This window comes from Gopherus flavomarginatus, chromosome 1, assembly GCF_025201925.1.
Source record: "Gopherus flavomarginatus isolate rGopFla2 chromosome 1, rGopFla2.mat.asm, whole genome shotgun sequence".
In the NCBI taxonomy this organism is placed as follows: Eukaryota; Metazoa; Chordata; order Testudines; family Testudinidae; genus Gopherus; species Gopherus flavomarginatus.
Genome location: NC_066617.1, coordinates 192,085,579 through 192,157,667, shown reverse-complemented (window position 1 = coordinate 192,157,667; position 72,089 = coordinate 192,085,579). Strand labels below are relative to the sequence as shown.

At 38.7% G+C, this 72,089-nt stretch overlaps 1 protein-coding gene across 1 annotated transcript; it reads right to left on the bottom strand.

Moving 5' to 3' along the window:
- Positions 1 to 34,568: 34,568 nt before the first annotated feature.
- Positions 34,569 to 69,843, bottom strand: LOC127043244 (uncharacterized). The gene is made up of 5 exons (XM_050937134.1): positions 69,689 to 69,843; positions 68,318 to 68,711; positions 36,542 to 36,576; positions 35,049 to 35,216; positions 34,569 to 34,708 (listed from the first exon to the last, which is right to left on the bottom strand). The coding sequence occupies exons 1-5, from the start codon at positions 69,702 to 69,704 to the stop codon at positions 34,569 to 34,571; spliced, it is 753 nt and encodes a 250-aa protein (XP_050793091.1). The 5' UTR covers positions 69,705 to 69,843.
- Between the last annotated feature and the right edge of the window lie 2,246 nt (positions 69,844 to 72,089).

Sequence of the window (72,089 nt, the reverse complement as noted above, 5' to 3'; positions counted from 1 at the left end):
AACAGGCTGGTTTCAGAGAAAGGCTAGGCACATATAATCAGATCATGAACATCTGTCACAACACTGAGAAATGCAAGGAGATCTCCTTGATCATGTGTTTCATTGGCTACGAAAAAGCATTCAATACCATCCAACATGACCATCTTTGCAGGATATTGTCAGACATGAGGATTCCAAACCATCTCATTGAACTCATCAAAAGTCTGTACAGTGAACAACAGACCACAGTGAGAACATCAGTAGGCAACAGCAAGTGGCTTGCCACTGGGTAGAGCGTGAGACGAGGGTGTATTTTAATCTGAAGTCTTTTTAGCATGTATAAAGAATTTATTATGAGAAAACCCCTGAGAGGATTTGACAAACCGAAAGGAGCTGGGATTTTCACTGCTGGATGCCTCTGAACTGACTGCAGATACTCTGATAGCATGATGCTCTTTGCTACAACCATTGATGTAATATCACTAATGCTGGAGTCTGTAAAAATAGTTAGTGAGGAATATGGACTATCCCTGAAGGGGGCAAAAATGAATACAAGCAGACCACATGATTAACGGTGAAGTTGTAGAGGCAGTGAATGAATGTGATTTTCTGGGATTATACATATCTAACCAAAGTGGCTGTTCCAAAGAAATTGAAAGAAGACTAGGAATGGCTTGTCAAGCCATGGCCTCCCTAGCAGAATTTTGGGAAAACTGTGGCATCTCAAAATGTAAAAAGGTTTGATAGGTGAAGAGCTTAATTGTTTTTCATAGTAATCTATGGATGCGAACTGTAGGAAATAAATGATGCTGACAAGAGGGAGATTGAAGTCTTTGACATGTGCCCTGGTGAAGACTCTTGCATATCTTCTGGATGGAAAAAGTGAATGCTTATATTAGAAATATTATTACAGAAAAGCAGACCCTATTGTCAGAAATCAGCAGGCACAAACTTATATACTTTGGCCACATCAGGCGTAAATATGGGTGGTCAGCTGCTGAGTACTTGAAGCTAAGAATAGATCAAGACAACTTCCAAAATTTCTGCCATTATGTCACCAATATTTAGACATGAATAAATTGATTGTGCTTACTATTGTAATAACTTTATAAATATTATATGTATCTTTATGATCTAGTGATTTTATTCCTGGCTCCGTGTGGAGTTATAGGGTTTCCCGCAGCAACTAAAATCACTGTGGGGTAATTAATCCAAATCCCTAAGTAGGTAACAACTCTGGAGTGGAGAAAGTCATATATACAGTACTAATTTGATCGAGTTCAAGACATCTGACAAACTAAAAACTGTGTAAAGTGACCATTTTGATGTAGGGAAAGCGAGCACACACTCACTTTCCAAGAATTGACACAAGACTGTGACCAGAGAGAACAGGAGTACTTGTGGCGCATTTGAGACTAACAAATTTATTTCAACATGAGCTTTCGTGAGCTACAGCTCAATTCTTCGGATGCATAGAATGGAACACACAGGCGGGAGATATTTATACTCTGAAACCTGACCAGAGAGAGAGGCCCTGTGAGAAGACATGAAATACTTTGAAACCTGTCAGGGTCTGCATGTGGAAGATGGGTGATCTGAGGGTAAACTAGGTATGTGTATAAGGTGTTCATTGTTTTAAGACATGTTTTCTCTGTAATGCTTTTCTTCTAAATTATAGTGCTTTGCATTATGAAGGTTTGTTGTTCTCTGGTTAATCCTGTAATTGCTCTGAGAGGATGGGACTTCAGGTGCTGAACTAAAGTCAGACATGCTGAGTTGACCCAAGTGAATTGGACGAGGAATTGCAGGCTAAATCACTAGTCTAGAGTGAGAGGGACCTGCCCCAAGACAGGTGAGAACTAAGTAGGATGATCTCAAGAAGGCCATGAAGGCGGCAGAGGGACAGTTACCTCTGGAACTGTGGCACAAGCATTCTTGGAAACTGAATAAAAGAGGTTGTTGATATTATCAGAGTGAGTTTGTGAATATTTTCTGCAATATTGCTAGTAGTGAAGCAGTAGCCAAGTGAAAAAAGAACCTTGATACTGCAGGAACTAACTCTATGTGGGAATCTCAGGTAGTTCCCTGACTATTTCAAGCAGTAGAACTGTTTTTGTCTGCTTTCACAGATGAAGGCCTGATTTGTCAATGCTTGCTGATATAGGAAGTACTTTCTGTTGTCCAATAGTTTTCTTATTACTACCCAGTGGAACTACTAATGGGAGTAATTTTCAAGGTGCTGATCACTCACCATCTCCATTGAACTCACTGTGGGTTGAGAACCCTCAGTTTCTTGCAGAATTGGTTTCTGTGGGAGGAATTTTTAATGGCAGAAATGGCAGTTAGGCAGGATCAGGAGACTATCACTTTAATTTAACAGTAATCTCTCTTTACTTGCACAAATGACCTCACCCGAACAACTGCCGTGCTCACTGGTTCTGTATGTGTTCAAAATACGCAACGTTCAGATGCATTAGAATAAATAATATTCCTAAACCTACCTCAACATTTAAAAAAATATTATAGTAAGTAAGCAGACAACGATTAATCATCCAGTCTGTTTGGTAAAGCATAATGTTGGAACTGGAGGGAGACGATTTAGTATCATGGCTATTTTAAACAATGGTTGTATGTAATAAAGAATATACAAATAGATAAATGGACCATTTATCAGGAGATATGGTTTCAGGCTCAGAAGTATTATGACATGCCCTTGAAGGATAACTAAGGTTGTGTGACAGGGTGTACTTGCCTTTGTGGCCCCCTGCTGGAGGCCCTGAGGTCCTACTACAACATGCCCCAGGAAAGGAGCAGTGAAGGTTGGTCCTACTGTCCAGTCTAAAGAGTCCTTGTGGAAGCAGTCAATCAGAGCCCAGCAGGCTCAGATAAAAGGAGCAGTAGGGTGGGAGCTGCTCAGTTCCTGACTGGAACCTGAGAAGTGAGGAAGTATTCTGTGCCCACAGGAGTTCAACTGGCTGCATTTACAGTACCTGGAAAATAAAAGACCTGAAAACTTTAACCCTAAGTAACGTGCAAGGGTAAAGGGTCATGGTGGGAAAAGTCCCAGAGGATGCTGCAGTAATTAATTGAAGGGAGCAGCATGTGGCTGCTATTTATATGATCCCTGGGTTGCAGCCTGGAATAATGAGTGGGTTCAGGTTCTCCCACCAGTCACTGGTAAAGTGGCCTCATCCCTGATTAGGGGAAAAGGCTCCTTTAGAAGCCTGAATGAAAGACTGGATTTAAAGGGCCCAGAAAAAGGGTGAAGATCCTAGTGAGCTCAGACAGTTTGCTATCCAGGGAGGTGACTTGACGGGAGGGTTGAGCCACTGAAGACCTGCCGAGTGAGATTGAAAACTTACATGGAGTCCTGGGGCAGGAAAAGATCTGCGGTACCCAAATGCAGCAGCAGCAGCAGGTATTCAAGTGGTGAATATCCTGTATTATAAGCTATTATCTGCTAATCTGAAAAAAAAAATCAAAATGCTATCTGAATTGACAATACTATTCAAAAAGAGATTACATATAGTAATTATTATTTGAAATTTAAAATCTTTTCCCTTTTGGTTTGAGAAGGAAGCCTATACATTCTTAGCAGAAAATAAAATAAATGCTAGGTTGTTTTATTTTTTACAGAAGTAATATAACTAGAAGACAAATATTGTATTTATATTCCTATTTTTAATATCTGCTAAAAATGTCAGTGTCTAATAAAAAAAGATAAAGCTAAATAAAATTAGCTCAGAAAGACAAGATAACAGGCTTCCAAGAAAACAAAAAAGTGCAATAAGCTTTTGAAAATAGTTATACTAATCAGACATTCCAATGCCTTACCCCTTTTGATCACCAACAGTCAGAAAGTAGGGATTTAACCAAATTTCTGTAATTCATTGAAGAATAATCTCTGTCTAAACCATATATTCTGATGGCATGAATTATTTTTTTAAAATAACCAATATCGGTATTTTTACAGTTCAACACCAATTCATTAACTATATAAATGGTATGCTTTGAAAGGTAACTATACTAAACGTTGAAGTTTCTATCAAAGCACCACCCCCAGGTATCCTGTATAACAGAAGCTCATGGCATTTGCACATGTGGGGAAATTGAAGTTTACAAGTTTGCCAATTAAAACAAAAAGAAAGACAACAGTATGTAAATCTGTACTAGCTTTAGGGAACAGGATTTTGACTGGAATTTTAACAAGTGCCACTCAAATCCTCAATGCAGGGCTAACATGGAACTTCTGGGTGCCTAAAAAAGGCTGAATTACAATTAGTGAGAATTAAAAATCAAACCAAATCTGACAACTCAATGTGCAGTGTTCTACTCTCTGAAAAATTGTATAACAAATTCTAGTTTAAATGTGACATTTTACAAGAGTATAACATTAAGATTAAGCAATTAAGAATAGAAAAATATAATAATTCCAAAATTAACATTCTTACAACATTAATTAGACCACAGTGAATATCATATATTCATCAGTAGTACTTTAATTTCCTGATTTTCTTGTAAAATGCATATTTATATATTAGCGTTTATGGCTTTAAATAATAGTTAATGTTGTGAAAAGCTTATTTTATACTTAATTCCTCAAGCATAATATTATATTAACAGTATTTTTTTCATTTCATATATATATTAGATTGTGAAATTTAGATTATATATATAAAAAATTAATTATGGAAGAAAGCAGAAATATATATATATATATATATTCCACAGTCTAGCTCACTGGTAGAAAAGATCTCCTTTGAACTATATCTGTTGTCCCTTTGGAGTGAAATCAGATTTTAAATTAAGTGCTTTCAGCATTCATTTTCCATGAATAAATCAGATCTGAGCTGTTGAATATTTTTTTAAGATAATAGCTTGGGTTATTAGAAAAATCAGCATTTACTGCTTTCTTCCATAATTAATTTTTTTCCTCACAACAGGTATGTACTGAAATCTTTAATTTACCTTGAAACAGCATATATTAGCACTGAGATACAGACTTCTGTATAAAAAAGAGCTTTATTTGCTATAAGCACAGAACAAATGAATTGTAAATGGAGAACTGCAAGTAGTTTAACAAGACTCTCAATATATGCACTTATTTCCTAAAAGGATAGATATATTTGCATTTTCCCCCCTTTGTGCCACCCTGCTGCTCATCTTGAACAAGTTTGCTGGCTTAGATATATCTCCAAGTATGTTCGTAGTGAACAAGTTCTCCTAAGGATCAACTAATGATAGACATCAGAAACCCATCATTCCTCTCAAAACCCGATTTTTCTGCCTACAGTCCTAAGTCTTATAATTCCACCTGTTCTGCAGGAAGTAGGAGGTCTCTGTTTTACATGAATTCAATGTCATTATCAGTATACTTGCTGTAAGGCAGGAAATCCCCACATGAACAGGAGATTTAAGGCTCTAGGGTTCTAGGTATGGAATAGACTTATGACTTGTACTAAATTACTTTACTTTTGTGGGAGATGTTTTTAAAAGACCTTAGTATTCTTGATCAGACATGAACTTTCTTACATGAGAAAAAGACTCCTATGGAGCCCCACTTACCTTCATATGAAACCAATCCTTTGGTGTCTGATTCTCCAAATGTTGTTTTCTGAGGACTGTTGGTTGACCATGGATTATAGTTAGAAAAACACTAGGTTAAGAGAAGCGGAAGTGACTTATAGGTCACTTATAGAAGTAACTTAAAGATCCTTTTGAATCACTGGCCCTTTGTCCTTCTGTGTGACAATTGGATCTGTAGTCTTAAGAACCTAAATTAGTCCTGCATAGGCTCATATTCCTAGCTTTTCTCCTGCCCAACGAAGAGACTCTGCAGTAACTATATAACTTGCACATGGTAGAGAGAGCAGAAGCATAGTAGGGAATGCATGCTTCTGCATACAGGACATGATCAAGACAACCCAGGACCCAATGCATGCAATGAAATAGGCAATAACATCCTCCCCCACCACCCCCGCTTCCCTTTGGAATGGTGGGGGAAGGGTGGAAGAGGACTTCCTCCCAGGGACATGATGCAACAGCAATAGAATCTCTTACTTCCTCTTAGAATAGTAGCAGGGACTTCCCTGCCCTAAGTTTGGTAGAAAACAGCTCCTGCCTGGTACTTACACATAGGTGTATGTATTTGGGTTATTGGGCTGCACCCATGCACTCTTCTGCCATACACAATTGGTGTGGTGGCTCTGGAACAGTGTTGTGACATTAACACCCCATTGAGATGAAAGACAAATCTATAGGTTCAGGCTATCAAGGTTTTTTTTCCCCACTTTGAACTTTAGAATACAAAAAGTGAGGACCTGCATGAAAACTTCTAAGCTTAATTACTAGCTTAGATCTGGCATGCTGCCACCAGCCAGAATTTAGTGTCTGGCACACTTTCCATTCCCCCAAAACGTTCCCTGGGGAACACAGATCCAAACTTCTTGGATCTTAAAACAAGGAGGAATTAACCATCCCCTTCCTTCCCCCCCCCCAGACTTTCCCCTCCCTGGGTTGCCTTGAGAGGCTTCACACAGATCCAAACTCCTTGGATCTTAAAATAAGGAGGAATTAACTATCCCCCATTGTTTTCCCCCCAGACTTTCCCCTCCCTGGGTTGCCTTGAGAGGCTTCACACAGATCCAAACTCCCCACTCCTTTTCCCCCTCAAATCCCTGGTGCGTTCAGACCCAATCCCTTGGATCTTAAAACAAGGAAAACTCAATCAGGTTCTTAAAAAGAAAGCTTTTAATTAAAGAAAGAAAAGGTAAAAAAATCTCTGTAAAATCAGGATGGAAAATGCTTTAGAGGGTACTCAGTTTCATATAGACCAGAGGGACTGCCCCCGCAGCGTTAGATTCAAAGTTACAGCAAACAGAGATAAAAATCCTTCCAGCAAAAAGAAACATTTACAAGTTGAGAAAACAAACATAATCCGCCTTGCCTGGCTATTACAATTTTGAAACATGAGAGACTGATTCAGAAAGATTTGGAGAGCATGGAACGATGTCCCATCCCTCTCAGTCCCGAGAGTGAACAACAAACAAAACAAAAAGCACAAAGACTTCCCTCCACCAAGATTTGAAAGTATCTTGTCCCCCTGTTGGTCCTCTGGTCAGGTGTCAGCCAGGTTTACTGAGCTTCTTAACCCTTTACAAGTAAAAGAGACATTAACCCTTAACCATTTGTTTATGACACAGGCTTTCTGCAGATTCAAGCAAATATCACTGCATGGTTATACTTATACTCAAATTCCTTAAACTTTTTTTCATAATCATGAAATGTAGTAACTTTTCTTTATTTTAAAAAAATAAAAGCTAACATTCTGATGTAATTACATCACTCCAAGAGATGGGATCTTGGCGTGGGTATATAGCGCCTATGATAATCCAACCCTTTCTGTGGGGCTAATTCAGTTTAGCCTCACAGAGAGAGCATGGGTGGCCTTCCTCTTTAAGGACCAGGAGACCTGGGGCTAGCCAGCCCTGTTCAATCAGTCCTGCCTGTGTCATAATTAGCTGCCTCCCAGACTAAGGGGGAAGGACTTACTGGGATCAAGTGACAGCCTGAAATACCTGGACCTCCATAATAGAACACAAAACACATTTTGGGGGTGGAGCCACATGGAGCAAATTTGTCTTCTGTGGAAGGCCCTGGAAGAAGCAGGGAACTCTAGGGAAGCAGTCTGAGAGTTAATGCCCTATTCTAGAGCAGAGAGACATAAAGGTAGCCCAGAAGGGGCTGGGAACTGAGCCCAGAAGGTGGGTTGAAGTAAGCCCTGGCAGGAAGAAAGAACCTTTTGTTTGTTTGATCTTCTATTACTGTGGATGAGGTGAAGTTCTTGTTAGTGACTTGGCAGGAGGACTAAGCCACATTGCCCCCTCCAGCCCAGCTCAGGCCCAGCTCAGAAAAGCAGGGAGCACCTGTAGCACCACTCTCAGCCAGCAGCAGGAGAGAGGTTCCTTGCCATGCTCTTAGCTGCCTGCCATCACTGTCCCTTTACATTGCTTCTGCCTCTTCAGACCTGGCAACTGGAAAGAGGAGTTTCTGAGACAGAATGAGTCAGGAGGTGAGGGGACATGTTTTGAGCTAAGGAGGTTGGGTGTCAGGTGGAAGGTTGTTCTGAGTGTGAGGGATCAGAGGGGAGGGTAGGATTTCAGAGCTGGATGGGAAGAGGGGGAGAGGTTCCGAAACTGGTGGCATCAAGTGAAGTGGGGTGGGTACAGTTAAGCCTTATGGATACATGTAGTTGGGAAGGGGGTTCTGAACAGGTTGGGATTAGGCTGGCGGGAGCACGTACTGGGGTTACTGAGCCTGGAAGGATAGCATGGGGGTTGGATTGACAGGGCTATGAGACTGACTGGAGGGAATGGGTGAATAAACAGGTGAATGCATGAATAAAGGTGATCTGTGATGGGGAAAGAGCAGAGTAAGAGCTAGACTGGAATAGCAGAAAGGAGAGGCCAAGACTGGGAGAGAACAGTGAAAAGGTTACAGACTTGTGAATAATTTTTTTCTACTACCTTAACCTTTGCTGTAAAGTGCCCAGGGAATGTAAAAAGCGGGAGGAGGAGGATTTTCCTTTTCTTTCTACTATCTGATTTCCCATCTTTCACCAAATCATTTTCTCCTTCATAATCTCAATTACACTTCTCCCAATTTCTCACTTTGACAGAAGGGCATTGGAGAGGGGACAGCATGAGTTAATTGTGGGTACTAGAGTCCCATGACTGCCTTTGAGCCCCAGTCAATAATACATCTAATTACAGCTGCTTGCCCACCAAACCTCAGACCCTTGTACAACTTGTAAATGCTCACAAACTGTAATTAAATACATTTTAGTATGACAGAGTAGTATAAAGTTGTGATCAACACATTCTTAATTAGACTAGCAAGAAAAATGCTTTATTTGCATGTATTTAAATTTCTCAGTTTTGAGGGACAATACTTGTGTTGCTTCCATCAGTGGCATCAGTGCAGTCTTTTCATGGTCATTTTGCTTTGTAAAGGAAGAAAATGAAAAGGTACACCAAAAATATTGGCTCAATAAATATTCTGTGTACATCAGCAGTTATTAAACATTACTATTATGATTTAAGAGTGAGAATTTTTACCTACTGGCTAAGAAAAATCATAACTTGCTTAAAAATCACTTGTAATTAATTGTTGAAATGTTTTTGAAAACCAACGTTCTATGAAATTTCAAGCAAGTTTATAAAAATTGTTCTTGGTCATATTTTTTAAAGGGTAGACTTCTAATATTTTGCAGCTCTCCCTTTCCTTCTTTCCTTATTTATATATAAACAGTGTTCTCAAAATAGGTGAAAAGGTTGAGGTCAAATGTCTGATGCTAAATCCACTAAAGTTAAAGGAAAGATTCTATTCAATGTGGTTTGGATCAGATCGCAAATTCTGTTGCCCTTAATCAAGGAGAATTCCCATAGACTTCAGTAGGAGTTTTGCACAATTAAAGAATTCATTGTCAATGTTCATGTTTTAATAAGAAAAATTAAATTCTAAGCCTTGGATCAAACTCTCCCATTGAAAAACTTAAAAAAGGGTTGTTGGGGAAGAAATCTCTAGAAATTGATTTTATACTGTCGATTGCGTAAGTCTACACTAAGCACATTAAGTAGATGGAGTGCGTCCTCACTACTGTGGATAGCATCAGCTTACGGAGCGGTGCATTGTGGGTAGCTATCCCATAGTTCCAGCAGTCTCCGCCACCCATTGGAATTCTGGGTTAAGCTTCCAATGCCTTATGGGGCAAAAACATTGTTGTGGATGGTTTGGAGTATGTCGTCAGTCGCCCCTCCCTCCGTGAAAGCAATGATAGACAATCGTTTTGCACCTCTTTTTCCTGGGTTACCTCAGTGCAACTAACATTCCCATTTATTGCTGTTTTCTGTGTGCTCCATAATATCTGTGAAAGTAAAGGGGAGATGTTTATGGCGGGGTGGGGCGTCAAGGCAAATCACCTGGTGAACAATTTTGAGCAGCCAGACCCCCAGGCGATTAGAAGAGCACAACAAGACATGCTGTGTATCAGAGAGGCTTTGAAAACTAGTTTCATGACTGGCTAGGCTTCGGTGTGACAGTTGTATGTGTTTCTCCTTGATGCAAACCCTTCCCCTTTGTTGATTTTAATTCTCTGTAAGCCAACCATCCTCCCCACTTCAAAATAAAGTAACTATTGTTTTGAAACCATGCATTCTTTCTTTATTAATTAAAAAAAAATGAGATAACGGACAAGGTAGCCTGGCTGGGGTGGGGCAGGAGGGAAGGACAAGGCCAGATTACTTATTGTAACCACACTAAAATTCAAACTGTTTGAATGACAACCTTCTGTTGCTTGATCCATCCTCTGGAGTGGAGTGGAGTGGCTGGGTGCCCAGAGCTTCCCCACCTCCCTCATTTTTGGGTGTCTGGGTGAGGAGGCTATGGAACATAGGGAGGGTAGGCAGTTATACAGTGGATGCAGCAGGGGTCTATGCTCTTGTTGGCTTTCCTGCAGCTCCAACAGATGCTTCATCATGTCCGTTTGCTCCCCCAGCAGACGCTTTATCATATCCATTTGCTCCCCCATTAGCCTCAGCATCACATTCTGTCTACGTTCTTTGGGCTCACTTAATTCTTTCCTGGCCTCTGCCACTGAATGCATCCATGCATTAAGCTGTGCCCTATCAGTGAAGGAAGACTGCATGAGCTAAGAAAACATGTAATCGTGAGTGCGGGGTTTTTTTTGCCTTCTAATCTGTGATAACCTCAGGGATAGAGATGACAGGGGAAGCATAAAAACAATTTATGCTCTACGATTCTGGGGGAACTGCATGGTCACCTGTGCTGCTGTTCCTGGCTAGTGCATCAGAGTTCGAAGTGCTGTCCAGAGCAGTCACAATAGAGCACTCTGGGATAGCTCTCGAAAACTAATACCATCGATTTGCATCCACACTACCCCAAATTCAACCCAGCAAGGTCGAATTTAGTACTGCTCCCCTAGACCACAAAGGTCGATTTTAAGAGCCCTTTAGGTCTACGGAACAGGGTTGGTTGTGTGGACACAGTCATTTTTAAATCGACCTAATGCAGCTAAATTCAACCTAATCCCATAGTGTAGCCTGGGCCTTTGAGGATACTCTGACCTCCTTCATATCTTCCTTTTGGGGGAGGAAGAGTGGCCACCTCAGAGTACACTGTGGAATCCCTACTCTATCCCCAACCTGTCAGAAGCCATGTCTGTCCTGACTAACTCAGTCTGTTAAGGGGTCCCTGTTCCCTGACAGAAGGGATTCGCCAGTGGAAAGTAAGAAGAAAAGTTAGTAAAATCTGAAGAAATCCCCATCTTGACAAAACAGAAATTGTCATCCCATGCAATTTCACCCACTCCTGCCTCCAGCTTGCTCAGTTCTGCACCCTTGCTCCACCTGAATAACATTTTATTGTAGTTTCTCTACATTTCTGTGGTCAGAATAATTATTTCATTTATCAAATCACTTATTTCTATCATTTAATATTACAAATAAAAGGAAGATTCTTCACCCATTTCTAAGAGTTTCTTGCGTTACACTTCATTTTATTTTTCCTTATAGATAAGTGGCAACATTTTTCCTTGTGTGGTTAGTGATGTTATTATGAAATCTACTTAACTCTGCCCTCAAGGACATCTCAAAACTGAGTAAGATAAAAACACATTCTTTACATTTCATGATATACAATATACATGGAGGTTGGAAAATTAACTTAATCACTGAAAAGATATTTTCCCCAAACTCTAACAAGGAAAAAACACATTAAAATTCATAACTTCTGCATTTTACACTTATCTTTGATGCTTTTCTGAACTGATGACAAGTTTTGTAAAAAGTTTACTTTATAATTTATTTGAAAGAGCATTCTTTCAGTATTTCTGGATTGAAAGCAGAGAATAAAGTATTGTATCAATAAAACATAATGTGTCAAAGTCTATTTTAAGGCAAGTACATTTTTAAAAAACCCACCTAGAATATGGCATTTCCTTTGAGTTTCAAAGTTAATATTTTATCTTCAGTAGTGATGAGCAAACAGAGATTTGGTGTTAAAGATGCATACTCAAGCAGACCACAATCTACCTTCTTGTCATCTTTGCTCTTCCCCTCTTTCATCCCCATGCCAGACTCCTCTGGTTTTCTTTCTTGCCCTTCTGTTCCGTGACCTACAGTTAGCCACTTGACATATATATCTGCATCCCCAATGGGTCCCTACCATCAGTGAAGCTACTCTAACTTCTTGCATCCTCTGGGAATCAGAGTAAAGGTTCCCCAAAATGCATTGCCCTCAAGACCTCATAAGTGTAAGATTTGAAATCATCAAGACAGCTCTTAAATAGCTTGCTTTCTTTTCATCACCACTGCACAGAACACTCCTTAAAGTAGAAGCTTATTTGTTCTAATATATGCTACAATTTTGTGAAAACAAAACTGTTCAACTAAATAAATAGTCTGAAAATAACAATTTCTCATCCTTCACATAGTGCTTCTGATCACAAACTGTTTGTACATAAGGACTGTAAAATCAGTACTTGAAGCCAGACGGCTAGTATTGAAAGAACAGTAATTGGACTAGAACAGGTACGAATAAAGAAAACTAATTTAAATTCTAATGCAGTATAGAGTGCATGATCAAAATATAATTCAAAAAAGAAAGATAGATATGGCAGGTTATATAGCAGGAAAATAATAGGGAAGTGTAAAAGCCTGAAATACTTTACCTCCTTTGAGCAAAAACCAAACCAAACAAAACAAAAACTTGTACAGTTAAAATAGCTTCATCTACTAGTGAATATATATGTCAAAGCTTTTCTGTGAGTGTTGCTATACTGTGTAGGTGAATGCGTACTTAGAGTACAACAGTAATCTTAAAAATCATTGTCACACTTATCTAAACCTTGTAATCAGATGTTCAAAAAAGCAGAAATACTGATTTGTCTCAGCTGCTGTCACATCATTTCTCAAGATTTCTTTATCCTCCAAATGTGTGTGTGTGTGTGGGGGGGGGGGAGAACGGGCATACAGGTTTCACAACATACATGTTAAAACAACAACCAACCAACCAACCAACAATATTGGTCTATAGAAGACAATGGACCAAATCTGACCAAGATTTAATGACAAGATGACAAAACTGTTATTATTCAGTTTGCTGGTGCTGATTTGGGGAGGCACTGAAAGGTGAACATTACCCGTCAATCACAAGAGATGTGTAGGCTAACTGTCAGATGCTTCCACTGTGCAAGTGAATTGCACTCACTGGGTTAGCACTGAGTGAGGAGCAGCTGCTCTCTAGCATTGTTCCCCTATCTTTCCCATGGATTGTTTCTGTGCAAGTTAATGTTAGCTAGCTCAGTTTTAAATTGAATAGGCCTCCACTCAACTCATGGGAAGTCTTGTGAGACATCTGGGAAGCACTGACAGTCAGAGGACTTGACCAGCCTTGCAAATTTCTACTTATTCACCATCCAGAGCAAATAACAATTCTTTGGTATTTTTGATAGGTAAGTAAAATGTTACCATTATGAAAGGTGCATAGGTAGATTTTTGTTCCTGAGCTGGCGAATTTTCATGGAAATCCTGCAAAGCAGCTCTTAGCAAATCCTTTGACATCTGCCTGCTTTGTGATCTGAGTTCCCTTTCCACTGAAGATGAGGAGCCACTGGAGTAAAACAATGATATTGTATGTACAAACACAGTGTTTGATTCCACTAAATGGCAATAACACATGCAAGTGGTGATATGGCCTAAAAATCTGACTCCTGTAAAGAAGCGTATATATACAAATCTTTTTAAAAGACTTGTTCAACTATTTAAGCATCACACTACAATTAAGCAGCCCTGCAAGATATTGTGTAGAAAGTGTACATGACGTGGTATCAGAAGTAAACTAGTGCCAGAGGGGAACAGAAACAAAAGGAGAACAGCCTCAAAAGTTTCAGACAGCAGAAACAAACAACAACAGCAAACATTTCTGGATCTCGTTAACATGCCATTCTTGAATGCCTGAGAGAACTTCAGTTTCAACACACCTTGAGAATGGACAGAATTGATGTAAGATTCCGCATTGTTATTAAACTCCAAGGAAACTGGGGATATTCAGGTATCATCTTTAATTTATGCTGTGGAGGAGCAGAGTATATCTTTGAATCCTTTGACTTTACTGAAGACAGTCACAAAAGGAGAATGATTTCATTGTCATCTATGTTTGATGCATATGTCATACCTCAGATAAAATTGGTTTATGAAAAGAGCATGTTTTCACCATAGAATTCAGGAATCAAGGGGAAATTATGAATCTTTTATAAGAACTTTGAATATATTGACAGAAAAATGATTTTTTGGAAGGGGGGAATGCAGAACATGAAAATATCAGAGATAAGCTAATCATAGATCTTGCAGACAAGAACCTTTCAAAGCAACTACAGTTGAAGGCAGATGTAACCCTAACCATAGCTATCCAAATAGCAAAGTAGTCTCAACTTGTGAAACTGTAAAACAAACTTTACAAACTTGCAAAATAAAAAACTAACTTTGTAGTTATAAACAGATTCATCTTGAATGCTAAAAGTTATTACTATAAAAACTCTGAGGTTATGAGGAAACTCCAGGCAAACTACAGAGTCTTTTAGCACAAATATACAAGATGTGAAAAATTTCATAGCTCAGGATATCCAGCTGAAGGTGAAATATGTAACATGCACAAAATGTGTAACAAATGCACACACCGACATTTTGCAGCAGGTTACCCCATAACAGGACCGGTGCTTCCATTTGGCGACCCCAGGTGGTCACCTAGAGTGCCAGGATTAGGGGGGCAGCATTTTGTACACTCCCCATGGGTGCTTCCAGTTCTGCTCCCCTGGCGCTGCCAAAGAAGGACTTTCTGCCTACGTGCCGCAGAAAATAGCGGCTGGCAATTGAGCAGCTCAATGACTGCAGCTGTCGCCTGCGGCATTTCTGTGGAGGGTCCTTCTTCGGCGGTGCGATGGGAGCGGAACTGGAAGCTCCTGCGCGCCCGGTGGGGAATACACAAAATGCCACCTCCCCAAATTCTGCCTAGAGTGCCAGAAACTCTGGCGCCGTTCCTGCCCACTAAGGCAGTGACAAAGCTAACTACAATGACAGAAAATCAAGAGCTATTGTTGCTGGGATCTATCATGTGTGACACAGACTGCTTGGAGCATGAAACTGAATTTTCGTGGAAAGAATACTCCCTTTATAATTGACTCAGGAGCAGATATGGCCGTCATCTCAGAAGGGAATTATAATCGCCTTCAACCCTTTCCAGCACCTAAATCACCAGACACAGGCTTGCTTAGTCCTGGAGATATTCTTAACCGCATGGGCTAGTTCACCACAGAAACCACTTACAACAATAAAAACAGTGAATTTAGAAGTGTATGTGATCAAAGACCAACAACCTTGTCACCTGGACTGCATGATGGGCCTACTGAGAAAAGTGGATGAACTCAACAGAGAATGTGGTGATATTGAACATTAAGAAGAGATCCAGTATAAATAACTTCAAGAGACAACATGAAACCATACAGTGTACAAATATCTCTACCAAACAGACCTTAGAAGAGCCTAGCTGCTGATATTATGTGAATTCAGAGGACACTATTGTCATAGTGGACTATTTTTTCCAGGTATATAAAAATGTACTTGAAAGACATAACATGTCAAAGTAGTATTGGGAAAGTGAAGTGAACTTTTGCTCACTTCAGTATTCCAGAACAACTAGTAATGGACAATGGACCACAATTCACTCTAACAGAATGTAAGAATTCCAAATTAAATATTTTGATCATATTACTAGTGGCCCACATTACCCAGAAATGAATGGAGAGGCTGAGAAAGTTGTACTGTCAGCCAAGAAAATACTATAGCAGGAAGATCCATCCAGTGCTCTTCTGAGTTACAGATTTAGACCAATAGTAGCTACTAGATATAATCTAGCACAGCTCCTGTTGGGAAAACAACTCAGAACTACTGTTCCAACTTTGGAAAAGAACCTATTTCCAACGTTGCCAGACATGAAGAGAGTAGTCAAATCAGATAAAAAAGACAAAGAACTTATAAAAGTGTTAGTAAGATGTCACTCAGATAACTGCCAGCTGTTGAAGCTAGTGACTATGTTTATATCAAACTGGATCGTGAAAAAGGATGAACAAGTCCAGCTGTCACAAAGTAAAGGAATTCAGTGTCCAGATCACAAGCAATTGAGACAAGTTTAAATCAGTATGTTCAGAGACACTTAACAGACAAAGAGATATGTACTGAACTTTAAAAACCAGTGTAATAGTGTAAATTTTGTAAATGGCAGGGCTGTAGAATTTAAACGGGGAGAGACAGTGGAATGATAAACTGTATTATACTTGTTCAGTGAGTAGTGGTGCTGTGAGTAACATGCTTTATTAAGCTGACCTCAGCCAGACCTGGAAGGGCATTAAAGGCTGTTATAATGAACACATCTGTGTTGTAGCTCTCTGAGAAAGAGGCTCTGTAGCCAGTCCTTATCTGGGGCAGGAGCTTGATCTGCAGGTAGAGGCCCTGCAACATGCCATGTACAAGGTGTACACAAATGGGATGAAAAGCAAAGTCTCAATTTCACTCAGGTCAATTGAAATGTTGTATTTTGACAATTTGAAATGTTTCATTTTGATTTTGATCTTTTATTTTTTTATCTTAATTTAATTTAAAAAATTGACATAAGTCATTTTGAACTCATAAAGGAACTTATCTTCATTTAGAAAATGTCAAAATGTGATGTTTTGGCAATTTCAAAACTTTTTTTCAATACTATTTTGAAATGGGAGATTTGTTTCCCACAAACTTTCAGTTTTTATGAATCTGCAAATTCCAATTAAACCTTTCATCAAAAAATTCCTAACCAGCTCTATTTGAGACTACCTACAAAAATAAAAAGGTCTGTTCTTTTTGCCATATGGAGGTACAAGAAGGAATCAAAATAATATCTTAATAAGAGTATCCTATTTTTTTTCTGTTTTACAAAGCATTCCAATTTCATAAACAATCCAAACCCCCTTATATTTTAAGGAAGTATCCCATAGCTTCTGTCAGGGATAGTTTAGAGATTAAATATATCTGCCTCACCATGGGAGAAGGGAGAGGAAATGAACTATATGATCTCTTGAGGTCCCGTCCAGCCCTACAGTTCTATGATCTCTTAAATTTAATTACATATTACCCCATTATTTTCCCTTACCACACACACAGAAAAGCAGGATTGCTAGCTAGTAGGTCCATTAAGGTCAGTGAAGTTAAACCTGGGATTTAAACATGTACTAAAGTGATTTGCTGAATGGGGAACCTTCCCACTGAATTTTTGGAATTTCTGCTTTATTCTAGTGAATAGATAACCTAGATTACTCTGTATATTTATTCTGCGGTATTGTTTTCTTTGAAATGAGTATCTGTGATGTGTAATTCCATCATGTCTTTGGAAGCCTTACATTTAAATATCAAAAATAAATTCAATAATGATAGAGTTGTGAAGAATTCAGTTAGATTTAATGCAGAATTTTTGAGCTTGTCAGGTTCTGAAAAGAGTTCAGAAATAAGACAGGTCTTATTTATTTCAGTGAGTGTAGCTATGATACATTGGTCTTCTCATCCTCTGTCAGCTTATTTAGAATTGATTTAAAAATTGACCATCTCTCCCTCCCTTCCCCCCAAAAAACCTTGGTTTGGGGAAGAAGAAGGCTCCCAACATACATGCCTCTTTTAAGCTCTGTTCTTGGAGAAACTCCTGTGATAAGAAATCATCATAGCAATAGAGATAATATATAAAAAAATCTATACCTTACTTTAGTATTATTACATCATCTGCAGCCATAACTGTAAAAAAATCCTACTGTATTTTTTTTTAATGAGTGAAGAACATGCTCATTTTTAAATGACAGAAAGAGATATGGTAAATTAGAAGCAATAACATAGAAAGGTTTTTTTCATGTTTTCTGCTGACATGTTTGTGAAATCACCCCACCTGTGACTTGGTACCACAATTATGGGAAGGTTAAAGAGGCTAATATCCTAAGAGTTGGTCTCTCTCTTTTACATTCACATAGGAAGTACCCAGACACCTTCAAACACTATGTTCAGAGGTACCTTTAATTTCTTTAACTTGTTCAGTCCACATCTAGTTATAAGATGCTTTAAATTCGTCTAGTACTATTAAATAACTATTTTAAATCAGTCATAGCTTATCAAGGCAACTTATGTTGCCCACATAGAACTGTAGGAATGATTTACAACAAGTGTCTGTAGCTCATAAAATAACTAAATGAGTTTTCTGCTTCAAAAGTGCTTAAATCATACTACTTTCGCCATTTATGAAACACTTCATGTTTGTAGCCGCACAAGCGTAGAGGAATCAAAATCTTTTAATTGTGATATCTTTTTTTATGTGCTCTTTGTTTATATCCCTGTTTAGTCTGATCTTCTTTTTATTGTCTTTTCAAAGCTTTATGGTACATTATGGGTTTGTTTATTGTAGAAAGTCTTATCTATGTCAACGTTACTGTGAATCACTTGAATTGCCTAGTTGGTTGTGTATTTTTATAGCTTCCATTTGTGATGACCTTTCAGGCGAACATTTGTGCAAGTTGTAACATGTTTTAAGTAGCATTTGCATCATCAGCTTTAATGCTAAGGAAATAACTTAAGATAAATATTCTTTCATATTCCTATTATTATTATAGAACTGAGAGGATCCAACCAAGATCAGAGAGACCCATTGTGCTTGTCATTGTGCACACAAGTAGTAAAAGACAGTCCCAGTCTCAAAATGATTACAGTGTGAGTAGACAAGCCATCAAAGAGTATGAGAAAGGAAGTGTTATCTTCATTTGAGAGCTAGTCTACACTGAAGTTACATCAGCATAGCTGTGTCTCTCAGTGGTGTGAAAAACCCAGACCCCAAGAGATGTAGTTAAGCCCCTTACCCCCGGATTAGACAGTACTAGGTCAATGGAAGCATTCTTCCTAAATCTTGGGAAGGTGGATTACCTGCAGTGACAGGAGAACATCTTCATTCACTGTAGTAAGTGTCTATGTTGAAGTGCTACACTGCAGTGGTACCGCTGTAGCATTTTACATGTATACATAGCCTTAGAGATGGGGTACTCAGAAACAGACATCTTGAATGACCCTGAAAGAGTCACTCAATAAGACTGGTAGAAGTACAGTGTCTAAGTCAAGTGATTTACCTGCAAGACTATCCTTCCCTCACTAGAATGCTGTTTTGTTACAAAATTAATTATTTGGGCAAAATTATCATACTACTTAATGGACTGATCAAACCTATGAAAGAAGTAGAATGGTCTCAGGATAAGAATCATCTACCCTGCTCAAAATTTTAACATGAGATCACATGACTGTATCAAGAACGGGGATGTCAAGTCTATCTTTGTATTTCTCAGCAATTTTTTCTTTCCAAATGTTTACATGCCTTACATAGAAGAAATGAACATTGTGTCTTAGCAAACTGGTAATAGTTACTGGTAGGTGTATACAATATTTGTGTTTTTAAATCATGTTAACTGGTCTTGTTTAATCTAGAGTTTTAAACTCCACTATATTTATTTACATTAGGTGCTAAGCAGTATTTAAAATACAACTAACCCATTACCTATCATGCTTTAAAATATATATCCTATTTTCCTATTTTGATAGGGCTATGGATGCTGAAGTCTTAAAAATTATGGGCCAGAGATGAAAGGAAGAATGAGAGAGACAGGAATAAAAGTTTAAAAGAATAGAGGAGAGGGTGGGTGTCATAAACAGATAGCTAAGGGTTATGACAGTGGGACTGTAACATCAATATAGAACAGCAACACAGAAGACCAGCCCAGTGGATTGTTCACTTTCTTTTTAGAAACATTGGGTAGATACTGGCTACAAAAGGAGTTCTGTGAAATTTTTTATTTCTTATGCAAAGAAATTTCACTCTGTTCTCACCCTCTTCCTGATACTAGGCTAGCAGGATATAGATTACAATTTCTTCTGTGTGTGTTTGCTTTAATCATAATTAAATTAAAAATGTGAATGTTGTCATGGTTTATACTGTACAAGGAATATATTTCTTATGCTAGAAGAATTCTGATTTTCCAATAATCATTAATTATTTACAGATGGTTAACAATCATCATAGCAATTCAGACATTTTGATAAGTGAGACTTGTGCCTTCATATTCCTTCCTTACAAGGTATAAGATTTTTTTTTCATCGGACATGACTAAGAACAAATGCACTTTGCATGGCAGAGGATTTACAGTAGTTCCTCTAGTAGTTTCTCCATGCTGAAGCAGCCCACTTTTGTTAGTGAATCGTTGATATTTCTTGGGCATTTTGGAAGGCATGTAACTAAAAGAAAATGGAGCTATCACTCATTGATAACACTGGTCTACAATTTTTGAGAAGTCGTCTGCTTCAGAGATAAAATGTGCTATTTATTATATATTTTGATATGCTGAATTCAAATATGACAATTAAAACAACTGATTGGTTACTGTTTCTAAGATATTTAAGGTTTTACATTTTATGTCTATGTATATTGTGTAGATAGTAGAGTTTTAATCATAAATTGTAAACCTCGGTCTTTTCATGTGTTTATGGTTGCTTTACATGATAATATTTCATTTGTCCTGTTTATGTAACACTTTAAAAATCAGCAAAAGGGTAATATAAATACAATGTATTATGAAACAAAAGGCAAAAAACTATTATGTACATAGTTTAGTCCTATTCAGTGTCTACTCGGCGCTTCTTGGCTTGTCTCTTGTATTCATTAAATGGAGCATCTCTTGTCACTGTCCAGCAATAGTCTGCAAGCATTGATGGGCTCCATTTGCCCTGATAGCCTGCCAGGAGATTTCACTGCTGTAGTCTGGAGCCCAACAGCTCTGCCTTACTCTTGGGTAGTTCCAAATCCCTGACAAGGTCATTTAGTTCACCTTGTGTTATGAGGTGAGGTTCAGAGGAGGAGGATGGGAGAAAATGTGGGTCCTATGACATTGGTGGTTCAGGACCAGAAGTTTCATCCTCTTCCTCTTCCTCATCTGACTCAAATGAGAATGATTCTGGTGCATCAGGAACCGGCAGTCCTTCTCCGTGGGGTACAGGGCATATAGTTGATGGAATGTTTGGATAATGCACAGTCCACTTTTTCTTCTTTGACACACCTTTCCCAACTGGAGGCACCATGCAGAAGTAACAATTGCTGGTATGATCTATTGGCTCTCTCCAAATCATTGGCACTGTAACAGGCATAGATTTCCTTTTCCTGTTCAACCACTGGCCAATATTTGTTGCATAAGTGTTGCAGCATATGTGTGGGGCCCACTTCTTGTCCTGATCTCCAATTTTGCAGCCAAAATAAAGGTGATAGGCTTTCTTAGCCATAGTGGTTAGACTGCACTTTTGTGATGCAAAAGTCACTTCACCACAAACATAGCAGAAGTTCTCTGCACTGTTCACACAAGTACGAGGCATCTCTGCTCACTTTGGCTAAACAGAAATGTGTCCCTTTGCAAAATCAAACACTGACAAATAAGAGAGCACAACACTGTATGATTTCTAGAGCTGATATAGGGCAATTTGTTCAGCAGAGTGATGTAAGCTTCATTAGGATTGCATCATCCATGACTTCTAGGAAGAACATGATGCAATTCATATCATGTATGACGCAATACCAGCTTCAGATTGCATCATTCATTGTTTTGCCTAAAAAGCAAGTACTGTCCAAACCCAGTCATAGATTTATTCATAGATCCAGTCAAAGATGTATTTTAGTCATTTCTGGTTTAAATTGAGATCCCTTCTCTTTATAACTCACTTATCCTCTGCCATTCCCAAGTCAAGGGTTGTATATACTGACCCAATAGCATATCTTAAAAACTAGAGCCAATCAACAAATTTAAGCATCATTTTTGTTCTCAGTGACCCAGAACTAGTAAAGTTGGACTACATTTATTTCAGAAGCATTGTGGCTGTAGAGCAGTATAATGTGTTTCATGGCTAACTCTGGGCACATGACATTAGATCAGTAACTTCATAATTGCTCATTCAATGTAAATCTGAACATTCCAGCAGGGAAACTGTACAAAATCAACCCAAACAAGAATGTATCTTGGCATGTTTTATGTCAGTCAATATCACCTGAGAGACCAATTTATATAGTTGTGGGAGGCTCCCCTATACAGACAACCTGCCAACCTGAAACATATTCTAACCAGTAACTGCACACTGCAAAAAGCATCAACAAAGCGTTTGTTCCTGGGGGAAACCAAATACATTGTGGGCTTACAGGGGTACATGTTTAATACGTTGCAGTTGATTCATCTGGTATTGTCATAGTGATTCCAACACCTCATGACTTAATAAAACTTGTGTGTCAAATGCTATTCTGAAATGGCTCTACTTGAAAGTGAATAAAAGGTTGAGCATTTTAAAGGTTACACCAGCTCTCAAGATAAGAGAGAAAAATTGAAAAAGTCATTAGCAATAAAGAAATCTTTTGACTCCACTCTATCAAGGAGACATAGCAACGGAATAGTCTCATAAATTTCACATCTAAGGACGTCTTTGCTCCCAGACTTTGTGAAGTGTCTAGATTACAGTTTTAGTATAAGGGTCTTCACTAAAGTTGGTCAAATATTTTTGAATTTCAAAATGTTAACATTTCAATTTTTTAAAAATTAAAAATATGTCAGAAACAATTATTGCATTTTTGCAAAATTGTGTGCCTTAGGTTATGGCCAGGTCTAATCTTCATATTATCAGTTCAACTATTACTAAACCTTCAATTCCATATCTGTGTTGTTTCTTCTATGGAAGCTACATCTCTTTAGATGTATAGAATGTATTAGGCCCAACAGATTTGGTATTGCACTGGCCTGCAGAAAGATTTAAATTTTATTTCACAAATTCCAGTAAAGAAAATAAAAACAACCCAGGTATCTTTTCATCCGAGAGATGCTCTAGAAGAGGAAATTTCCTAATATGTAAAGCTTATGGCTTTAGAAGTAGTAGAAAGAGTAAAGGCCTTCAGAATAGATAGGCAAAAGGATTTAGGGCTGTTGATTGATTGCAATTAACTCAAAAAAAATGTTTGTGATTAAAAAAAATTATCATGATTAATCTCAGTTTTAATTGAACTGTTAAACAATCGAATATCAATTAAAATTTCTTTTATCTTTTGGATGTTTTTCTACATTTTCATATATTATTCTGTGGTATAATAGATATCAAAGTGTATATTTTTTTATTACAAATATTTGCACTTTGAAAAATGATAAACAAAAAAGATAGTGTTTTTCAATTCACCTCCTATAAGTACTGTAGTGCAATCTCTTTATTGTGAAAGTACAACTTTCAAATGTATTTTTTTGTTACATAACTGCACTCCAAAGCAAATCAATGCAAAACTTCAGAGCTTACAAGTCCACTCAGTCCTACTTCTTGTTCAGCCAATCACTAAGACAAACAAGTTTGTTTACATTTACAGGAGATAATGTTGCCCACTTCTTATTTACAGTGTCACCAGAAAGTGAGAACAGATGTTCACATGGGACTTTTGTAGCTGCCATTGCAAGGTATTTATTTGCCAGATATGCTAAACATTTGTATGCCCCTTCATGCTTCGGCCACCATTCCAGAGGACATGCTTTCATGCTGATGATGCCTGTTAAAAAAATAATGTGTTAATTAAATTTGTGACTGAACTCCTTGAAGGAGAATCGTACATCTCTGACTCTGTTTTACCCTCATTTTACCATATATTTTGTGTAGCAGTCTTGGATGATGACCTAGCACATGTTGTTCATTTTAAGAACACTTTTACAGCAGATTTGACAAAGCTCAGAGAAGGTACCAATGTGAGATTTCTAAACATAGCTACAGCACTCGACCTAAGGTTTAAGAATCTGAAGTGCCTTCCAAAATCTGAGAGGGATGAAGTGTGGAACATGCTTTCATAAGTCTTAAAAAAGCAACACTCAGATGCATAAACTACGGAACCCAAACCATCAAAAAAGAAAATCAACCTTCTGCTGGTTGTATCTGACTCAGATAATGAAAATGAACGTGTGTCAGTCTCTACTGCTTTGGATTGTTATCGAGCAGAATCCGTCATTGGCATGGACGCATGTCCTCTGGAATTGTGGTTGAAGCATGAAGGGACACATGAATCTATAGCGCATCTGGCACATAAATATCTTGTGACACCAGCTACAACAGTGCTATCTGAACACCTATTCTTACTTTCAGGCGACGTGAACAAGAAGCGGGCAGCATTGTCTTCTGCAAATGTAAACAAACTTGTTTGAGTGATTGGCTGAACATGAAGTAGAACAGAGTGGACTTGCAGGCTCTAAAAATGTACACTGATTTATTTCTGAATGCAGTTTTTTTGTACATAATTCTACATTTGTAAGTTCAACTTTCATGATAAAGAGATTGTACTACAGTATTTGTATTAGGTGAATTGAAAAATTCTATATCTTTTGTTTTTATACAGTGCAAATACTTGTAATCAAAAATAAATATAAAGCGAGCCCGTACACTTTGTATTCTGTGTTGTAATTGAAATCAAATATTTGACAATGGAGAAAATATCCAAAATATTTAAATAAATGGTATTTTATTATTGTTCAACAGTGCAATTAATCGTGATTAATTTTTTTAATCACTTGGCTGCCCTAATTTAAAGATGGCCATACAGCAGGGAGATTGCATGGCTAAACTGGATCTAAAAAAGCTTTTCCGTGTGTCAGAATTTCAAAAGATTTCTGAAGAGTTCCTGAAAAGAAAAGATATTGTAGTGGAAGGTGACATTCTTTGGCAGGCAGTTGCATCAGGAGCATTTACTGTATTAATGAGGGCATTTGCCTTGCTCTTAGGAATAAAGTTATTTAGACATTATGCTGTCTTTGGCACAGAAGGAAAATCTGCTGGGATACCATATAAGGACAGAGCCTCACCTCTTAGAAACACTGAGATTCATACTCAGTTAAGAAAATCTCTTACAGGTACTAGGAAGAGAACTGGATTTCTGGGGTTTGGCAAAGATTATATCTATGACTTTGCAAATTCATGGGAAGAGAAGGGGGACAACACTGCTCTTCTGTCAGTGTGATAGTTTCACAGTGGCTCACTGGTTCTATCAGTGTTTGGAGTGACTAGTGACATTATGCCTGGCCTTCAGGATGAGATCCTGAAAACTAGATTGATAGCATGGTGGAAAAGGGTGACATGCTTGGAAAATGCTGATGTGCCTGTGAATGTACTTATTGCTGATATTACCTGAGTCATTTCATTCTCTACTATTTCCTTATGCTGCTGGAAGCAAATGCATAACAGATGTTCTGAAGAACACCTTGTTAGACATACAATCCTTGTTTTTAGATTTCCTACACATTACATGCACAAGCATTGACTGAAAATGAAATGATGGTGACCTACTTTAGCAATATTGGACGGCCCAGGCATGATGTATATCTGAATTACTAATCTGTGCAACGTATTGAAATGGGCAATAAAGTTGATCATTGGATTAATGAAAGTTCAAGTGCTATAGATGTCTTTTCAAGATGTGAGTTATAATGGGATCTCACATGTCTGAAAGCAGGATGATTCCTGGGGTCTCTATGTTTATGATAGATTTGAAATGGTTAAATGTTGAGATCCTTCATAGCTAAACTTTTCAAAGAGAGTTGACATTTTGTCAATATTGATTCAGTCTTCTCAGTGTCAATGGAGTAAAAAATAATAAAGTTCTGTTGCTGCAGGAACATGAAGAAAAGATATTTGATTGATTCTATTATTACCCAATGAGGGCTATTATAGAGCAGGGAATAAAAATGGCAATTAGATTCTTATCTTCTAAGGGGGGGAAATAAACTCTCATTTAGAGACTTGACAGATTAGAGCCTAAATATGTATCCAAAAAAGAATCAGAATGATCAGTCCATCAGATTTGTTTCTAGAAGCACAGAAATTATTCCATAATTGGTACTTTCACGAACTAGAGATCATGAGAAGTGTTGTTTAGTTGTATTTAAAATAAGAAAGATGTCTAAAACCAGCATGCTTGTCAGGAAATGGTATAATTGTATACTCATTGATGCCATAAATTAAATTTAGAGTAGAGAGCTAAAAATAATATTGCTTAAATCATTGCAAATTGTTGTTCATTTTTATTTTTTAATTTAGCTTTAATTTAATAAGAAATAAGATCATTTTTAAAAGATCTCTTTCAGTTTTACATGTCTGGTTAGTCTTACACTTGCACATGATTGCAATACTGATATTGCTGCTGTCTTAAAGTGCTTTCTCCTGTTTTCAGGCACTTGTAACTCTGTGACAGAAATTTCCTTTAGGCAAAATAATAATAATAATTAATAATTAATAATAATAAATATTCAACCTGGGAGAGAGAATTTCTTTGAACTATGTAAATTCTAAAAATATATAAAAATATAACTTCTAGTATTTTGATACTTTTTGACATTTGAACAATTCAGAAAAAACTTAAAATGCCTCTAGCAGATGAGAAGTGTCTATTTTTTGCATACTTACATTAGTATATCATAAATCAGTACAATCATCGGGGCCAATCTGCCTTGTTTATTTTGAGGGGAGAGAAGCAATCTAGACATTTTAAAAAGATTTTTGAATATCCAGTGAAAAACAGAAATAACAATGCACCTGATGTGCTTGTGGCAAATATGAATTATTTTGACAGTTTTTTCTTTTAAATCCATATTAAAGCATTGCATAGGGTTGCGTCTTTGCAAACAAGGTTGGATATATTAGAATATCAGTGATAGAAATGGATTTTTTTTAAACTAGACAATCCCTCTATATTTAATTATAAATATATCAAATATTGGGTTATGTTTCATATGAAAATATTGCTGTTAGCTAATTATATATACATTTGTATTTGATAAAGGTTTTTTTATATATTAAAAAAATAACCTACATCAAATACAGGACTGGGTTCTCATTCACCTACCCTCAGTAGTATAATGGGACTACTTAAGTAGTAAGGAACTACTCAAGCAATCTGATCAGTGAAGGCAGCAGAAACTGACTAAGCATGTCCAGGAGAGTTTGTTCCTTGGTCATTTCCTTCTAATTTATGACTACCCACATTGTCCCCCACCCTCCTCTCTTTCTCTCACACACACACACACACACATACTTTTTCTGAATCCATATGTTGTTTTACTTGCGGATGACACCGGAACTTCTACCCTTTTTGCTTTCTCCTGCAAGCCTGATATCAATACTTGGGTCTACTAAGACTTGCTTCAGATAAACATATTGAAAAACATGCTATTAGTTGCTAAGAGGAGCCCTTTCAGCCAAAGTTCATCAACTACTTTTCCTCTGACTCAAAACTTGTATTCAACTACACATCACTCTTGACTTGTTTTTCATCCACCATGCCTAGAATCTATATATCTGCTCTCATTTCTGAAGTACCATCAGCAAAGACACTCAGCTTCTAAAATTCAAGTTTCTAACTCACCTCCTCTTTGTCTTACAGCCATAGTTTCTCCTTCTCCTCTTTTTAAAAGCCTAGTATCTTTTTCATCTCTCCCCCCCCCCAGCACCAATAAGAAACAACCTCCTTGACTCTCCTGCTGTGTGAATTGTTTTATAATCCTGTTTGGATTAGTATCACGGGCTTTTTGAATACAGGCTGTTGTGGATTGTGACACTTGTGCCGATGAGAGGTTAAAATGATGGATCACAAGGTTTCACAATAAGATGCTGCAGTACAACTAAAGACAATTGAGAACTATGATTTATTTTTCTAGGAAAGAAAGTTGAAGGGATGTATGTTTCTAGCAGACATAGTAACAGCAGGCATGTGCACTAGAACTTTTATTGTGAACCTGTCATCAACCCAACAGCTGTTCCACAGTATATACTACAATTCATTACAGATTATCATATTGAATGTTTCCTGTCCTATGTCATCAGCCAAAGAAAATAAAGAAAAACAGACATTAATCAATAACACAACAATAAAAGTAACTAAGGATTAACTTCATGATATTTATATACCATTCTGTAAAGGAAATACATAGGAATTGCTTTACTGGGTCAAACCAGAGGTCCATTTAGTTTATTACCCTATCTCTAACAGTAGCCGGTACAAGATGCTTCAGAGGAAGGTATACAAAAACCTCACAGTGAACTTGAGAGAATAACTCTCTGTAGATTGTTTCTTTCTAAACTCTGTCTGTTAGTGCCTGCTTTATACATGAAGACTTTACAGACCTATCTATCTATCTATCTATCTATCTATCTATCTATCTATCTATCTATCTATCGAGAGGTGTGGCAACATCTGTATATAGAGGGTGGGTTCCTGTTTTCACTTAAAACAGAGAGTCAACCTCTGTTGTATGAAACATGAAATGCATCTTCCCCAAATTTGCAGATATAACTTTATTGTAGGGGAAAATGCATTTGGGGTAGGAGGGCATCATAATGTAATGCTAAACTGTGTTACACTGATCGGCCACTAGGTAGAGCTGTGTGTAAAATAACATTTAAATAAAACTCAGTCATACCTGGTAGAGCATTAAGAGCAGGGGTCGGCAACCTCTGGCATGCTGCTCGCCAGAATAAGTACCCTGGTGGGTCAGTTTGTTTACCTGCCGCGTCGGCAGGTTCAGCTCATCGTGACTCCTACTGGCTATGGTTCGCCTTCCCAGGCCAATGGGGGTGGCGGGAAGTGGCGGCCAGCACATCCCTCGCCTGTGCTGCTTCCCGCTGACCTCATTGGCCTGGGACAGGGAACTGTAGCGAGTGGGAGCTGCGGTCTGCCGAACCTGCCGACACGGCAGGTAAACAAACTGGCCCGGCCTGCCAGAGTGCTTACCCTGGCGAGCCGTGTGCCAGAGGTTGCCAATCCCTGAATAAGAGCATATGATGAACACATCTGGTGTGTATAAGCAGGCTCTGTGACCAATCAATATTTGGTATGGAAGTGTAAGACAGGAAGGGGATGGGGAGAGGTTCACCTAAATTTGGTGAAATGGGACTTTCTCCAACTTGTGTCCTTTTTTTCAAAATTCTCTTGCTAACAAACAACTAATTTATTATCCTTCAGACTTCCTATTTAGTTGTCATTAGCAACTATCTTTGAATGTACATTCTAAGTATTAGATTGTAAACAGGAAAAACAATTGTAAATAAATTCGCTTATCTTATTTTATTCACAATTTTCCCTTACTCAAAATTGTCGCCATCCTCCATAACTTGAAATGGGGTTGAAGCTACTCATTGTCTCAATAGACAGCCACTACTTCATTAGTAATGAAGTAACATCACATGCAATACAATAATGTCCCTTAGTATAATGCAAAACATTAATTAAAATCTCATGCTTCACTCAAGACAAAACTGACAAACCTGAATATATGCTAATGTTGCTGAGGTTCTAATTTAAGTTTTGTGTTATAATGTGAAATATTAAGGTTTAGTGTATTTTCATATCAGTTGGACACAGAAGGCTTCCATTTCATTTTTATTGTAAATGGATATGGGCAGGAAATGGCTTTCAAGTTCTACAGAAGTTTTTTTTTTTTTTTTTAATTCCCATCCTGAATTGGGAGAAAAGTTGAAATCATAAAAGAATTCGTGAACCAAAAATCTAAGGAAAAAATCACTTAGAGTCAATCAAAATGTTTTGTTTCGATCATTTTGAAATGTTTTATTTTTAATTATTTTAACAATACATTGAGTTGTATTTCTAAACAAAAGTTGTTTCAAACTGAAAAACAGATCTTTTAATTTAAATAAAAGTCAAAATGGAACATTTTGTTAATTTCAGAACTTAAAACCTTTTTTAAGTGCTCCAGAAAGGTGATTATATTGAAACTGGAACTTTAGAAAAAAAAGTTTCACTTTCAAATAATCTGCATTTTCTGACAAATATATTGTAAAGAAATTCATGTCAGGCAATAACGATGAATTTGCCCTTGTGTCCTTAGTAAAAATTTGCCCTGTGACCTGGTGTGCATAGTATTGTGCGTTGTTTTAGTTAGTTCGGTTGGTTCGTTTTTGGTACACAGATGTGGCTGCTTTTTAGGGCTCCAAATGTTCTGGATTTGCATAATTACTTAAATCCTCTAGTAAGAATGGATACAATATAATCACCTTTCTGGAGCAGTAAATCACTGTTGCTCCTTCTTAAGCTAAATGGAGAGAAAAAAATCTTTTGTTACATATTTATTTATAACAGATTAATAATTTAACTCAAATTCAGCTTTTAAACAACAAATGGTGCTTGCCCTTAGTAATTAGAACATGTAGCAAGTACTCAATTTTAACCTCTAGAACCACTAGTGAAGAAAGAATTTGGAGGAATTCAGAATGATCCTTTATCACCTAGAAGCAGAGGTTATAACTCCTCCACAATCTCCAGCTGCTGTGTAAATCTGTGATTTATTCACTATGGAGACCAGCACTCTTTTATAATGGAAATATGAACCTTGTCTGAAAATTGTTTTCAAACACAGCTTGTCTCTCTTTTGTCTCTACAGCTAAACAAAAGATGTTCAGCTGTTCTCTGCAAACTGTGTTCAACAAATGATTAGGGAAGTATATTTCAAACTTTGAATTGTTTTGTACATTTTCTGGATCAGGTATTATGATGTTTAACTAGTGCTTTCTGCAGGTTGATCGCTCCTTCCTGCTGCCAGTTCTCCTGCTACTGATGGAGAAGGACATAATTTGAGAAAGGACTTTGTGGGCTGCATATGCTGTAGGGATGTAGAAGGCTATGACTTTGATCTCACCCTACTTGTGTGTTTACTAGGCACCTACACTGCACATGACACTCAGCTACCTGCCTAAGGGAAGGAGGCTCCTGACTGGTGACTGGGAGACTGATGCTGGAGGGGCACCTGGGGCTGCATGTTTGCTGATAAAGGTGGCTGTTGCTGAGAAAGGTGTTGATGAAATTTTTGGGTTAATCCTGTGTCTTCAGAGGTAGTAGGGGGGTTCTCCACTCCAAGGCAAGGGGTGGAGTTTGGAAGTAATTGCCAGTTAGGAAACCTTCTTCTCTACTCACCCCGCCCCCCAGTCAACACCAAATACGGAATATTGGCACATTTGTTTATTGTGGACGAAACAACATTTAAGGTGAAAACCTGACTTCAGAGGAGGCTAATGGCTAGCTCATCTGGTAGAGTATTAAGCTTTTAAAGTGAGTGTCCAAGGTTCAAGACCCTAGATTCTTAGCTTTTTGGTCCCTTCCAACCCTGATATTCTGATTCTATAAGCACTAGAATGGGTTACCTAGGAAGATGGTGGAATCTCCTTCCTTAGAAGTTTTCAAGGTCAGGCTTGACAAAGCCTTGGCTGGGATGATTTAGTTGGGGATTGGTCCTGCTTTGAGCAGGGGATTGGACTAGATGATGTCCTGAGGTCACTTCCAACCCTGATATTCTATAATTCTATAAGAAGTTTTCCTCACTGACTTCGCTGGACCCAGGATTTCATCCTCTGGGACTTACTGTTTTAAACTTGTGAAGCACAATGGGAATAGTCTCTAGCGGTGGGATACTACACTGCTAAAAATAGTAATGTAAATAGGAGACGCAGTGCTTGGACTGTAGAGAGCTGTGGAGGTACAGATCACAAGCTTCAGCTGTTTGTTTACTTGCCTAAGCATTTTCTCATCATCTACTGTGCTATTTGTACATGTACTAGGGGAGCTATCCATGTATGTACTCTGCTCACTGCTATAAGAAGCGTGCAGTGCAGACATAACTTATAATATTATTAAAGATACTAATAACTGTCCTTTGGGGAAAAAGAGAAAAGTTAGTCATGATGGTCTGGAACCATAATTGTTGCTGCTGCTGTTAAAATTCAATCCTGTTTGCTACAAGACAAATGCACATGAAAGGGGAGAGGAACAAATAATAAAAATAGAAATTTTAGCTTCTGTCTTTGGTGCTGACTTTCCCTTGCAATCTCACTGCTGGAAAAACACAGTCACAGCACATGGTCTTATCCACCACTACAAGGCCTGGCAAACTTATACCAGAATAGGGCTGTTTAGCACATTGCCGTAGCTGCCTCTTTCTAGTAACATGGTCCCAGCAGTGTTGCAAAATGTACTGTCTTGGCTAACGAAGGCAGACTCATATTAGACAGAAGGAAAAATGGAGGGGAAGAGGAAAGAGATGAATTAAGGTGGGAAAGGGAGAAAACAAGGATATGTTACAGACCTTTTCTACACTACAGAGTTAAGTCGACTTAAGTTATGCCAGCAATCATATGCCACTTTAATTACATCAGTTGTGCACGTCCACACAACATTCCTTGTGTCGGCAGAGCATGTCCACAGTTGGTGCTCTAGCATCGAGAGAGAGCATTGCATCATGGGTAGCTATCCCACTATGCAACTTGCTACCCTCTGCTGCAGGGAGATCTGGGAACTGATGTTCACAGAGCAGCTGCACATGATGTACTGTTGGTACTGGGCTCAGAAAACAAGCACTGAATGGTGGGATCACATCATGATGATACATGTATGGGACGATGAGCAGTTGCTGCAGAACTTTTGGATGTGCCTTCCTGGAACTGTGTGTGGAGCTCACCACTGTCCTGAGGCATAAGGACACCAGAATGAATGCTTTCCTCACAGTGGAAAAAGTGAGTGGCAATTAGTGTGTGGAAGCTGGCTAATCCAGACTGCTACCGGTCAGTCACGAATCAGTTTCTAGTTGGAAAGTCCACCTTAGGGGTTGTGGTGATGCAAGTGTTCAGGTCCATTAATCACCTCTTGCTACAAAGAACTGTGACTCTGGGGAAATAATGAGATTCCCTAACTGTAGCAAAGTGATTGATGACATGCATATCCCAATTTTGGCCACAGACCATCTTGCAACAGAATACATCAATTAAAAGGGCTACTTCTCCATGGTCTTGCAGGCGCCGGTTGATCACCAGGGCCATTTCACTGACATCAGTGTGGGTTGATCAGGGAAAGTTCATGATGCACACATCTTTAGGAACACTGGAATGTATAGAAAGCTGCACACTTAGACTAATTTTCCAGACCAGAAGATTCCAAAGGGTGATGTGCAAATGCTAATAGTGATCCTGGGAGATCCCATCTGCCCCATAACTCATGAAGCCTTACTCTGGAAACTTAGACAGCAGCAAGGAGTGCTTCAAAAACAGGCTAAGCTGGTGCAGAATGACCGTTAAATATGCCTTTGCCAGATTGAAAAGTCACTGGAGCTGCCTTTTTGACTGCTGAGACCTCAAGGAGGAAAATATTCTGATGGTCATAGCAGCCTTCAGCACTCTGCATAACATTTGCAAAGTGAAGGGAGGGGTGGAAAGTTTCCACATGGGTGGAGCGCTGAGGTGGATCGGTTGATTGCTGGTTTTGAGCAGCCAGATACCAGGACAGTTAGAGGGGTTCAGCGGGAGACTATTCAAATCAAGGAGGCTCTGAAGAAGCATTTTGACAATGAGCCCCAATAATGTGTTTTTGTGTGGTGCATTCAGCCATACAATGTTTACTTGCCACCTTGAATAACCCCTGTAATGATTGTTTCCCTGAGCTTGAATAGTAGTAAGCAAATGTTCCTGCCTATAGCCATTGTGTTTGAATTTTAGCAGCAACTACCGTGTGCATGACACAAATAAAGACTCATTTTGTTTCAAAGAGTACACTTAAAGGATAAAACATTTTTTTGCAAACTGGGAACATGGCAATGAGGAACAACCTCTCAGTTAAGGCACTCATATCTCTGCGTAATTAAAGCTTTCATCATGGGGTGGAGTGCCAGGGATACTGTGACAGAATGGAAACATGCAAGGAATGGGGGGAGTTTTGGAGAGGGCATGGAACAAAATTCTGTATTGGCTGCAGGGAGATTCATGCACAGATGTGCTTAGACTGCAGCGCTATGAGGCACTTGAGCATCTCTGTCTGGCCCTCTAGTATCTTTATCATCTGCTTCTCTCCATGTATTATCTGCTCATGCCCTTGTCTCCTTTCCAGGCTATCCATCTTGAATTTTTCATTAGCTGTCTCCCTCCATAATCTTGTTTCACTGTCTGCTGTATCTGTTGATTGCAGCACTTCTCTAAACATATCCTCCTTACTACTCCCGGTTCACCTTCTTATCTGATGAAGGCACTCCACCAGTGTGTAGCATTTGAAAATCAAGGGCACATCTGCAGAAGCCAAAGAAACAATGAAAAGAGACAGTATTGTGAGTGCTGTCAAAGCCATGAATCACATAAATCACATACACTTCTTTCTCACTGTCCCTAGGCTAGCACACAGTTCGTCTAGAGTCCCAAATATGGTGAGTTCAGTGGCAGGGGAAGGTTGGGAAGGGAGAATGGGCAAGAAAGATCTGGATGGTTTGCAAAGAGGGTCACTACACATGCCTAGGGAAAGTGTATTCTGAATATTGACATGCTTTTCCACAGGCTGGGGTAATCAATCCCAATATCTCACTCCTGAGGATAACCCAGGATTCATGGGTTCATCTCCAGCATGTACACAGCTTCAGACTGGGCCCATATGCTGCTTGCCTGTGTGCTGTTTTGGTCTCTGCAGAAATAATTGCTGGTTGGCAGGGTGAAGTTTTCTACTACAGGAGGAGAAACAGGAAGCTCTGTCAAGGAGTATTCATCAGATGATTACAGAGTACCTACAGTAAAGTTTCCTGTAGATCTCTGTGGAGGATTCCTGAGACATCCCGGTGTACATTAAAAAACTTTTCCACTGGGCCCTCACTGCATAGTTGGATGGGCTCTGTTACTAATTTCTATCCTTTATCCATCCTCTACCATATAATAAAGTAAATGAGACCTCAATCTTCTATGACTCTTCAGTATCAAAGCAAAATGTATGTTTACCACAGCTTGCTTCTCCTGCTTTATGTGTGCCAGAGCCAGAGTGCTAGAACTGGCTAGACCCCTCTGGAATCAAAGATAGGTCCTGGCTTTCCATACCACCAGACAACCCAGTTTCACGTCCCACATCCTCCTTCAACTCCACTTCCTCATCCACCACTTCATTCTCAGGGTTGAGGCCATTGGCCTCTGCCTCCATGCAAGAGTGTGTCTGTTGCGGAAAGCTGGCATAGTCAGCTGGGAAGATGCTGTGTGAACAGTCTACACCTATCAAACAGTAAGAAGAATTTCAAAATTACCTGGGGTTTTAAATGGGTGAGGGGATCATGCCTTTTTACGTGCAGGGCAGTGAAGTTCAAACTGCTGACCAAAGTGGTCATGATGGGCATTGTGGGACACCTCCTGGAAACCAATTAGGGCAACATAAGCAAGTGCACATCTACACTGATGCTGAATCGCTCTATCTACATTGCAAAAAGCTCTAGGCCTCTTGTCGAAGTGGTTTTATTTTGTCGGCATAGCAGTGGAGTTACATCAGCTGGTGGAGCATATCAGTGTGTACAGCTCCACTGTTTTGTTGATGAAAGCTGACTTTTGTCAACAAAACTGTATAGTGTAGACAAGGCCAAAGTTTCACATCCCAGCAGGTACTTGGGATCTAGACAAAGCCGGGTGAGGTGGCAGTGTCATCAGGGTCCCTCTCTCTGGTCCAGGATGGTCAGGACATCTCTCAGAATTGGGTTGAAGAAGATCTAGGGTCCCAGATGATGGTGGCTATGGCAGCCATGATAGGGAAGCTCACTCTTTCCCATTCTCTCTCTTCTTTTAGTTAGCCAGACTCACAGTAGCCAGCTTTCCTTCACAAAAGTCTCTTTTTGAGGATCCCACAAGAGGAGTGGTGGGCAGCATAATCCATCCTCTCATTATTTTGTCTACCAATTAGACCAAATGTCCAACACATAAATTTTTATTTCCCTGTTTTCCAGTTCCACACTTTTCTTGTTTAGTAAGCATAATTTTAACACAGTCCTCGGATTGTATCAGTTGTCCTTTTTGTTTGGACTAATTCAGTCTTTCTGTCTTGCTTTTGCATCTTTTCTCATCAACATTTATTGTTACAAGTTATATGACATTTTATGAACTTTCACTGACTTCTTACAGTTGAGCTTACAATTAAGGTAAATGAGTAGGCTCAATTATCACAACAGAGGTACATCTTGTCTCTGTCTCCTTAAGGAGTAATTTGATGATGCACGCTGGTGCAAGATGCCACAGCAGTGAAAGTGGAATGGTAATAGAACCTTCCAGATTGTTGGTAGGAAGCTAGGAGTGAGCTGTACTGAGCAAAACATAAATAGGAGCTGGTAATTTTTCAACAGGATTAAATTTGTCTTTGCTGGCCCATGGAAATCTGTTCAGATTGGATGTCTCAACATTATTCCCATGCCAAATTTAAAATCCTGCTGCATACCTTGGATGTCCTAGAGTTTCTTGAAAAACTATTTGGAAGAATTATTAAAATGGAAAGTGTTATATAATCTAGATACAGGGATTCCGTCCTCCATCACCCTCATAAGAACAAGACACATTACCTGCCTTCAAGATTTTTCGCTCTAAAGGCCTAATCCTGACAACATTTATGCATAAGGGTAGTCTCATTAAATCAATGGGACTATACACATACATAAAATTTTTCACATGCTTAAATGTTTGCAAGATTAGGGCATAAGATATTATAAAAATAGTGATTACCTTATTTATTTACTCATCTTTTTGAGAATCTGCTGGCTCTACACAGGAGTAATTATTCAGGAGAATACACAAATTCTGAAGTAGGAAAAATACCAAAATGTAGGTACTGTATAATAAAACAAACTTGGGGAGTTAGCAGGAAACAGTCCTTGATGGCAAACAACTGAGCAGAACACATTTGTCCAGAGAGAGCTAAGCCTGTTCACACTAGCTGAGGATCTGAGCCCCGAATAGCTGGCTAAGTTGACAGCTTTTCATGGATGGATCTATAACAACATACATCAGAACAATGAGAATGCTAGAGATACGAAAACTGTCCTTATTTTGCCAGCTGTATCCTACTGTACATAACTGTTAAGAGTAACAAATGACTGTTTCTTGTATTTCAGGAAGGTATTTTCATTGCACTCTAGAGTTTTATTTATTTTTTTCATACTGTCAGTAAACAGATTGACCATTCAGTGTGGAAGACTGAATATCTGAAAGGCTATATCTGAGGAAAACCAGTTCTTCTAATCCTCTTTTTCTTTGCTTAACAGGAAGATTTAAAAAGTTATCTGTGTTTTTAGTATTTATATTTAAGGGGTGGAAATACACATGCTCTCTTCAGGTTAGCAGTTAAGGTGTGCACATTACCTTTAATGGTCTTTCAGACGTTGGTCTCAGGAAGGGAATAATGGATTTTTTTTTAATTTTCATTTTTTTGCTGAATAGATGACTTTCATAACTCCTTTTATTCATTCTAGAGCTGGTTGAAAAATTCAAAATTTCATACTGATGAAATTTTTCACTGACACTTTAAATATCCATGAAAGAAAAATCACCAGAATGTTATCCTTTTGTTTTTGACCAACTATATTATATTTAGTATCGGATTCTAGCCAAAACCTCTAATGATTTTTAACTCCATTTCTAAGTGTCATTTTATAGATATGTTAATTAATTGGTTGCAGGAAACTTGAAGGGCTTAGTAACACTGGCTACAGCTAGTGAGGTACTGTTGGCCAAATCCTAATTTTTTTGTGCTTAAATTGTTGTGTTACAAAGTAATGTAGTCTGTCACCAAGGACCATGGCTCCAATCCTGTAATCACCAACATATAATCACTTACATATCTGCTGAAATTTAGACACATTAATTTTCCATTTGAAATGAAGAGTCTCATTGACCTCCAGAGATATAATCAGGTTCCTCAAGGCTTGTCTACCTTTAAACTACTTTAGTGGGACAGCTGCCCCTCTGTAGTACTTCAGTGAAGATGCTAGTTATGCTAACAGCAGGTATTCTTCCATTGGCATAGGTAATCCACCTCTCTAAAAGGCAGTAGCTAGATCAACAGGAGATTTCCCCCGTCAACCTAAACTGGGGGTTGGGTTGGTTTAACTGTGTTATTCAGGGGTGTGGATTGTTAACTCCCCTGAGCAACATAGTTATACTGACCGACATTCCTAGCATAGACGTGTTCTAAAGTTAAGCATGTATGTAAGTCTTTGACGGCTCAAGAAGTAAGGGCACATATAGAAAAGTAGTAGGCCAAAGAATTTACTAGACAGAGAACTCCAGTATTTTGTTTGTGTACTTTACTGCAAATTGCCAACTTTTCATTTTGAACAATGCATACACTTTCTTGTTTGGGAGAAACACACATCTTATGGAAAGAGTTGCATATTAATTCCATTGCTCTTTTGTGACTATTTTTGTCAGTCTCCTCCTCACACCTTTAAAAAAAAATCCAGATTTTGTTTTCAGTTTGGGGACAGGTTCGAGAAAAACTGGTATTTGTGGGTAGGCCAGGCAATTGTTTAACTCCATTTTATGTTTTTCATTTAGAATGTTACTCATTTTGAAGACAAGGGGGAGGCAAGGAAACAGACACTTTGGGGGAAAAAAATCTAGTTGAAAACCCAATTTTTTGTCAAGAGTTTTGAAAGAAAATTTTTAACCAACCCTACAGACTTCTGCATGCACATGTGGGCACAACAGTCAGCTCATAAAATACATGTTATGTTTTAAGGCCCAGTGCTGCAGTACAACATGCTGGTCCCACACAAGCAAAATCAACATGAACCTTCTTGAAAGAAGCTTACGTAAAGTCTTGTCTATAGTTTAGGTAAGCGATAGAGTTTCCTTCAATTTTGCTTTATTTTTTTTTTTCATTTCTCATGTTCTTTTTAACTAGGTGTTATTTTAACAATGAATGTACTTTTAAAAACATCCCCTTATTTAAATAGTTCACTGGCTGTTACTGACAAGCAAGCTATTGCTTCACCGTTAGAATTATTGGACCAGACCATTTAAACAATTTGGTCATAGTTTCCTTTCTCTCATTTAAGTCATCTCATTTGCTATCTAGTACAGAGCTGCAGACCACAGGCAACCCAAGACCTTAGTCAATCAGTCTCGATAACCCAAGAGTCAAACCACATACGGCTGCAGCTGACAGGTTAACTCATTACAGCAGGAACCATGAGAGGGTTCCTAGACATTTATACTTATTTTTTCTGTCTCTAAAAATCAGCCATGAAAAACAAGGATAATGACAACAAAGAACTGTATTCATTTTGCTGTAATAACTGTATTTCAAAATTGTTGATAAATAAAATCTATTTATGAATAATTATTTAATATTTTGATGCTACAATAAAATAAAAATTAAGGCACAAATCAAAGTGAGGAGTAGCTAGTATAGCAGTGCTGAGGTGTAAGTCACCTTTTCAGCCTCTGCCCTCATGTGACAGGGTGTACTAACCCTTCACAAGACAAGTGGACATTAAATAACTGCTCTGAGCTAAAGCACCCACCCCTTCTGCTGCACCTGCTGTGCATGTCAGGCCTGGAGGGAGGATGTAAAAGGAAGAAGAGCAGCTGAGTTGGCAGCAGACTGGGGAGAGAGCAGGCCTTCAATCCTTGGCTCTTATGGAGGACCTGAACTGATTGGGTGACCACTGCTCATCGGCTCCTCTACTGTGGGAAGGGAGAGCCCTGATGCTGAATGAGTGCTTGGATACTAGTAATAGAGTTTTACCTGTGAGTATTGAATGAGGCTAAGTATCAGAGGGATAGCCATGTTATTCTGGATCTGTAAAAAGTGACAGAGTCCTGTGGCACCTTATAGATTAACAGACGTATTGGAGCATGAGCTTTCGTGGGTGAATACCCACTTCACCAGATGAATGAGGCTGTGGTCCATCAAAAGCTCCCTGAAAGAAGAGAGTCCTACCACATCCTTAGATTACTTCCTGTTTAATTTTCCTTTTGAAGTTTCACTGCCCTGGAAGGGGATGGACTTTTAGAGGCTTAGCCAGAGGACTGAGTCTCCCACAATAGGACCTGTGCTGTTGACTTCCTGGATATCTAAGAGCAGAGGCTGGATGAGTTCAGGGCCTCACATACTCCTGGGTAAGAGCTGTGGCAGCCCAACTCTGTGGCATCTGATTACCTGCATCTCTGGTAGCAGTGTGGGAAAGCAAAAAGTCTCTGGAAAGCCGGTATGTCCCCTGCTTTTGCAGGTGGACAAGAACAGTTGGGAATTGGGCATAGTTTTGGCTCTGCCCTGCAGTGCTCCCAGTGGCATAGTTACATCAGTGCATTGGGGAGCTTATGGATCGATACCCAATACAGTTTACTCCTTCCCTGAATAACAGGGAAGTTAGGAAGAGGTTGTGATATCCCAATTGTCTTGCTTGTTTTGTCCACGTACACCTTTTCTGACCATTGAAATGGCTTCTCCTACTATCTCTATTGATGCACTAATCTGACTCTCTGCTACTTACTTATCTCTCTCCATCAAATTTTGCATCTTGGTCTGTCTCTCTGGTATCTTTTCCAGGATGTCTTGCCATCAACTTACATTTGATATGTTCAAAACTGAATTCATAGCCTTCCCTTGCCAATCCGCCTTACTCCTTTGCTGCAGGCAACACCACCACCACCCTCCCTGTTACTCCGGCCTGTAAATGTGGTTGTTATCTTTGATGCCACACCATCTTAATACCAGACAACTCAGTCTTTGTCCAAGTCCTGCCACTTCTTCCTCCACAAAATCTCCAAGATCTGGATTTTAATTTCTAGCTCTTCCAATAAAATTCTTGCCCAGAACCTGCTCAACTCCCATCATGACATTCACGTCTCTTCTTTCCTAGTTTTACTGAAACTCACCTCACTCTTTACAGATCCATTCAAAACTTTTCTTGGATGATAATTTTCCTGGTTTATTATTCTAACTATGGTGTGCCCCTCTGACTTCCATCACTGGTTCCCATTCATGGCCATATCAAATACAGGTTTCAGAACCTTCACCACGTAGCCCTTCCTTATCCTTACTCACTCCTGTATCTTATCATGTCACCCCCACAGACACCTCTGCTCCCTCATTGCCAGTCTCCATCATCCATTTCTCTGCCTTTCCAATAGCCACATTTGCACTTCATTCAGTGCTGTTCGTTGTGCATGGAACATGCTGTCCAAGGTAGTTTATAAACCCACTATCCCATCTTCCTTGAAATCCTTCCTCAAGACCCACTCTCACTGTGGGAAACCAATAATTGGCAAATAGATGACCAATGGGAATGTCTGACATTTCTGTTTATTAATTTGGTTTATTTAAATGGTTTCAAGTTTGTAATGTTCTTTTAAAAATTATATGAGCATTAGTGACTTGGAACTATTTAGCTGTGCATATATACGGCCTATATAAATGCAGGTTTCTTATTACTGTTTGCCTCATCCTTCCTCTCTTATTCTTTCCAGTTGTATCCTATATCCACTGTCTGTAGCTTGTTTTAAACTATAAAATCTTTGAGGCAGGTATAGTCTTTTACTCTGTATTTGTGCAGAGCCTAGCACATTTTGGTTCTGGTTAGACCTGTAGCCAATTACATAATATGGATAACACATATAATAAGTAATATATGGACTGCAAGAGCTACCAGTTTGTTTGTGGGAGCAATTCAGGTTGTTGATCAACAACGCTGTATATGGTTTGGGTTCTGTTTTTGGTTTTGAAGTTTAGCACTTGTTCCAACATATTCAGCCAACAAATGAAGGTTAATATATTCACACTGGGTGAAGTTCACAAGGGTTGTGGGGGGCCAGTGAAAAACTCTTTGCAATAAAGTTTCGCAATAAGGCTTGTGTCTGACCTTCAGGCAGAGCAGCAGAGGTGTCTGTGCATGCCCTAACTGCATAGGTTGGTGCAAATGGCTGCACTGGTGGTTGAGGGAGGGGTAAGAAGCAGAGCAGGAGATCCATATCTGTGGAGATCTGCCTTACCATTAAACATTGCAAAGCAGTTTTCCACTCTTGCAGGACAAATACAATTTTGATGCATTTATGTATCTTATATAAAGATAAACAAGAGATATCACTTTGTTTTTGGAAGGAGCAATACATCTAGCACCCAAATGAATGAAAAATGACAATTTATAAATTGCCTTATTAGCCTTTTGGACTGAGCCAGAATGGGATCTTACCAACTGCCAGCAAATAAGGCCTCCTGCCTTGCTAGTCCCTGATGTTGGCACTTGTCACTGTAAATAGCTCATTGTTACATGTTGAGGGCTGACTGAGCTGAGAGGCTTCAGATTTACATTTTTTTCAGAGTGCACTGTGCTATGGGACAGTGAAAGGTTGATCAGCCAACCTTCAAAGAGGTCAGAGGAAGCATGTCATTTCAGAAAGAAGTACAGAGGTTGTTTTCATTTAATGTTGTTTTTCTTTTTATATCATTACTGGAGGAATGGGAAACTACACTGATCCAAAAGTCTGGGATTTGCTCTCTCTTTATTCCTGGACCTGTGCTGTGAGGAATTGGGGGGAGAGGGGAAAACCCTGCTAGGTCAAGAGACTAGATTTGGCCTGACAACATTTTAAAAGATCTAGTGTCCTCTGAATCACAAGACCTAGGAAGAAATGCATGCTGACATTGAATCTTGGATTCCTAGCTGAACATGATAGAAAACCATTATCATTAATATTAGGGCATGACATAGATCTTAAAATAACATCTTTCTGATTACCATCTTGATTTGTTTCCCTCTCCCTGCTTCTCTCCTTGCCCCACGCTTTCATTCTGGCCTGATTTTGATAGCTGCTATTTCATAAACTAATGCCAGAGAAGCACAGATAGACGTAGGAACTTACAGAGACCTGACATAGATCTAAGGTCTGTTATCTTGTGAACTCCTAGACCTAGAAACAAACTCTTTCTGCCATCTGTAAGCTTGGAATTCCAGCTTTCGAGTGACATAAAATATGAATCTCTAACTCTAGTGTTCATGAGATATTGGCTGTTAAAATCCATGTGGGGAAAGGATTGCAAAGCTGTTTTGCTTGCAGGCCAGTACAAATGTTTTCAGGATCAATAAACTTTTCCAAGCATTTCTCCTAGACTACTTATCAGACAGGAGAGAAAAATATCCCTGTGTCTTTCACACTTCACTTTATATCTATAACGTAGCCAAAATATAAATCTACTGATAAATCATATTTTACGTAGGCGATCATACCCTAGCATCTTGGCTTGTTTTCAGATCTACAATTTCCCTTTTGCTTTATTACAATAGGACACCCTTTGTGTCCTTCTCAGCATACAAGTCCTCTGTCTGTAAGCCAGAGTACCAAACTCCCAACCCCATTTTACTTTGTATGCTTTTCTTCTGCTTCCTAATGTACATTGCACCTGCATGATGGTTCGTTCCTTGCTCAGAAAGGAAAAGGGTGAAATCATGACTCCAGTGGAGCCAAGATTTCACTCATGGATTCTATCTGTCTAGGTACTTACATGCCCATCACCATTGTAATGTCTGCATGCTTCATTGCAGGAGTCATGCCTCACTGTTGGTTTATTTTCCTCTTTTAGTAAGTAAGATGTGGGGGACCTTCCTTTTTCCCCTCTTTGCTGCTAGGAGGCAAGGCCCTCTGCTCTCACGCCTCCCTATTCACTGATCACAAGGATGTGTAAGGAAGCATTTCCCCAGTTAAAAGGGGAGAACCATCTTTTGTATTTCCCACCCTCACTTCCCTTTCTACTCCAGAGAAGGCAATGTATTAACTCCCCTTTCTTTGTCTCCCCAGAAGAGGATGGTAAACCACTAATCTTGTCTGATTTATACTGATTATACCCTTTTCCAGTATGTAGAAGGGCAGCAAGTATTTTATGTGGGTCAAACAGACTCTTCCCCAATTTCTGAAAGTCATTATGAAATGTGGGGTCCAGGTTTCAGCTCTGAAAGTCCTAAAATGTGTGACATTATCGATCCCAGTCCATGCACTCTCTAGTCTTCTGAAATGCAAGTAAGTGTTACCTATATGATAAAAACAAGGGCTTTGTTGAAAAGCAATCAATAGAAGCTCCTTTTACTTTTAATTGATCTCTTAATGAAATGGTATTATCCATAAACATATTGAGTAGATATGTGATTGTCATTTCAGACCCATTTGGTAAACATGTTATTTTGCAATGCAACTTGTCTCTCTGAATGATGATAGAATTTCCTAAGCTGCTTTGCTATATTTACTAGGTTACAGCTATGGTTGTGGAGGGAGATCTCTTCATATCCTAATGTATTAGTTCTCTCCTTCAGATAAATTGAAAGATTGTTATGATTTAAAAGCACTATGTAGACATCTCTAGCTGATCAATTACCTCTCTCCTAAATTAATCTATGAAAGCACAACAAAAAAAAATTAACCAGAAATTTACAATATATTACCCATCAACATTGTTTATTATTCCATCTCTGCTTAATTTACTTCCTATCTGGATGCTGACAATGATATAGGTAAAAAGTAAAATAGAATTTTTATCTCCTCTTCAAACAATGAAGAATGGAATTCTTCCAGCTATCTGCCTCCTGCATGTTTTTTTTTTAAGTGATGATGTTTGATTGCACTTATGGATAGTACAGAAAGTACACTGTGCTTATGATTTTGAAGTAGCCAGGCTATTCTGTTTTGACCTTCTCTGGCTTATATTACTTTTGACAAATGCTAACACTTTCCACTGCAGAGGACCTAGCATTGCTGAGCTGGGTGTCAAGGCCATCTTTGAGAAAGCTGGTTAATTTTGTGCTTTGGGCATCCACCTGCCAAGAATAAATAATTGGGTCAGCTTGTGCTTGGGATTGTTGCGTCTGAAGATTGTTGACTAATTGATGTTGAATTTCTCAGGACTTATAAAAATGTAATTTTGGTCTTCTTAGTTGAAATGATTCATGATTCTGCCTAATGGATACAGGCTTCCAGAGTGACTTTAGATTCCTCAAAAGTTGTGCAAAATCCGAGCTATAATCACAAAGGAGCTCACCAGAGCCCAGCACAGTGATCTGGGCTCATAATTTCTTTGTAGCTCTCATCCCCTCTTGGTATCTTGTGTTGTAGGGTGGAGAATGGAGGAGACAGGAATCAATGACCTAAAGATCTCCCACCTCACAAAAAGCAACAGCAACATCAGCCTCTCAAGCCTCCAGCAGAGCTGCAAAGGAAGGAGAATGAATGTCATCAGGGTTGGAAAGGAGCTTAGTGGTGACTGCACTTGACATTGAGTAGCAGGATGTGAAGAGAAGAGACAGAGATATGGTGTGAAAGGTTTCCTGAGGAACAGGGGCATGGGGAGGGAGGAGGTGTTTTATAAAGGCTGGAGGGCATTGTAGGTAGATATGAGGTCAGAGCAAAACATTTTGGCCTAATATTTAGCTCTCCACCACTGTCATTTATATTGTGTGTTGCAAACTTTAATCCTCACTACATTTCCTTCATGGTAAATGCTATAATCCTCATTTTACAGAAGAGGACATTAAGACACTGCCAAGTTAAGAGACATTCCAAAATGATATGATCAGTCAGTGGCAGACCTGGAACTGGAACTCAGATCTTCCAAGCTCACAGCCCTTTTCTCTGTCTCCATGCCATTTCACCTAATATCATTTAAACAGGCTAAAGTGGGCTTATTCATACCTTTTAAAACACATAAAAACTGCTGTATCTTCACCCTATGAACCAAATTACTAAGATTTATGTAAAAAGATAATAAAACATAACAATGAACCCAAAGCTACCTGTGTGAAAGCAAATTTAAAATCCACTTAGACTTCAATAAAAAGAGTATATCATATTATAATCATTTACTCTATACCCTTTAACATAGTTAGCATGCTGAGCACTTAGAAGAGCTCATGGATTGCGATAGCATGTGTCAAGGTATTATTCCCACTTTGAACTTTAGTGTCCAAAAAGTGGGGACCTGCATGTACCCTTCTAAGCTTAATTTCTAGCTTAGATCTGATAACACTGCCACCAACCAAAATTATAGTGTTTTGGTACACTTTCTGTCCCCCAAAAATCTTCCCTGGGGAATCCAAGACCCAAACCCCTTAGGTCTTAAAACAAAGAGGAATAAACCATTCCCCCTCCTTTTTCCCCCTCTCAGATTTTCCCCTCCCGGGGTTACCCTGAGAGATCACTGTGATTCAACTCCTTGAATCTTAAAACAGAGAGGAATTAACCTTTCCCCCCTCTTTATCTCCCCCCACCACTCCCTGGTGAGGTCAGACTCAATTCCCTTGTCTACACAAGGAAAATATTAATCAGGTTCTTAAAAAAGAAAGCTTTTAATTAAAGAAAGAAAAAATAAAAACTATCTCTGTAAAACCAAGACGGAAAATGTATACAGGGTTTTCAGCTTATATAGACTAGAGGGAATCCCTCCACCTTAGCATAAGATACAAGTTACAGCAAACAGAGGTAAAATCCTTCCACCAAAATACACATTTGCAAATAAAGAAAACAAATATAAAGACTAATCCTCCTTCTATCTACTACTTACTATTTTTGAACATGAGATACTGTTTCAGAAAGATTGGAGAAATCTGGTTGCCTGTCTGGCCCCTCTTAACTCCAAGAGAGAACAAAGAACAACCCAAAAAGCACAAACAAAGACTTCCCTCCACCAAGATTTGAAAGTATCTTGTCCCTCGATTGGTCCTTTGGTCAGGTGTCAGCCAGGTTCACTGAGCTTGTTAACCCTTTACAGTAAAAGAGACATTAACCCTTAACTATCTGTTTATGACAGCATGGAAACTGAATTCAATTTTAGCCTGTGAAGGGTGATTTTTTTCCATTATTTATTCGGCCAGCATGAGAAACTTAATATTACTTTAATTGCATTTCTAAACGTACATTTGGGATGATAAGAAAGCAGTAAATGTTCAACAAGCTAACAATTACCTCCTTACTTTCTAATATTTATTTTTGCTAAATATGTTGTAATAACTCAGTTTGTGCTATAAGAGAGACAGTCTTCTGTTAAATGATACTTCTTACATCTATGGGTCAAAATCTACCAAGACTTACACCCTGTACTAATTTACTAATTACATTGGGATTTCAAGGGGTATAACTAAGGGCATAATTTGACTATAGGTTCAGAACTCTATAAACTTATCCATAGAATCTTAGAACTGGAAGGGACCGTGAGAGGTCATCTAGCCCAGTCCCTTGCACTCATGGCAGGACTAAGTATTATCTAGACCATTCCTGAGTTGTATTTGTCTAACCTGCTCTTAAAAATCCTCGGTGATAGTGATTCCACAACCTCCCTAGACAATTTATTCCAGTGCTTAATCACCCTGACAGTAAGGAAGTTTTTCCTAATCTCCAACCTAAACCTCCCTTGCTGTAATTTAAGACTATTGCTTCTTGTCCTATCCTCAGAGGTTGAGAAAAACAATTTTTCTTCCTCCTCCTTGTAACTATCTTTTACAAACTTGAGAACTGTTATCATGTCCCCTCTCCGTCTTCTCTTTTCCAGACTAAACAAACCCAATTTTTTTCAGTCTTCCCTCATAGGTCATGTTCGCAAGACCTTTAATCATTTTTGTTCCCTTCTCTGGACTCTTTCCAATTTGTACACAGCTTTCTTGAAATGTGGTGTCCAGAACGGGACACAATACTCCAGTTGAGGCCTAATCAGAACGGAGTAGACCGGAAGAATTACTTCTCGTGTCTTGCTCACAACATACCTGCTAATACATCCCAGAATGATTTTTTGCTTTTTTTGCAACAGTGTTACACTGTTGACTCATATTTAGCTTGTGGTCCACTGTGACCAGATCACTTTCCATAGTACTCCTTCCTAGGCAGTCATTTCCCATTTTGTATGTGTGCAACTGATTGTCCCTTCTTAAATGGAGTACTTTGCATTTGTCCTTATTGAATTTCATCCTGTTTACCTCAGACCATTTCTCCAGTTTGACCAGATTATTTTGAATTTTAATCCTATCCTCCAAAGTATGAATGTATTCATTGTGGGTGAGTAAATATCCTTTGTTTTAGCAGAACACAATGAATTGTTTATTTTTTAGTGTTAGTAGGCAGCAATAGGAAGGATAAAGAACTCAGATCAACAGCTTTTACGATTAGCTCATGGGGCCCATGTCTAAATCAACTATGTACTGTCAAAACAAAGTAATATCAAAAAAATTAAAAAGTTCATGTGAAGCTAAAGGGACAGAGGAAAAAACCAGAAGCTAATTACCTCTGTATATCTTGTCTCTTTCTTGTGTTTTTAAACTGTAGTTTAGTTGATGAATGGTCTTCAATTGTTTTAAATAAGAAGAGTAAAAAGACTGGAGAAGAACTTATATAAATATCTAAAGTGGAAAGCCAAAATCTTCTTTATCAGCTGGGTTATGCCATATACTGCTGTTATTGTCAGAGGAGAAAGTTAACTTTTTATGCCCATGTCCATGGGGGCGGGGGGAAGCTTTAACAATGATAGAAAAAATCAAGATGCTGCATTAATTGCAATAATTCTGCAAACTGCCATTCAGAGTGGGCCAGATTCTACCACAGTGGGTGGGGTGCAGCTCTCTTGACTTTAATAGAGTTGTCCCCACTCACTCCAGTGGTGAATTTGGTTCCAGTCTTCATCGGGCTACATTACTAATTCTGCTTCTGTTAGCGAGAACAAGATTTTGGTAAGGAATGTCAACCATGTAAGTCTCACAACTATGTCTTCCAAGCTATCATTTCCCTACTACATTGCTAGAAATGTTTGCGTATGGGAATCTGTTTGGCACTTTATTCCAGTGATAAAGGTTGTAGTAACAAACATACCATGCTGAGAATTTAATGCTGTAGATCAACGGCCCTGTGTGAAATGTAAACAGAGGAAAGGTGTTAACATAAAAATATTGAGTCATAACTAGCATTTTCTTCTTTGAAAATATTCTACTTTTAGACAAATGGTATATTTTTCAAAAGCACCTCAGTGACTTAGGAACCGGTGACTAAGACTCCTAAGTCACTGAGGTGCTTTTCAAAAAAATTACCCCAGCTTAATAGCTCATATTTTTAGACCTTTTTTTTTGCATAGACAAAAGAAAATTGCATGAGTTGACAAGAAAGCTGTAACAACCACATTTAACACTATTTATAGTTCTTTCCATTTACAAAGTGCTTTATACATTAATTCAATCTAAAATTGTACCTGTGAGGTAGAATTTTCCTCTCTGTACTATGGGAAAACTGAAGTAAGGAGGCTTAATGACTTGCCCAAGGCCAGAGAGGGAGGTGTCTAACAGAAAGAATATTAGAACTCAGCTAAAGCTGACAATCTTTATTGCAAAGTGCATAACTCCGAGGAGTGTCTGTAGACCCTGTATATAAACACCTACACGGACTCAGTGATAATCAAAATAATCTTAAATACTGAGTAGATTTGCATTGTCTCCAATGAAACTGCTATAAAATGCATTGAAATATTTGGATCATTACAGCAAAACAATAGTATTTTTTCCTATATGGTATTCTGGAAAATGCACAAAAAAATTAGTGTCTGAGTATGAAATTTAAGGTTGGCCTCTGAAAAGATGTCCAGCCACAACTGCTCACATCTATTACTAGAGGAAGAAGCCATTGAAGTAGCATGAAGTCAATACATATTTGCAGGTATGTGTTTGAATTTTGATTAGCTGTAACTTTGAATAATAATGACTTGTCTGCTACACAGCAGATATTTTTATCAACAGTATCCTTTTGTAATAAATTGTATATTTACAAGAACTCCATTTTCAGTGTCCCTATGAGATAATACATCAAGTTCAGGAACATCAATAAAACTGACTTTAGTGCCCAGGAAAATACTAATATAACTGCTTGTTTTCAACTAGTGCCAGTGACTCATAAATAATGCTACATCCATAGGTATGCCATCAATAAAATGACTATTATCTCCCGTACAGCCTCAATACCAGTAAATCAATTACAAGCTTAAATTGCCTTTAAAATCATGCTGTTGTTTTAGAAACTATAGGGGAGAACAAATCCTCACTAAATTGTCTTCATATAAGTGAATTTAATATATTTCCATTGCTATGTGGATTGTATTCAGCAGTGTAGGACTGTTTTTATTATTGTATACAATTCACATGTTTCTCTTGAATAGAGAGAAGTTGTCCGTGGTTCAGTCTTTGACAGAGCAAGCATTGGGTACTGCCTCACTCACTCTGACAGGCAGGATAATGATGATCACTATTCATGATTTTCCTCCCTCTCTGAGATGTCCTCCTCAGTGTCTGAGGCTCGGTCCCTACACTCAAGAAGCCATCTTCTGCAGCTATGTCTGACTTCCATTTCTCTGAAGCAGAGAAGGCAGAGCAGGAAAAGTAAGGAGAAGGGGATGATTTTAAAAAAAGATCAGCAGTGCCTTTTTAATAGAACGTTCCTTTGCTGGTCTCAGTTATTTTTCTGCTCACCTTAAGAGAAATCTTCACTATTTCAACTAATGGTTGTCACAGCTCCAGAAATAGGTACAAACAAAACTAGCCTCTTGGCTTCTTCATGGTAGCAGAGCAGCTCATCTTCAAGGGCAAAAGCTCTCTCCCCAATACAGTGGCTGAAGAGTTCTTTGGGGCTGGGAAAGATAAAGCCAGCCTGTCCAACTCTTGTGAAGGGGAGACACACTGGGTTCCTGTGGGAAGAGGTTCTGAGACACCCTAAGTCTTGCAAAAAAGGAGCTTCAAATCTTTGACAAGGCATGGCATCTCAACAAAACTCCCTTCCATTGCCCTGCCTCTCTGGCCCCCCAACCCTGAGAAATGTATGAGCACATTTTACATAGAATCAAAAGCCACAAGATCAAAACTCTGAAGACCTTATAATCTATATTGACTGCAACAATACAGAATGCTAGGGGCAATAATATTTGGGGGCATAAGGAAGGAATCCACAGCAAAAGATTGTTCTGTTGCTTATGTCAACACTGAGTTAGATCTGGACCCTGTTTTCATTGAAATCAAGGAGAAAACTCCCATTGACTTCAGTGATGCAGGATCAAGTCCTTAGTGGCTAGAATTTGGTCTTTCTAATATCAGACTAAATAGAGGATAATTGAGGGGAGTTTAGGTCTTAAGGGGAGAATAGGAGAAGGGAGGTTGTGCAGTTTACAAGATCAGGGAGGATATGCCAAGCACATTGGGCTACATAAGAAAAACTACTAAAAGAAGGAACAAAGGCAACAGTGAGACAGCTGGAATTAGCAGATGGTAGAATCTAATTGGAGAATAGTAACTGACCAGTGACAACATGTAAGATGGGGATGGTTTGAGCACAACCTTTGAACCTATGTTGAAGAGTCTGAAATTGAAGCAGAAAAGAAGATGCAGAGTCAAGGTGTGTGCAGGAGATGATGAGAGGGATAGAAAATGTTTCATGGGAGAGAAGGCTCATGGGGACTATCATAAGCCAAAAACATGGGGGTGGTTCCACAACTGCTTAGTCATAACTCCCTCCTGTTCCTATTTGTCTTCCACCATAATCCCTCCACTGTTTGATCCAGACATAATGATCATTCCTGGTATTAAAATAAACTTTCCGAACAGGTTGGAAAATATAGTAGGAAGATTTGGTGAAATAAAAAGCCCACTAACCTCACCACACTTCTACTTGTCTACAGAATATGTGAATGCACACCTCGTCTTTCCTCATAGCTCCTGGTCAAAAAGCTAGGGTTTGTAAGTACGACATTATAGAGTCACATTCAGAATTCACTATAAGATTAATGTTTCAGTCTTGTTATAATTACTCTTCACCTAACATCCTACTCCTCACTGTCAATCAACCTGTAACACCTGGATAACAAGTTTTTTTTTGTCATATTGTGGACTCAGTTACATCATTTCAGTCTGGAGAAACTCCATGTATGTCAGTGGGGTTTACACAGGCAATTCAGGACTTATTTTCCCCACCCATGTTTAACTTTAAGAATGATTGTGGTTATCACTGTCTACACTTGTAGACTTAATTTATTGGTATTGTGCAACAGTTCACAAAATGTATGAGAGAAGTTATGCTGAGTTTTTGACTAAACCTCATCTCACTGTTGCTCCACAACAATCACTTTCTTCCTTGCCACTCTGTACATGTCACATCCTCAATCTGTTGTAACTTTATTTTATTTTTAAGAAGCACCTGAGGGGAGAGCATCAAGAAACAATGCAAAAACATTGTAACGAGTATTTTCATCACTCTATATTGTATGAAAACATCCTGCCTGATATCCTCCCCCAATGCTTTGTGTCATGTTTATCTAATCTTTAACCTTTACTGTAAGCTTCTTAAGACAGGGATCCTGGTACAGTTCCTCACAGGCATTTAGGTGCATAAGTCCAGCTGAAAACAATGTGAGTTAGATGCCTAAAAACCTTTTGAAGATCTGAATCCAAGTCCTCATTATCTTTGTAAAGTGCTAAACACAACTGCCTAATGATACCACCACTGCTGACAAAGGCAAAGTCATAATACTGTCACTGCTGATTTTTCATCCATTCATTTTCTTTACAACTTCTTTATTCACTCTGCAAATTTCTCAGGGTGCATTGAAGGAGCAGTAGACAAAACAGCTGTTGTAATTTCTGCCAACAAACCATGTTTTGTTTTTGAAAGAGGGGCTAGACTATGTCAAGTAAAGTGTAGTTTAAAATCCAATACATTATTTTTTGAGAGACTATTGTGTATGTCAGCAGGAAAGACTTGTACTGACTAGTAACAAATACAATAATGTATAATTAAAAGACAAAAATCTTATTACTCTTGCATTCACGAGCTGCAATTGAGAGTTTTCAAACAAAAGTTTATCCCATATTCTGACCTCAAACTAATGGGAGTCAAGGAAAATACATACCTAATATCCCATTGAGCATTTGGCTGAAGGATTGTCTTACACATCTGATAGAGCTCCATGGTTCAAAAGGGTCGTAGCTAGCTGATCCCTGATGGCTTCTGACAGGAGGCAATGAGCATGGGCGGCTCCAGGCACCAGCACGCCAAGCGCATGCCTGGGGCGGCAAGCAACTGAGGAGTGCTCTTCCGGTCGCAGTGAGGGCGGCAGGCAGGCTACCTTCAGTGGCCTGCCTCTGGAGGGTCCACTGGTCCGCGGCTTCGGCAGACCTCCTGCAGGCAAGCCGCCCAAGGCAGCCTACCTGCTGTGTTTGAGGTGGCAAAATACCTAGAGCCGCCCCTGGCAATGAGCACTTATATTAAAAGTCAGTATAAAGAATTCTGTGCACTGTACCCTCTCTGACAATTAGCATCTACTCTTCACAACCAGCATGATTCAAGCTATGTCTATACAGATAACAAGGCTGAAATTTATCCCACAGTGTGTGTGTGTCTCTGGATCAAAGCTGGATGATTTTTGAACAATTAACATACATTTACAAAGCTATTACTGCTTCTTCTGTACATGACTAGGTTCAGAGGTGTGTGTATATTTATATGCACATGCAGTTGAATGTATGTATATAAAATAAAAATTATATTACAAACCTATTATTGCTTCTGTACAAGACTATGTTCAGAAGTGTATATGCATATGCTTGGGTGTGTGTTCATTTTATATAAATCTCAAGTAAAAGCCATTTAAAGTATAGTTATGTTTTTCTTCGTTTCTTTTTGTTGCTTGTGGCTATGTCTGGCTTGCATCAGACACACAGCAATGGCTATATAAGTCTTAAGTGCTTATCACGGCCCTACTGCAGTGAAAGGTGCTCAGCATTCCCTTTGACTTGAATGTGGTGCTCAGCACTGTGCTCAGAGTCACTTGAATGTATGTTTCCAAAACTCTCAGCTGAATTTAAACGAATCTTAAAGATTGTTTGCGTAGAACAAGTAGAATATTGAAACAAGAGTATTCAAAGATCGGAAGTCTAAGTTTCTTGGATACTCTTAAAAGCCCCCTCCACTCCAGCCCTCTAAAAAAAAATGTTCTTTTTGCCTTCAATTAAAACTTTGTGCTGTCTGTTTTTGTGACGTTTTCTTCTTCAGAGAGGGGAGAATTTGGCAGGTGATTGTGAAGGGAAAAGCAGATGAGATGTAAAATTTATCTAATATTTCCCTCTTTAGAGAAGGTTTTTGCTGATTTAAGAGAAAAAGATTCATGATGAGATGCCTGTTGTAAATGTCTAAACTGATTTTATTAATAAACTGTGATTTAGACACTTACCAATTTCCTGCCTTCGCCTGCCAATACATCAAATGACAGCTGGGTACAGAAGAGTTACCACTGGGTTTACAGTCAGCCCCACGCTGTTTTCTTAGAAGAAAAAGGAATGTTTGACATTTTTCTCTGTGATTGGTATATTCCAGCAATATGTCTTCATCAACATTATACTTCAGAACAAATCAACATTAAGAATCCTTCATAAACACAAGTCTGCACAATCTTTCCACATAAATATCAAATTCTGGACTGAGAAATTGAGAAATTACTTTTTTTCCCCATATACTGTAAAGTTTGTTTTTCTTTTACACTTAAACTTTTCTCTTTCAGTTTTCACTACTAAACAAAATACTTTATCATCAAAATACCTGTATGATATTTTGGGTCCCTAACCAATACCTGAAATTATAATGTATATGATTTTTGTAAGTTTAAAGAGCAAAGAACACCTGTACAATCAGTGTATACAATTATTTTTGCATTAATATTTACAAGGTATTTAAAATGATTTTACAAGAATGTAATTATAATGACATCCAAAGCTCAAAATCTCAAAGATTTTTTTTTTAATTTGGAAGTCTTACACCACAGCAAAATACAATACAAATCAATCAACAGTGATAAATGCTGTATCACACAGTTACCCAACCAGAGCACTAAGATTCTGAGGTCATGAAAGACAAACAGGGAGTTGCAACTTGTTGAAAAGTTTATTCTAGTCTAAAGTAAAGAAAATAAAAAATTCCAGAATAACTTTGGGATGGCCAAAACCTTCAAAGTTTGTGACATCAAACATAGTAGTTGTAATTCTCTCTCTTTCGTGTCCATCTAGGCAACCATCTTCAAGTGTACTCCATCCTTCAAATTAATCTATTCCCTTAATAAATTTGTTATATTTTGAGAAGTTATGTAGGGCTATCATTATTATCATTGATACATCTACAGTAAAAGTGATTAAAAATATAAAGGATCTGTAATTAAAAAAACAAAACAAAACACAACTCAAATAAGGTGTTGCCAACCTGAAAAGATTGAGACATACTAGCAGAGTGTACAAGATCAAGGAGGACATTCCAGGCACATGAAGGAGCATAGAAGTCATTGGAAGGCAACTATAAGAAGACAGCAGTGTAGGAAATATGAATGCTCACTTAATTAGCAAAGCAGAGCATTCAAATAGAAAAGTAGTGACAGTCCAGTGATGACATGCAGGTAGGGGAACAGCTGAGCAGAACCATAAAATCAGGTTACACTCAAACAATCTTAACACTGTTTTATATAGCATGGAATGCCAAAAGCACATTTATTTTCTCTCCTTTGGCTAATAAAAACTATTACTTTACAAACCAAGCAATGACACACACACAATATAGTTTTCATATTATTAAAACAATTTTTATCTAGTAACCTTTCAAAGAGCAAATAATGACAAGACCTGAACCACACAGTCTGAAAAAATATAATCATCCCAAACACACAGTATTATCCCACGGGTGTCAGAGTTAGGGTGTCCAACTGTCACTTGCTTCCCAATAGCGATTGTGGGTACAATTTTCTTACACTCATATATCACATATGAGCCCAACTCTCATTGAAAGTATGTGTGACTTCGGCTCCTAAATTACTTAGGAACTTTCAAAAATGGGACTTTGGTGCTTTTGAAACATTTACCCAGTGTGCATTTGCAAGCATGTGTGCATAAGAAGGTGATTTATGGCAATATATGGCTTTACTCTGTATTTTCCTCTTTTTTTGTGGTTTTGAGGAGGGTGTTATTTGCCTTTAGCAATCTCAACATTTTAAACTTGTTAAAAAATGTTTGTTTTTAAAGTGGTAAAATAAAGGGTTTATCTGCCTGTAGTACAAAAGGAGAAGTGAGGAAAACTTGTTGTCCCTTTGGAGGTAGCCAGTTGGAAAATGGAAATTATGGAATCCAATTTTACTACTAAACTTTGATTATTCATATTTGATTAATCAAGTTTTAGGACAGTGAGCTCTTTAAGGCATGAGCAAAGTCTAACTCTTTGTACAGTATCTAGCACAACTGGCTGAGGATCCAGAGCGTACTGTAACTTTACATTCTGATAAAACTGGATTATAACATTCATTCTTTGATTCACGTAGGTATGAGAACGTTATAATTAACGTCCTGCATATTAGAAAATTGATTTTAGATGTAACTAGATACAGGGTGCAAGTGATTACATAAAATTCTGTAATTCCCTGACTCAGTCTGATATATTTGGCAAGATGCTTAACTTCTCTGTGCCTCAGTATTTCCTTTGGAAAATGGGATAATAAAGACTTTTATAAAGCATTTTGAGAGCTATAGGTGAAAAACATTATAAAAACATCAGGTCTCATGATCAACAAATAATAATTGGGATCATTTTAAATTTAACCTAAGCAGTCATGCAGATGAGGAAGGCATCATCTGTCAGTTAATGACTGGCTGAGAGAGTAGAAGGGCCCTGAACCATGCTGCTTATCAACTGAGTTGCCAGGAAAGGTCCAACCTACAAAATAATGATTCCTGTTATGAGCTAAAAACATATTATACTCTATACGTCTCTCCTCTGTTGTGTCTCTACTTCTATGTGCTTCTGCTTTTGTTTATAGTTCTAGTCTTTGCCTGCTTATTAAAGAAATCCTAGGTAAGAGTTAACAGTAGCCTAGGGAGGAGAATCAAACAAACATTTAGAACTAATGACCTGCAGCTGCAGCTCCTCTAGTGTCATCTCGCCAGACAAGCCAGCTTTGTCAGTAGCTGTATGGGAATTCTCTGAGGAAACAAGGCCACTGAAGCCTTAAGAAAAAGCCTACCAGGTTCCAAAACTGTTGCCCTTGTTTTATGTTAAACTTTGCTACAGAACTTCAAACTGTTTTCACGTGCTGGTGCTCTATTTCTGTGGTACCTTGGAATGCACTGGACCATATTACAGGCAATTAAAAATACAGGTCCTTGCCCTGAGTTTACCATCTGATTTAGTTTGAGTCATATCATGTGACAGATATTGGTCACTTCACTTGATACTGTGGTGATGAGGGTGCTTTAAGAACCTATAATAAGTAGAATAGAGTAAAATAAGAGATAAGAGTAGATGGGTATGAGAGAGATAATGGTTATTAACAAAAGCTCATTAGCTGGGCTTGGTTACATTTACATCTTCTTAATTATGTTTTAAATAATGATGTTTTAAATTATTTGATCAGGCATCCACAGGGAGAAGTTTTCAAGTGCTAGAGAAAGGCTGCTCCACAAAAAGGGAAACATGATTTGACTGTACTCCCACAAAAGGCTTGAAACCCCACATTTTTTCATGGACCAAGACCATCATTAATCCAACTCTCATGGTAACAGCAATTACCACATCCTCCCAATGTCCATCTGTAATGTGGCTTTGACTGATAAGACAAGGAAGCAACACTTCCAGGCAGGAACTTCCTGCCTTGTGCACTTTTACACTATTTTTCTAAGCCATCTGCACTCCAGGACTGCAGAGATACTTACCTTTCCAAGGGCACTGTGACTTCACAGTTATCTTTATAGTCTTTGGAAAGTAAATACACAGCAACTGATATTTTTAGACAGTTGTAAAAACACTAATGTTTTGAATCCTCCCTTGGAAGGAGATAAATAATATAGCTAGGGCTGGCTAGAGAATAGCAATTCCATTAAAAGAGAGAGACAGAGAAAGTTTGCTCTGTTTGATTGTAACAGGAACTTGAACTTGGCTCTTACATTCTAGGCAAGTGCTGTAACCACCAGGTTATAGATTTGCTCCATCTTTTTCTGGCCCAATGTCTGTTTAATCATTTATACAAAGTGGAACAGGTTCAACAGGAGAGAATGAGAAAGACTGATTCTACAGCCTGATGGTTACATGGGACATGAAAAAGCCAGGTTCGTGGATCGAAACAAGTAGGGGTTTTTGTTTGTTTGTTTGTTTGTTTGTTTTTGTTTTTTACCAACTTTAATGCAGCCTCCTTTTAAGGATGGGAAAACTGAGGTAGGCTAAATGACATATCCAAGGCTACCCTGTGAGTCATTTTCAAAACTGGATTAAGAACTCTGGGCTGAATTAATTATTGCACTGCTTAAGAGTCTGGTGCCAGGCCTGAAAGACTGACAGAAGGGCATGTGTGTGATCCCTCCTCCTCCATCCAAAGGGCTGCCCTGCCTTGAGCTTGACTGCCCATGGTTCCTATTGCCCTTGTCTCCTATTGCAGAATAGGCAAGGTTTAGGATCATCCTAGTCATAACTTCATCTTTGGAACACTCCCACTTGTGCTCAAGATGCCTTAGTACACCCGTTGGGGCTGGGAGTATGCTCTTGGGAGCTGGTCATGTAGTTGCTTTGAGATACTTTAGGACCAGCATAATTGGTACAAATGGGCAACAGAGCAACTGAGTTGGGCCCAGAGGAGTTTTTATCTCCTCTCTTCCTGCTTAATCACTAGGTGTGCACCCACACTAGGAAAAAAAGTGTGAGTTTGTTTATCAGATGTTAGCTAACACATGGTAACAGCCTTGTATGCACACAGTAGCTGCACCTTGTGCACACTAGGCTTTTACGATCTCATTAATTAGTATATACTACCTAATATGCGGTATAAAATAACCAAAACAAAATATTCTCCTGATAACAAGGCGTTGGCCCTGCTGTCTCAAATTGAGGTTAATCACTTATTTTCAGCAAATAAAATGAAAGATAGCGTTTTCCATCCTGCAGGGATAGAAATCCTAATATTTCAGCATTGGTTTTGGAACAAAGTTAAAATACTGAATTCCAAAACCTAAAGTTCCAAAAAAAATGAATTCAGAAATGGTGAAACATTTCATTTTTGCATTTTCAATTGAAATGAAATAGGTTGATATTCCTGATTCAAAATGTTTCATTTCAATTAGTTGAACTGACTAAAAATGAGTCAGTTCAACATTTAAAGTACACTCCATTTTGGTGGCATCTTGACTTATGGGAATTGTAGTCCAGATTCCCTGACTGGGGTGCATCTCCCATGATGCAACATACCATTCTGTCACAGGGTGGACATTGTTGCATCATGGGAAATCTAGTTGTGCAAATATCTCCGCTCACATGACAGAATGGGAAGCATTAAACCGCACTTCCCATGAGGCAATGTATCACCACAGGGAAATGCAATTTAATGGTGAATTGACTGAAAATGAAATATTTTGCATCAGTTCAAGAAAGCAAACTATTTTAATTTTCCTGACAGAAAATTATTTAAAAAAAAACCTTGACAAGGTCAAAATATCCTATAAAAATTTTTAACTGTCTAAACTACATTTTCCATTGAAAAAAAATCAGATGGAAAACACCCTGCTCTTCTAAACACAATAAGAATATTTGGCCATTTGTCAGAAATAATTGGATCAAAGAGTAGGTGTTTGGGTTGAGATAGAGCATTAAGTTCACAACAGAACTTGAATGTTGAGGCTGAGCTAGGGCTAGGTTTTGCATTTACTTGATCTGAGATCTGTAAGCATGTACAAAATATTATACCGTCTATTGTTCTTGTGACATTTATGGCATATTGAACAAAATACATACAAAACAAAATACATACAGAAGATCTCTTTGGTTCTGGATCCCATCTGTAACCAATACTGCTGGAGTAGATTCTGATCCAAAGAGCCAAACCTAAACTCTCCAATCCTCACAATTTCAAAGATTCTAGCTTGAGTTCATGTTGGGGATTGCTCCTGCTTTGAGCAGGGCATTAGACTAGATGACCTCCTGGGGTCCCTTCCAACCCTAATATTCTATTATTTAGGACCAGATTCTTATGACAGTGGAGTTACATTAGGTTTGTATCATTGTAATTGAGATCAGACTCTGGCTGTCTATTTGGAGGAAAACAAAAGTACTGTTAAGCGTCACATTTCTTTCTGATGGTCTGTAGTATTTGTATAGTGCAGACGTGAAACCAGCATGATTGTTTCAAGAAAGAATTGGTGAATTGAGCCATGTGATATTTACACTGCTAATAAGTTTCTTATATACAATTCTTTAGGCCATACCCTACTATTGCTTCAGGCACAGCAGTCCACTGATAACATTGGGAATTCAGTATGAAATAATATTGTAGGAGAGTCAGGTGCAAACTATCAGCGTGCAGTATGTGCCATGACATATTTAAGAAATATAAGGTTTTTTTTCTTTTCTTTTAGTGGATATAGGAATTGCCATAGTGCATCAGATCGATGATCCACCTAGTCCAATATCCTTCTTGGACATTTGACCAGTAGCAAGTGCTTCAGGAGAAGGTTCAGGAAAACCCTATATTGCACAAGTTATACAAAGTATCTTCATAACTTCCATTAGCTAATGGTGGGTTTATGTTCTGAAGCATGAGGCTTTATTATATCTCTTTATTTTAATCCAGTGTTCATATTAAAATCTAATTCTCATTTGAATCCTATAATAAACTCTTTGCCACAAGATGGCATTGATGTTATGAGTGCCACAACCTAATTTGCATTATGTAAAAATAATAATTCCTATTATCAGCTTTAAGTTTGTTGCCTTTCTTTCTCATTGTAAAAACTGAGGGTAATTTCATTACAAAAAGACAGAAAAACAAAATCAAAATATTTTATAAACTGCTAAGAATGTTAAAAACTGTATGTTCTTAGTTACTTCATCCTTTTTTTAAGTGCTTTCTTAGCACTCTGTTTCAGAAACACTAGAACCATGAAAACAAATAAGTCATTTAAAAATAATCCAGAAATTTAACAACAGATATTAAAAGCAAACAGTAAGATCAAGCTTATTTTTCAAAAGCATAAGCAAGGTTCAGTTGTAAGTAATATGTCACTCCTAATTGTACTTTATGCTTCAAGAAAAGAAATTAGAGGACCTTGACTCTGTATATGACATCAACTTGCTTTCCTATGCTCATACAGCAGTGGTTCTCAACCAGGGATACATGTACCCCTGTGGGCACTTAGAGGTCTTCGAGGGTATATTAACTCATCTAGATATTACAACAGGCTACATAAAAAGCATTAGCAAAGTCAATACAACCTAAAATTTCATAGATAATGATTTGTTTATACTACTCTATATACTATACACTAAAATGTATGTACAATATTTATATCCAATTGATTTATCTTATAATTATAATATAAAAATAAGAAATTAAGCAATTTTTCAGTAATAGTGCGATAGGACACTTTGGTATTTTATGTCTAATTGTGTAAGTTTTTAAATGAGGTGAAACTTGGGGGTACACACTACAAATCAAATTCTTGAAAGGGGTACAATAGTCTGGAAAGTTTGAGATCCACTGCCATAAAGAAATGCAAGCTAGGCCTGTGCACAATTAGTAGGGTTGAAAATTAACACCAAGAAAAAACTAAAGATATCAGAATCAACACACAAGGAACACCAATAACACTTTCTGGAACTGACACAGAAGAAGTCAGATCTATCACATATCTTGGAAGCATTGTAAGTACAACAGATGGAACACATGAAAACATTCAAGCCAGAATAGCAAAAGCCAGACATGCCTTTGTAACTGTAAAGCTGATCTGGGGAAACAGAAATCTTACCCACCAACTAAACTTCAAATATTTAACTACATTGTAAAGTTGGTCTTACTTTATGATGCTGAAATTTGAAGACTTATCAAGATCTTACTAGCTAAACTCCAAATTTTCATAAACAGCTTCCTTTGACAAATCTTCAGAATACAATGACCAGCAAAAAATCATAATAGCTGTTTAATATTTTTCTTATTATTGTGCATTAGTTAGGATTAATTCATGATGTGGCAATTTAAACCAGGTAGATCAGGGATCAGCAACCTTCGACACGCAGCTCGCCAGGGTAAGCCCCCGGCAGGCCGGGTTGGTTTGTTTACCTGCTGCTTCCACAGGTTCAGATGATCGCGGCTCCCATTGGCCATAGTTCACAGTTTCAGGCCAATGGAGGCTGCGGGAGGCAGTGCAGGCCGAGGGATGTTACCGTGGTGGACCACGTGCTGAAGATTGCTGATCCCTGAGGTAGACATTTATCTGGTAGTTTCCCTGGAGGATGTTTAATATCAAGCTATTTTGTCATAGTCATTTGAGTAAAAATGAAACTTACTGTAGTCTAGGAAGATGCACTCACTTTTGCAATCTGATTTGTGTAATGAGTCACCTTCTTAATAACAAGAGAGAGTAAACATGCCAGTAGCTATGCTTACCAGGTAGAAAGGAGATGCAGCAAACAGCACTTAATAGCCTACATTGAAGTTGAAAACCCGCTGCCGGCCCATGTCATCTGACTTGTGCTAAGAGTCTGTTTAATCATTGAGTAGATGTTTGGGCTTTGGCTGTAGTGCGAACTCTGGAACTCTCCCACCTTGCAGGGCCCTAGAACCTGGGCTCCAGCCCGAACCCAGAACGTTTACATTACACATAAACAGGTCTTTAGCCTAGAATGGGCCGGGTGTGTGTTTTTAGTTGAAGTGTAGACATACCCTTTGAGGGAAATGCTCCTATATCAGGTTGACCTCTACTGTGGAATTTTAGTAGCAGTATCCATCTGGTTATAAAAAGAGTAGAACTTGTCCACATTTTACTTTTTTTTTTCTTCTCAAAAAGGAATTTTATCCAAAATTTTCCTAGAGAAATATCATTTTTAATAAACTTTTAAAATTCCTTGGGAAATGTCAAAATCAAAAAAAAGTTAAGGTTTCATTTCATTTTAGTTTTCATTTTTTTAATTTTTGACATATAGGGTATATTTTTCCCCTTTTCTCCCCCCTTTTTGCCACCAAATGCAATAGAATGTCTATTTTTAAAACCTTTTTTTAAAAAATGTTAATTTTTCAAAACTTCATCTTTGAAAAAGTTAGGGAATAGGTAAAAGTGAAACTCTGTACTGCTGTAACTTAAAGTAGTCAAATTTTGAAATGTTATAGTTAGAAAATTAAAGTTTCTTTTTTTCCTCTCTGTAGCCCTTCTGAAGTTGGAGATATTTTGAAAAGCACGCAGTGGTTCCATCTTTGCTTCTATTATTAAATTATTATTGCTTTTGTTCAAGTTTGTATTGTTTTCTTAGAAACAGGCACATCAGTCTAATTGCATGGGTAATTGATATTCATGCTAATTTTGGTGACAATTTCAACAGTTTATTGTTTAGACCTGGAGAAGACTATCCATATGAGAATGTTATCACACCACATTCTTTTAGCTGCTGCACCCCTGCTAGCAATATTTGTAATCTGATTTACATATTAGCTGCCTTATGTATTACTTTTCTCCCCATCTTTGGAAAGCTGGCCTTTATGTTATTGTTAATATTAGATATAACCATTGAACTATTTGAAGAATGAAGGCCAATGGGATTAGCTAATGAAAAATATAATTTTCATAATAACAATAAGCATACTTGCTGTCATGTATCATCTATGCTGTCTGATCTTTGTATCCATCCCCCCTGCTCTTCATTTTTATGCAAGAAAATAATTTGTAGTGTTGACAACTATGTTTGTCTTTAAAAAAAGTTGGGGCCTGATTCAGTAACTTTAAGTATGTGAGTGTCCCCAGTGATTGACTTCAGTTGGACTATTCGCATGCCCAACGACCTAGCTAATTTGGTCCTTAGTAATTAAATTCAGCAGTAGGTAATCTTTTCCCCCTACCTTTGTGTGAACTGTCAATATTACATTATAGGCTTTTAATCACTTCTGTATTGTAAAGACCACTACTGCCTCCTGTCCCTTTACTAATTGTATTAAGAATTGGTCCTAAAATTCTGGACATTACTTCCCAGCATACCAAGAGTGCTAAAGTCCATGATTATTAAATTTCCTTTTATTTAGTTAGGGATATCTATAATAGATTTTGTCTCTAGCATCCTATTCTAGTTGTCTGATTACAGTTTACTGTGTTATCCATTCATAACGTCCCTAATTGCTGCATTAATTCTAGTCATATGCTTTCTTCATTTCTTTCTGCTTCCTGTTATTGCTGGAGTCTAAATCTCCATGTTTACTAACTAGTCAAGTACCTCTTCCCACCCTGTTTCTGTCAACTCTCCTATATAATTTTTCTATGTTAGTCACAGCTTCCAGTTTCCCCTTGTTTGTCCTTCATGCTTCTTGTGTTAGCATGCAGGTATTTTATTATATTTGATCTATGACTGAAAGTGCTCGTGGATTGATATATTGGTATCCTTGTGAACTGCCTGAAGGTTCTTCTTATTTGTCTGCTATTAAAGATCTTTTCTTTTCTGCTTCTTTTCAAGTCTAATCACCTTATTTAGTCAGTAAATTTATTTAATCTGTTTCCCCATACTAGCACTCCTGTTCTGTCCAAATGTGGGTCATCACAGTGGTTCCAGCCACCTTCCTTCTTCAACACTATCCTATACTAGCAAAACAAGATTTTCAAGCTTACTCCATATCTCTAAAACCAGAAGATTTAGGAACCAGGTCACAGCCTTGAATTCATCCTTAATGACCTTAAAAGCTTCATACCTACTTTCATTACAAAGCTGTAATTTGTTTATTGTTAAGCTCCAACTTGAAATTTCATGGCTGGAAGATAGTGACCTTGATTTGTTTTACTTAGCCTGATGACTAAGGGGAATGATCTAAATTTAAAAAAGTTTTGAATATGAAGTGAATTCCATATAATCAGCATTTTATTATTTGCAGCCATAAGCAAAAGCTGTTATATTATAGGCAAATGGATACTGGGAGTGGAACTACATGTGAAAAGGCATAGAAATAAAAAATATAAAGAGTTTTCAAGCATAAAAAGTTTGCTTCATTCTGTATCTGAATTTTAGGCAAAGATTTGATTTATGCCTTGTTATAGCAATCAGACTTTTTCTAATGAGCACCCCACTAATTAAATGACCAGAAAGCTCAAATATACTGTCTGAAAATGAGGAATATACAAAAACTCTAGATATAATAAATTAATGGGAACAAAACTACTCTAAGCTCTATCACCTGAAATCCATGGCTAAATTAAAAAAATAATACAAACAACAGCCTATTATAACAGCTAATAGTGTGTAAACTATGAAGTTATGTACACAAAATATTCATGGTAGAAGTGGTGGTTATCATTCACTCAGACTAATCTTGCAATACCTCGCATGGATGGACCCACACTGAAATTAAAGATCTACCTGCCCTGAGCTAACTGCAGGGTCAGGAGCTAAATCTGAAACTTCAGATTATTTAATTTTGTCTTGGAGGAAGAAGAAAAATAATTATAATTATTCTAGAAAATGCAATTCAGATTGCCTCACAAAATGAGCAAGAGGATATTTGTTGAAATTAAAAGGCAAACAATTTAAAATGAATAGAAAAATGCTTTCCAAAGCAATGTATAATTAAACTGTGAAAGTCGCTTAAAAGGATATTGTTGATTCAAATAGCATAACAAGATTGTTAAAAGCATTAGAGATTGCGTATGAATGAGAACAGCATTTGTAGTAAAAAATGGATAGGATAAGAATTGCAGAGAGTTATTGACTTCTATGTTTCACAGGATATTAAGATAATCAGCAGGAGTCAGGAAGAAAAGTCCTTTCCTCTACAAACATTCTCCGTTTCTTGTACAGCACTGGACATTTGGCACTGTGCATTATAGCAAATTTTCCACTTTCTCTAAAACACCCAGTATACTTTAAGTGCCAGCTAAAGAAAAACTATTGAGTTTGATCCATACTAGCATAACAATTCCTATCTGTCCACTGCATGAAAATTGCAAGAATATAATTTGATATTCAAATTGAAAAATAGTCTAAAATGTCTAACAAACATGGTTGAATATATACATATAAAATTTGGCATGGGGAGGAGGAGGAGGAAATACCAGTGTGGATAAGGCTGGACTAGAAATCAGAGGAATAAGAGACCTCTAACTAGTTCCACATTAGGATCAGCTTTTCATTTTCTTAAAATATATACAAAACCTCTTAAGTCTTACAATCAGTAGGAACTTGCAAAAAACTATTTTACTAAAATGTAGGCAGATGAGTTTTCAGTCAATTCTAAATCATCTTAAAGCTCTTCATTGTGTTCAATTGTGGCTGGAGCAATCAAAACTCCTGGAGGATAGGAAATTACCTGCCTCTTCAAGGGTACGTCTACACTACAGCATAATTTTGAATTAATTTAAACCGGTTTTATAAAACAGATATTATAAAGTCAATTTTATGCGTCCACACTAGGCACATTAATTCGGCGGTGTGCGTCCATGGTCCTAGGCTACCATCGATTTCCAGAGCATTGCACTGTGGGTAGCTATCCCGTAGCTATCCCATAGTTCCCGCAGTCTTCCCTGACCCTTGGAATTCTGGGTTAATACCCCAGTGCCTGATGGGGCAAAAATCATTGTCGCAGGTGGTTCTGGATACAGCCTCACCCTTCCCTTCCTGAAAGCAGCAGACAGCCATTTCGCGCCTTTTTTACTGGCTGAACTGAGCAAACACCATAGCACAGCAAGCATGGACCCTGCTCAGCTCAGTAGCACGATCGTGGACGTTGTAAACTCCTCACGCATTCTCGTGCTGTCTATGGTGAACCATGACCTGCAAACGCAGGAGAGGAGGAGGCAGCTACGGCAGCGTGGCGACGAGAGTGATGAGGACATGGACACTGATTTCTTCCTAACCGCAGGCCCCCGCGCTTTGGCGCTCCTGCTGGTAATGGGGGAGGTTCTACCCACTGAACTCTGATTTTGGGCCCAGGAAACAAGCACAGACTGGTGGGACCGCATAGTTTTGCAGGTGTGGGACAATTAGCAGTGGCTGCAGAACTTTCGCATGCGTAAGAGCAGTTTCTTTTAACTTTGTGACTTGCTTTCCCCTGCCCTGAAACACCATAATACCAGGATGAGAGCAGCCCTCACAGTGGAGAAGCGTGTGGCAATAGCCCTCTGGAAGCTTGCAATGCCAGACAGCTACCGGTCAGTCGGGAATCAATTTGGAGTGGGAAAATCTGCTGTGGGGGCTGTTGTGTTGCAAGTAGCCAAAGCAATCATTAAGCTGCTGCTAAGAAAGGTTGTGACTCTGGGAAACGTGCAGGTCATAGTGGATGACTTTGCTGCAATGGGATTCCCTAACTGTGCGGGGGCGAAAGATGGAACCCATATCCCTATCTTGGCACCAGAGCACCACGGCACCCAGTACATAAACCGCAAGGGTTACTTTTCAATGGTGCTGCAAGCACTGGTGGATCACAAGGGACGTTTCACCAACATCCACGTGGGATGGCCAGGAAGGGTTCATGACGCTCGCGTCTTCAGAAGCACTGCTCTGTTTAAATGCCTGCAGCAAGGGACTTACTTCCCGGACCAAAAAATAACAGTTGGGGATGTTGAAATGCCTGTCGTTATCCTGGGTGACCCAGCCTACCCCTTGATGCCGTGGCTCATGAAGCCATACACAGGCAGCCTGGACAGTGGTCAGGAGCTGTTCAGCTACACGCTGAGCAAGTGCAGAATGGTGGTAGAATGTGCTTTTGGCCGTTTAAAAGCCCGCTGGTGAACATTACTCACTCGCTCAGACCTCAGCCAAACCAATGTCCCCTTTGTTATTGCTGCTTGCTGTGTGCTTCACAATCTCTGTGAAAGTAAGGGGGAGACCTTTATGGCAGGATGGGAGGCTGAGGCAAATCACCTGGCCGCTGATTATGCGCAGCCAGACACCAGGGCGATTAGAAGAGCTCACCAGGAAGCGGTGCGCATCAGAGAAGCCTTGAAAACGAGTTTCATCACGAGCCAGGGTACGGTGTGACTGTTGTGTTTGTCTCCCCTTCATGAACCTCCCCACCTTTATTGACTCCTCCTGTAAGCAACCCACCCTCCCCCTTCGATTACAGCTTGCTGCTGGAAATAAAGTTACTATGGTTTAAAAAACATGTAATTATAAAAAGAGGCAGAGAATTAACAAGGTATCCTGGGTGTGGTTTGGGAGGAGGATAGGAAGGAAGAAAAAGGCCATTAAGGACATTTCAATGTAATGACAGCCTTTTGGTTGGACTGTCCACGGGGGTGGAGTGGGCGGGTGCAGAAAGCCTTCCCCCATGTGTTCTTACACGTTTGGGTGAGGAAGATATGGAACATGGTGAGTACTGAGGGTGGTTAAACATGGGTTGGAGTGGCATTCTGTGACCCCGCTGCTCTTCCTGAAGATCCACCAGATGTTGGAGGATGTCAGTTTGATCAAGCAGCAGCTCCAGCGTTGCATCCCGCCACCGCTGATCTTCCTGCCTACACCTCTGATCTTCCTGCCGCCACCTCTCATCTCGAGCGTCTCTCCTATCCTCACGTTTGTCCCTCCTGTCCTCACGTTCACTGGCATTTTTCCTGTACTTTGCTACCACGTCCTTCCACTCCCCCAGATGAGCTCTTTCATTGCAGGTTACTGCCATGATTTCTGTGAACATTTCATCTCGTGTCCTCTTCTTCCTCCGCCTTATCTGAGCTAGCCTTCGGGATGGAGTAGGGAGGCTTGAAAAATTTGCAGCTGCATGAGTGGGGGAAAATAGTGATAGAAGGATTATAAAAGATACATTTCACAGAACAATGGTTATACTCTTTCACAGTGAACAACACTATTCACCTTACATAGCACATGTGATTTCACTACAAGGTCGCATTTGGATTCTTTTAGTATTGAGTGCCTGCAGCTGTGGTGTAACAGATCAACACAGATACAGGTCCGGGCATCACAATTCAGCTTGCATGCGGTCATGGTAAGCCATACAAAGAGGCATGTAGCTTCTCCCTGTGCTGATTCTTTAACAAGGAGCAGCAGATGCCAAACCCTAACCCTAACACTGGAATTGCTTTACCCCTCCCCCCACCTCATGATTGGTATAATGGCAGATCACTGCTAATCACCCCCGCTTTCTCCTCCCCCCCCTCACCGCGTGGCTGGTAGCTGGCAAGATTCCTGCTGGCCAAACGCTAAAAAGCTCAGCTCCATTAAGCCCCCTCTCCTCCCCCCGCTTGGCTACCTGCAAGGAAGGATTTCTTTTAAGCAACAGGCAAGCAGCCCAGTAGGAATGGCTGTCCCCTTAATAAAATTCCTTAATTTCAACCAGGTTACCATGAACGATATCACTCTGCTGAGGATAACAGAGCAAGATAAAGAACGGATGTTTCTTGAATGCCTGCAATCACCGGGACCATACGCAGCTAGGCTTTGTCATGCAATGATACCCGATTACTTGCTACATGCATGGCATGGTAAAATGTCCTACCATGGTGGACAGAACAAGGCTGCCTTGCCCAGAAACCGTCTGCAAAGGCTTTTGAAGTACCTCCAGGAGCGCTTCATGGAGATGTCCCTTGAGGATTTCCGCTCCATCCCCAGACGTGTTAACAAACTGTTCCAGTAACTTTAATGCCTGGTAATGCATGCCAAAGACTCATGGCAAATCAATCATTAAAAAGGGCTTGCTTTTAAACTATGTTTTATATTTACAAAGGTACACTTACCAGAGGTCGCTTCCATGGCTTCACTGTCTGGGCTAGTGGCTTGGAAGGGCTGGGACGGTAATTCCGTCTGGGTCACAAAAAGCTCCTGGCTGTTGGGGAGAATGGAGTGCTGTGTGCTCTCTGCAAGCTCTTCCTCCTCTTCCTCCTCATCATCTTCCCCCTCCGCTGAATCCTCATCCATGATTGAAATTATAACCCCCACCTCGGAATCCACGGACAAGGGGGGGGGTAGTGGTGGCACAGCCCCCTAAAATTGCATGCAGCTCCGCTTAGAAGCGGCATGGTTTTGGCCCTGATCCGGATCTGCCATTTGCTGCTTTGGTTTTCTGGTAGGCTTGTCTGAGCTCCTTCACTTTCACTCTGCACTGCACTGAGTCCCTGGTGTGGCCTCTCTCCCTCATGGTATTGGAAATTTTTTCAAAAATTTTTTCATTTCGTCTTTTGGAACGCAGTTCTGTTAGCACTGAATCCTCTCCCTATATAGCGATAAGATCCAGTACCTCTCGTGCGGTCCATGCAGGTGCTCTTTTTCTATTCTCAGGAGACTGCATTGTTACCTGTGCTGATGAGCTCTGCATGGTCACCTGTGCTGATCACAACTCCATGCTGGCCAAACAGGAAATGCAATTCAAAAGTTCGTGGGGCTTTTCCTGTATACCTGGCCAGTGCATTAGAGTTCAGTTACCTGTCCAGAGCGGCCACTGGTGCACTGTGGGATACCGCCCAGAGGCCAATAACTTCGATTTGCGGCCACACTAACCCTAAATCGATATACTAATATCTATTTTAGCGTTACTCTTCTCGTTGGGGAGGAGTACAGAAATCGATTTTAAGAGCCCTTTAAATCGATTTAAAGTTCATTGTATTGTGGACAGGTACAGCGTTAAATCGATTTAACGCTGTTAAAATCGATTTAACTGCGTAGTGTGGACCAGGCCCAGGATCAGTAAAGATGTATTTCCTGTCCACCAGAATGACATGTAACCTCACGGGAAAAAAATAGGGCAAAGTAAGCTCCAATTTTACTAAATTAATCTTTAAGATGACAGTCTCTCTTTGCAGCCATGTGTCTCCTTTGCAGGGTCTGTAAATATCAGACCCTGATTCTCCTTTATGCTAAGGCCATTTTACACCTTTCTGGCAGGATAAATGGATGTTGAAGAGAATATAAATATAATTTATGCCCACTTCATAGACCATTTACCATAACAGAGGGGTATAAAGTTATGTTAGTGTAAATGAAAATCAGTCCCAGAAGCATTGTCTAGACTATTTTTGCTTCTTGATTAGTTGTAAAAACTATATCCTTATCATTCATAGAACCAAAAACAAAACAAAACAAAAAACCTCACAAAAGGTTCAATGTGCTTCGTGTTCTTGATTTATTTAATTGTTAGGTTTAAAAAAAAATAAAAGCTTTAAAGGTACAAAAGGATTATCTCCCTCTGAGCCCTACGTATTTGAAGAACCATTATTTCCGTTAATAGAACAATATTTTATAATTGTAGTTAGCAAATAATGCTGAACTGCAAACATTCATTTTAACGTGATGGTTTTCTTTAATGAGATTCACTTGTTTATGGAGGGAAATCTGTTCCACATAGCCCTGAAACTTCCTTATTTGTGAATAATAAAGCAATAAAAATGTTTCCATCCTTCATTATAATCAATTAATATAGGCCGTGATCAAACAAAATACTTAAGCTTCAATGGAATTTATTCATGTGCTTAAAGTTAAACATATGCTTAAGTATTTTACTTGATCAGGACCTTGTAGGATGGAGTTGTAACAAAGTATATATGGTTGATGTCAATCAAAAGAGATAGGTCATATAGATGAAATTTTGATTGTTGTCCTCTCAGAATATCACTTGGATGCATCAGCAGGAATTAGAGCTCATCCTATCAATGAAATAAAAACGTGTTTCAACTATTTTTCAATTAAAAAAAAGACAAAATATGTTGACCAAAATGATTGTTTTCAAGAAAAAGTAATTTTCCATAGGAAGAAAGAAAAATGTTGACAGAAATTTTTGACCATTTCTAGCTGGGACTGCGTGACCCATCTGTTAAAAGATGTCTGTTACAGGGAACACACCTCACCATCCGCACTAGCTTCCTATTCCCCTATAGGTGCAATTTAAGGTGTGTCAGTTTTAACTTACAAAAATGTAAATGGCCTTGATCCCATTGCTCCAAGATCTTCTCTGTCTGATATTACGCAGTTGAAATCTGAAGTGCTCAGGCTAACTGTCTTCTGGTTTGTTATGAGGAAGCTGGAGGCAGAATGTTTTCAACAAGTAGTCTTCCACTGGGAAGTTTATTTCCCCCATTGGATTCTCAGATCCCAGATTTATTCACCATCAAACATAATATTAGGCCTGTCAGTTCTTCCAGGTTC

Bases quoted from the DNA above. Each gene is read 5' to 3' on its own strand.
- LOC127043244 (XM_050937134.1), bottom strand. The intron at 36,577-68,317 runs GTACTCACCATG...AAATGTTGTCAG, and splicing joins CCCATGTTTAACCACCCTCA to GATTAGGCCTTTAGAGCGAA. The intron at 35,217-36,541 runs GTAATGTGTCTT...ACTGTTTGATAG, and splicing joins GCGAAAAATCTTGAAGGCAG to GTGTAGACTGTTCACACAGC.